The sequence below is a fragment of the Quercus robur genome, chromosome 9 (genome assembly GCF_932294415.1).
Source record: "Quercus robur chromosome 9, dhQueRobu3.1, whole genome shotgun sequence".
Classification (NCBI taxonomy): domain Eukaryota; kingdom Viridiplantae; phylum Streptophyta; class Magnoliopsida; order Fagales; family Fagaceae; genus Quercus; species Quercus robur.
Genome location: NC_065542.1, coordinates 55,849,927 through 55,922,015, shown reverse-complemented (window position 1 = coordinate 55,922,015; position 72,089 = coordinate 55,849,927). Strand labels below are relative to the sequence as shown.

The 72,089-nt window shown below is 33.0% G+C and overlaps 3 protein-coding genes, 2 long non-coding RNA genes and 3 pseudogenes across 6 annotated transcripts; 3 read left to right on the top strand and 5 right to left on the bottom strand.

The window, feature by feature from the left end:
- LOC126699187 (cytochrome P450 CYP82D47-like) overlaps window positions 1-1,362 on the top strand; it is a 2,196-nt pseudogene extending 834 nt beyond the window's left edge.
- A 9,378-nt stretch (window positions 1,363-10,740) lies between these two features.
- On the bottom strand, window positions 10,741-14,437 carry LOC126699183 (protein XRI1). Of its 2 annotated transcripts, none has more exons than XM_050396850.1 (9): window positions 14,123-14,437; window positions 13,301-13,359; window positions 13,094-13,213; window positions 12,828-12,970; window positions 12,222-12,285; window positions 12,033-12,135; window positions 11,914-11,954; window positions 11,715-11,798; window positions 10,741-11,345 (listed from the first exon to the last, which is right to left on the bottom strand). In XM_050396850.1, the coding sequence occupies exons 1-9, from the start codon at window positions 14,140-14,142 to the stop codon at window positions 11,068-11,070; spliced, it is 912 nt and encodes a 303-aa protein (XP_050252807.1). In that variant the 5' UTR covers window positions 14,143-14,437; the 3' UTR covers window positions 10,741-11,067. The 2 variants fall into 2 exon arrangements, with proteins under 2 accessions (XP_050252807.1, XP_050252808.1); XM_050396851.1 differs by having other exon boundaries at window positions 13,301-13,356.
- Window positions 14,438-24,180: 9,743 nt separating this feature from the next.
- On the top strand, window positions 24,181-33,254 carry LOC126699182 (ER lumen protein-retaining receptor). The gene is made up of 6 exons (XM_050396849.1): window positions 24,181-24,515; window positions 28,960-29,225; window positions 29,398-29,513; window positions 31,211-31,284; window positions 32,656-32,719; window positions 32,824-33,254. Exons 1-6 carry the CDS (start codon window positions 24,425-24,427, stop codon window positions 32,858-32,860), a joined length of 648 nt encoding a protein of 215 aa, XP_050252806.1. The 5' UTR covers window positions 24,181-24,424; the 3' UTR covers window positions 32,861-33,254.
- Window positions 33,255-40,721: 7,467 nt separating this feature from the next.
- Window positions 40,722-43,980, bottom strand: LOC126699181 (small ubiquitin-related modifier 1-like). Its single transcript, XM_050396848.1, has 3 exons — window positions 43,719-43,980; window positions 42,086-42,235; window positions 40,722-41,075 (listed from the first exon to the last, which is right to left on the bottom strand). The coding sequence occupies exons 1-3, from the start codon at window positions 43,827-43,829 to the stop codon at window positions 41,004-41,006; spliced, it is 333 nt and encodes a 110-aa protein (XP_050252805.1). The 5' UTR covers window positions 43,830-43,980; the 3' UTR covers window positions 40,722-41,003.
- Window positions 43,981-49,589: 5,609 nt separating this feature from the next.
- LOC126699177 (uncharacterized) lies at window positions 49,590-52,632 on the bottom strand. The gene is made up of 2 exons (XR_007646706.1): window positions 50,249-52,632; window positions 49,590-50,072 (listed from the first exon to the last, which is right to left on the bottom strand). It is a non-coding gene; the product is annotated as an uncharacterized LOC126699177 (long non-coding RNA).
- Window positions 52,633-55,361: 2,729 nt separating this feature from the next.
- LOC126701238 (leucine-rich repeat receptor-like protein kinase PEPR1) lies at window positions 55,362-56,962 on the top strand (annotated as a pseudogene).
- LOC126699176 (receptor-like protein EIX1) lies at window positions 56,626-60,277 on the bottom strand (annotated as a pseudogene).
- Window positions 60,278-61,482: 1,205 nt separating this feature from the next.
- LOC126699178 (uncharacterized) lies at window positions 61,483-66,465 on the bottom strand. Its single transcript, XR_007646707.1, has 4 exons — window positions 66,225-66,465; window positions 63,936-64,069; window positions 62,910-63,283; window positions 61,483-61,761 (listed from the first exon to the last, which is right to left on the bottom strand). It is a non-coding gene; the product is annotated as an uncharacterized LOC126699178 (long non-coding RNA).
- Between the last annotated feature and the right edge of the window lie 5,624 nt (window positions 66,466-72,089).

Sequence of the window (72,089 nt, the reverse complement as noted above, 5' to 3'; positions counted from 1 at the left end):
GATGTTTTGATTTGCTGGGCCAAGTAAAATCTATGAAGCGTATTGCAAGGGAATTGGACTCTGTAGCAGGAAGTTGGGTTGAAGAACATAGTATGAGAAGGCTGAAGGGTAGTGAACCAACTGACAAGCTGGACTTCATCGATGTCATGTTATCCAAAATTGAGGATGATGCATTTGGCCATACGCGTGAAACCATTATAAAGGCAACAGCAATGGTAAGTTATAGTCATTTATTGCACTACTTAATTAATCAACCATGTTTTTATTTTGGTTTTTGATTTTAGTTGGCTCAATTGGTAAATTTTTTTACATTGTCGAATAAGAAATATAGATTGAATCTTTTCTACACCTAAAATCAATTGGGTATATATATATATATAGTGACTTTGACCCGTGTTCATTCAAATTTATCATATAATGATAGTACTTTCTTTTATTTACCTATAAAGAAACATTGCTTTCTAATAAGGGAAAAATTTTGTTACATACACCGTGTGTAATAACTAATAACCAGTGCAATTCTAATTAAGTGTGGCCTCAATTTCATATTGTAGAATCTCATCTTGGCTGGCTCTGACACTACATCTCTAAACTTGACATGGCTCGTCCATATTATTGAATAACAAGCACGCTTTGAAGCAAGCTCAGGAAGAGCTCAATCACAAGGTTGGTAGAGATAGGTGGGTGGACGACCATGATATCAAAGATCTAGTTTACCTCCAAGCCATAGTGAAGGAAACATTGCGCTTGTACCCACCAAGCCCCCTATCAGTTCCACATGAGGCCATGGAGGATTGTCATGTTTGTGGCTATTACATCCCAAAGGGTACTCGTTTGCTTGTTAATGTGTGGAAGTTGCACCGAGATCCAAGAATTTGGGAGGACCCAGAAAAGTTTCTACCAGAGAGGTTCCTCACAAGCCATGCAAGTATAGATGTTTCAGGTCAACATTTTGAGTTCATACCATTTGGGTCTGGGAGACGAGCCTGTCCGGGTTACACATTTGCATTGCAAGTATCTTACTTGGCACTAGCTCGCTTGCTTCAGGGATTTGAGTTCATGACCCCATCAAATATGCTGGTAGATATGACGGAAGGGTTGGGCATTACCTTACCTAAGGCAACTCCCCTTGAAGTTCTTCTCACTCCACGCCTTGCTTCCAAACTCTATCAATCCCAGACAGAAATATAAACCATGCTTTCCAAAAGTATCTGTTTTCAATAAGCTTGCATATGCAAGGAGCTTTATAGTTCAATAACGTCGTTTGTCTCCTTTATATGGAGAACTCAGTTCAATCTCCGTTTGATTGAATGTAATAATAATTATAAAAGAAAAATAAGCTTGCACGCTATTTTGACTTCATGCCATATAGATGGATTTGAGCCCCTAATATGGTCACATTTGACAACTGTAAGTTGAAGGATCGTGATTGGTTGGATGGCATCGTTGTTAATGGTGAGGATGGATCTATTGGTTTCAATGTTTTTTAACAAGGATTTTACTAAGAGGCACCCTAAGGAACTTTTTATGGGAAAAAGAAAAAAAAAGTAATTTTTTTTTTTTTTTTTTAGCTTTTTCAATTTTCTATAAAAAAGTTTCTTGAAATGGTTCATTAATAGATGTCCTTAATGAAAATTGTGATGGAAAATAAATCTCCCATTTAAGTAAGATCAGCATAATAAACCAAACATGGCAAAAAGATTATAAAATAAACCAAATATGGAAAAAAGACTCTAACAAACATGAAAAATAATTAAACACAATTAATTAACCTAAACATAGTCAAACATAATCAAATATCATGTGAAAAATAACTAAATAAACAAAAATAAGAATTTTGCCCTAACCTGGGTTCGGGATGTGTACGCATACTCAACTATGCGTATGCATGGTTAAACCATGCACACATATACTCGATGGATGCGTACGCATACTTTAGCATAGATCCGAAAAATGACATTTTTAGAGGTTAATCAAACAAAGATATAACATGTGAGATCAAACAAGTATGTTAGAACTCTAAACACTAAACTAACATGAAGCAAATAAAACAAACATCATCATAAACAAATAATTTAGAAACAAAATAAAATAATTAAACTAGACTACATTAAATAAATAAACATGTTAAACTTTACATAAAACTAAAATAACAAACCAAGAACAAATTATAAACAACCTAAAATTATATTAGAACATATCAAAAAGATCATAACATCAATCAAACATGATAAGAACACTTATAATAACATCTATTGAGGTCTAAAAAGGATCATAGTGAAGGAGGCCCAAAAGAATGAGTCAGGCCCGAAAGGAAAAAATCAAGCTAAGTCCAAAGTAGCAGATGCAGGGGAACCACGAAGGAATAAAAAAGCCCAGGAGACTTGAAGCCCGGACGAAGAAGCATCCAAAAGAAAAAAAAAAAAAAAAAAAAAAAAAAAAAAAAAAAAAAAAAAAAAAAAAAAAAAACCACAGCAAAGGATAAGAAGTCAGGATCCTCAGCAACCATCAAGAGGCGCGGATCCTTTCAGGCACAAAGACAAAGGAAGACTAGGACAGCTCGAAAGAAAAAGACAGAAGAAGAAAATAAAAAACAAAAGCAAAAGAATACAAGCGCCAGTAGAACCCAGCGACTTCTCATGGCACAGACAGAAAAAACCTCGAGGAACCAGAACAGGGAAGTACAAAAAAAAAGAACGATAACAAGCGGCTTTCAAGTTGGCAGAACAGGATTCCGCCCAGATGGGAAAGAAAAGGGAAAAGTGGAAACTGCCAAAAAACGGTGATGCCGAGAAGGACATACCTCAACACATCCCAAAGAAGGTGGCCAACCAGGAACTTTCAAAAGAATCAGAGCTAAAAGAAGGAAAGAATGAGAAAAACGGGAAATGGGACTTACCGAGTGATAGGCATGGAACAGGCTTTGTTCGCAAGAAGGCAAAACAGGGGAACCAAAGGTTCCCCGGGAAGACTAGAACTCCATTATAAAAGGAAGGGATGGGTTGCGAAGAAAGGGCAGCGAAAAAGAGAGAAAAAAGAAGAGATTTTCTAGAGAAAAAACTATCAGTAAATCTGTGGTGAAGAGAAAGAAAACACTAAGGGAAAACGAATATTGCTTCCCGGTATCCTGTAAAAGCCACTATTGCACATACTCGGATTCAAAGTGAATCAAACTTTGCAAGTTTTGAAGGCTGAAATAGCCACTCAAGACTGTAAATTTTGAGCTTGATTGAACTTTGTATCACGTCCTAGTGAGCTTTCTGTAACTTAACAGACAACGTATTAATGAAATATGCCTCATTAATCCCAAGATCCCCTTAGCATTAATTTTGTACCACTTTGCTAATCCTGCTTCTTTCCTTTTGAATTTACCTTGTTGTTTTTTGGCATTCTTCAATACGAATATCCTTACTTGTCATTTTTTTTTTATTGTTAGGAGCATCCCCTGTATATCACTTGATTCTTAAACAGCTTGTTAGTTGCGGTGAGTCAAGGCCCAGTTCACCAAACCTTTTATTTAGGCCCGGGATCCTTGGGCCTAAGTGTCACAGAAAAGGGCACTCTCACAACATCAAACAAGGAACCATGTGAATCCTATATAGCAAAGTGAGAAATCATGGAAAAGAACTCACCTTGCTTTAGAATCACAAATTTGAGATAGTTTAACCGACCCCTCAATGCCTACAACACAAATATTAAATTGAAGGAACAAGAATAATTAAAGAATACAACAATGGTTAGTAATCAGAACTCAAGAACAAAAGATTTTGAAAAGGTTTTAGAAAACAATTTGGAAAACAAACTTTTTGCCTTGAAACTAACTAAAAAGAGTTTTTTTATTTGTAAAAAATGTGCAAAGGTGTTGTGTTAGGGTTTTGAAAAGAGAAAATAGGGTTTTAGAGAAGATGGAGACCAAAAAATCACTCTCTCTAACTAAGGTTTTGATTGGAAATATAAGATAAGTATTTATAAGTTAAAATTAGGGTTTTCGAGACTTTTCAATGGTCTTTGGACGTTCCCAAGGGTCTAGGGGATGGCCCACATCAAATAATGATGTTTTCAGCTCTTAAAAATGAAGTTCCATTGCCCAGAAAATTGGCCTACATATGCATCTTTCGAGGGTGCGCATGCACCCTTGATTCATGCGTACACATGCCCTAATTCCTAATAGTTTTGATGGTCTGACTTCAAACGATTTGCAAACTTTTCTACAATAATTTTACAAAACTTCTGAGGTAGTAAATTATTATTGATTTACATTTAGCCCTATCACTGACATCACTTTTTTACTTACTAATAACTGCTCATCACAATAGAAATTTGTTAAAAAAATTGTAACTTTAGCATTTTTCTCATTTTAAAAGCTATTAAAAAAATTATAGATTTAAAATCTAAAACAAAATATACACTAAAAAAATTAGCCAAGAACAAAAATTACTAATAGTAAAGTTAAAAACAATTAAGCTTAATTAACTAATTTTACCAAAAACAAACAACCTAGCCCTTTTAAAAATTTTAAACAAAATAATTTTTTCCTTACTAGGAAGGAGATGCACACATTAAAAACACAAATAAATAATGAATAAAAATGAAAATCCCTTTAGCAATTAAGTAGCAAAATTTGATGTCGGAGCCATTGCACGCAATTTTATTTATTTATTAAATTACTAAAATCCTTAAACCCTTCAATTCCTATTAAAGACATGGCTCTCTCTCTCTCTCTCTCTCTCTCTCTCTCTCTCTCTCTCTCTCTCTCTCTCTCTCTCTCTCTCTCTCTCTCTCTCTCTCTCTCTCTCTCTCTCTCTCTCTCTCTCTCTCTCTCTCTCCTGTGTGTTCAAAGTTTATCATTTCAATCGTAATCTCTTTGCATCAAGTCTCTTCTCTTGTTATTCCATTTCTAATTCTTTTGTAATTCCACTGTTTTCCAAAAACATATTGGTAAGTCTAAATCAATTTAATTAGGGTGTTGGGTGCAAATTGTAAACTGGCCTCCTATTATATACATACGATACTACAACAAAACTTTTTTAGGGTTACATTGGGCAGTATCAATATTACAACTGACCATACTTTTGTAACATTTAGTGGTTCTTTTTTTTATTTATTTTTTTTACTCACATTTAATGATTCTATCGTCACATTAAGGTTCTGTTTGAATACCGTTTATTTTACTGAAAACTGAAAACACTATAGCAAAATAATTTATAAATGTGTGAATAGTAATGTGGAACTCAGTTTTAAAGTTTTTTTTTTTAATAAAATACCTATGAGTCCTGTGAACAGTGCACGGAACCTATTGGAAAAGTATAATGCCACGTGAAATGCTCTTCTCAAAAAAAAAAAAAAAAACGCTAAAACGCAAACGCTGATAAATATCATATGTATCCAAACGGGTACTAAGCAATTTCAACATCACATATAATTGTATTTTTGTCATATTTTGTAGTTTTCCTTTTCTTTTTTCTTTTTTTTAACTCACATTTGACAGTTCAATTGTCACATTAAGCATTACTAATATCACATATGATATGACCGTATCCAACCTAACCCAATCCACCCAAGAATCGACAAATATATATAACAAAAATACCCCCAAAACCTAAAAAATGACTGAAAAACTCTCGAAACTTATAAAGTAACCAAAATACCCCGAAACCCTCTAAAATTACCAGAATGCCTTTAGATTCTAAAAAATGACTGAATGACCTTGAAATCTAAAAAATGATTGAATGACCTTGAAATCTAAAAAATGATCGGAGTGACCTTAAAACCTAAAAAATGATTGAAATACCCTTATAACCTCAAAAAATATTGTACTACCCCCGAAACCTAAAAAATTATCGAAATTCCCTCGAAACCTTAAAAAAAAATTGTATATCTTAGTTTCGCATTATAAATTTTAGTACTTTTCCCCTTCAATCTGCAAAATTTTCTAATTCTTTGGTTATTCCATTTGTTTCCCGAGAACATATTGGAAAGTTCACATCAGTTTGATCAAGGTGTTGGGTGCAAGTTAGTAAATAACCAAAATACCCCTCAAAAACATTTAAAATGAGTAAAATATCCCTAAAATCTTGAAATAACCCAAACACCCATAATGACAATGATGATGATGATCACAAAAATCCCAAGCTTTTCTTGGCCTTGATTTTGATTGGGCTAAGCTTGATGCTAACAGTGATGGTTGGGAGAACATGTACATTTAGGCCCATTGACCTAGCACATATACGTGCTTCTATAAGTTGGGATAATTTCAAATTCAATTAAGTTAGCCCAACACTTTAACAATATTTTGTAAAGTCCAAGTTGAAACGATGGTTTCCTCTTTTCTTTTTCATTTTTATATTAAATATATGTTAAATGAAATTACTAAAATAGTTAGCTTTAAATGAAACTTTAATATTAAAAATTTCAATTAATTAAAAAAATCTTCTAGTCAAAATTGTGTTAATAAAAATTTTAAAAGATCTAATAAAAATTTGTGGGGAAATAAAATTCAAGACTTGGTATTTAACTCAATTTTTGCTAATATTTTAAATATTTGAGTTCAACATTGAGTGCAAAATGGCATAACTTGATACTATCAATTGTTGAACAATCCCAATTAAATAACAAGACATGAAAGAGCTAAAACTATCAATGTTTTGAATAACTAATTTCTGATTAACAATACTCAACATCCTTAGAAAACACTATCTTTTCTCTTAACAGAATTTCTTAAATATAAAGATAACTTGATTCTTTCTTCCCTTTAATCTATTGTTGTCGGACTTCTGCTCCAGTGCACTATTTGCATCTCCCTAATAAGGGGGAAAAAAGGAACTAGGTAAAAACAGTCAAATCTATGAAATAAAAACATAATCAAAATATGACAAATCAGAGAATCCAATAAGGGCATAAGCCCAACACATATAGCAGTAATATGTCCAAAATTTAGACATTACATGATACTACGCATAAAGTCTAGTAGTATAACTGAATATCAATAATCAAGCCATATTTTGACAACTCTGAATATTAATATTAGAATCCAAAGATCTTGGTGTTGCTCCTAAAGTTTACAAACTCATAGACTAATCAATAAAAATAATCAGATCATTCAAACCCTCAACAACTACACCAAGTCAACATTTTTACATTCAAATAGATATTCCTAGAAGTCCTTCAATGTCAAGGTTTTATACAGGAGATGGAGTATAGTTAATTATGTTAGAAAGCATGCAAAAAAAAATGTTCTCCATTTCATTAATGTCCAATTGTGACAAACGGTTGCAGAACCCTTCCACCACTATAAAATGCACAGGTGAACATTCTAATTCACATTAGGTGCCAAATTGTGAATACCAAATTTTCTAAACAATTGAAAATAAAAAATAATTGAAGACCCAATTGAATTTAGCAGCTAAAATGATGCCCACGACATTATCAACCATAACAAAAAAGTCAAAAGCGATGAACATAAGTTATCACAACTGATTCCTGCGAGTGTAATCCAAGAAGCTGATTTCCAATTCTCTTTTGCACTGAATGTGCCCTCGGGACTAGTAAGCACTTCCAACAAAACCAATAAAGCAATGGCGTACCTAAAGCCTAGTTTATCATCATAAACATAAGACCATCTACACTTTCACCAAATTCAGAGAGTTTTGAATTCAGAGTACCACTTAACAAATACAGTCCCTAAAGCATCAGAATAAATTTCACAAATTAGAGAGAAAAAGTACATTAATAAGAGAACTTAGATGGAAACCAACTAACCAAATCCCATCACAAGTGGCTAGAACAAGAAACTCATTATCATCGCAAAGCTCAACCGCAGGCCAGTTGCCAAATCCAAACTTTTTATGATCATTTCAGAGACGAGATAGATTAATTTTTAGTAATTAACAAGCTTGGAAAAAGATGGATTTGGCTCGGTTTATAAGCGCAGTTTCCTTGAAAGAGACCCAAAAATTACTTAAAACTATTTCAAGTTTGTTAATGCATCACAAATTTTATCCTAAATGATGGAGCCTTGATCGCACGGAAATTCTTAACCAACAACATTGTGGTACCCCGTGTGGTGAGGAATATTGAGTTACAGAATATGTGGGCGTAAATTTTATTGTGTGATCTCATCATAGCCCTAGCTTTTTCAATGATTGAAATGAACGTACTTAGAGGCTTTTTTTTTTTCTTTTTTTCTTTTTTTTAAAGGTTAATAATTTTTCATTAATCATAATTTGGGGTTACTACATTCTTCAATCATAAAGATACCTAGGGGTGTGATGAAATTTATATAAATAAAAATTATTTCACCCACAAATGCATAAATCTCATCACACATCTAGATATTTTTGTGATTGAAGAATGTCGAAGCTCAGAATTATGATTAATAGAAATTATTAACTTTCAGGGAAAAAAAAAAAGTTTCTAAGCACACGCATGAGCACAAGCTTAAAGGCTAATATTATTATTTCACATGCTTGAAGTTAAATGACAATACGCTAGATTTTTAGGGATTCAAATCCTCTAGATTTCCTAGAGTACTCAACTAGTAAATTTCTTTAAATCCTAGCCACTCTTTTATGATTTAAGAGTCTAGATTCCGGTATGTCAATATTCCACTAACAATATTTTTTTTTTTTTTTTAAGAAACAAACACACACACACAAGGAAGAGACAAAGGGGTTCTAACACAAAAGTACTCCACAACTCCACTCTAACAATACTCTTAATGTTAGTCTGGATAGCAACGCGTTTGCGTTTTTTGGCTGGGTCCCATGCACTGTTCACAGGACCTGCAAGTACGGAAAAATGTAAATCTAACTTTAAAACTAAGTCCTATAGTACTATTCACACATTTAAAATTTATTTTGCTACAATGTTTTCAGTTTTCAATAATAAGCGATATCTAAACAGACCCTTAATTGTTTTGTTTGTAACATTATTTTATTATTTTAAGAGTATTGTTAGTAAAATGCTGATATGATAGAATTTAGACCCTCAAATTATAAAATAATGGTTTGAATTTAAATAAATCTACTTATAGAATACCCTAATAAATCTAGAGGATCTAAATCCGATTTTTAGATATTTCGCATGAGAAACATACTTCTATATATGAAACTTCATAAAATCTTGATTGAAACAAAATTTAATCATATGTTGCCAAATGAAATTAATTGCTCACAACATTGGTCATACCAAATTCTTAGTCTATCATGACATAAATTTCACATGTCATGATCTAAATCATTTTATTAAATGTCAAAATCTTATAAACCTAACATGTTCCTAAATGATGCAGGATATGAGAAATGCTAAATGATCTTATAACAAATGATTCAATAAATATATTCTACCAAAATTAAACCATGACTATCGCATCCTACTTATTAACAAAATGTAATCTAAATACATATGGAATCAAGAAATCACATTATTGGTTTTTTTTTTTTTTTTTTTTTTTTTTGACCAATGAAAAATGGGTTAGCCCGTCTTAACATAATAAATCATTCCATTTCTTTTGACTTATAAGTAAGATCAACATAATAAGTATACTCTTCTTAAAGAAAAAACATAATAAGCATATCATTATATTTTACCTAAACCAAAGATCGATTGCAATCACTATTGAATACGTTCTTGATGTAATGCTCTATGCGTAAATTGACTATAATCCTATCAAACAAGGCTTATCGATCTTTGTCTTTATTTTAATAGAGTTAAGTAAAGTAAATTTACTTACCCAACATTTACTCCAAAGCAGTACCACACATTGCACTTTCCTTTTTTTAATTTATTTGGATGAAAGGTTGGAACATTGCAGTTTCCTTGGCTTAGCTTATTTGTATTTTGTACCCCACATGGACATAGCTTTTGGGACATAATACAAACGCACTACCCCATAGCATTGAAAACATAAGTGACATAAAATGTCATCATACCAAAACCAGCCTCTATGTTCTAAAACCTTGAAGGCATTAGGCATAGAAAGACGAAAGCATGTGAACTTGACAAAAAATAAAGGCCTTTGAGCAGTCTTTTTCTTCCTTTCATTTTATTTTTTCTTCTTTCCCTTAAAGCCTGTCGCAGCGAGCAAGCACGCCGGGCATGTTTGCCATATTTAAAGCACATTTGGTCCTCCAGTCCAAGTCTAAAATGGGCACCCATATAAACAAATCAAAAGAAGCAACTTCTAAATTACTACATTATTACAACAACAAAAAATAGTAAACACACGTCCATGAAGACTTTCCCCTCCCTCCTATAGAGGGAGAGATGAAGGCAACATAATAAAACCATAGATGCTAAGTCATAATCTGACTGCAGATCATCAAATGTAGATCAAACAGCACTTTGATATACACTCGTGGGAGGTCCCAAGATCAAATTTATAGAACATGTGAGTTTCTAGGAATATTGGGTCTAGTTCTATCATTTTAGAAGGGAAATCAATGACAAGAAGATAACTGAATTGTACACATACAGATGGATAATCCTAAAGATATAAATATATAAATCTCTGTGATATACTTAGATGATTAATTTCGCAGGTAAAGGAAGTGTACAAGGAGAAAATTATCATGTTTATAACTGTTAAAACACACTCAGCATCAGTTTGTAACATAAACAAAAACAAATTCAAAAATATAGTTAAAGTTGGTACAAACTCAGAATCTGTCTGCAGTCGATGCATATTTAAGACAAAAGTTTTGTGCCTTGCATTTCATCTAAAATACACAGCCTAGGTATAAATTCCAGTAATTAAGTTTCCTGCATTATATGAAATTCAGATGATGTAACATTGTTCTTGGGAATCATTAACAAGAGGATCTAATTAGATATCAAGATTCTCATTGTAGAAACAACAGCTATTTGACACCTAAAGTACCACTTGGAGACATAAACACTTCAATGACATAATTTATGACTTCCAAGAACCAGTCCAACAAAAAAATTCAGTATCAACTTCTATACTTTATTGGCCCTGGAATATTACAGCAAAATCCAACCCCAGTTAATAATGAGGCAAGATGGTAGGACCAATAAAAGTTGCATCCAAAACAACACTTATCTACGCATTCAGCCTTTGGTTCTCATAATTGTGATGCTGCCTTTTCCTCCTTCAGTGCGGATTTTTGTTTTTCCAACTACAGGCTTCCCAGAGAAAGCTGAAGTAGGGTAAGAAGCAGCAGGATCTTCATTACCTTTCTTCGATTTTGAAGGAGGTGGAGTGAGAATCCGCTGGTTTATCTCCTTCAGAGTTACGTCTCCATGAGCCCCACTGGGTTTAATGAAGGCAAATGGATAGGCCACAGAAGCAGCCAACTTAGTTGGAGTCCGTATGTAAGACTTCCTACCTATGCAGGCAAAACAGAGATCCAAAACCAGTTAGTTTTATTTTATTATTTATTGTATATATCTGCACTGACACCAGGCATAATAATCTTGCTGCACCTCATAATGTTGTAACCTCAAGCTTAAGGACATCAATTTGAGGAGCACACATGTTTAAAATCTCTTGTAACCTTAGTTTGTTTGTTTGTTTGTTTTTCCCTTTTTCTGGCTTAGGGTTTCAAAACCGTTGTTAGTCAAAAGTGAGTCACTATATCCAAGCAACCAAGGGATAGTTGCCACATTGTCACAGGGATAACTGTTATAAGAGGATCCATTGATCTTTTGAGAACAATAAATATAAGCAACAAGAAAACATGGGAACAGAGAAAGACCTTTAAAAATAATTTTTTGCGGGGTTCGAGAAACTTGTTGTTGGACCGCATTAGCTTCATACTCTTGTGGGAAGTCACACAAATCTACAAGAGAAAACAAATTCAATAATATAAATAATGGTGCACAGAGGAAAAATAGAAAGAAGATAATAAAGAAACAATGGTACATAATATTCAAGGCAAAAACAACCCCACATACCTCCAATATCGAACTGAATATCAGATGCCCCAGAGAAATTCCTGAATCTCACATAATAAAGGAATCAGATTGACAAAATTAGTGGTCACACTAAAAAGCTTAAGTCCAGAGAAGCATACATATCATCAGGGCTGAAATTCATCTCAGTATCATTAAAGCATTCTGCAAGCCACTCTTCAGATGAGTGATCCAGGCTCTCATAAGCAGAAGCAGATGCATTTCCTAAGATATATTGCATTGTGATTAGAAACTAAGAATAATAAATTATAGTACATAATCATAAGAGAAGAATATTCCAAGAGATGAACCTGGAGGCCCAGAAACCCAATATGACGTTTCAGGGAAAATCTCTTCAATTGAATCCTCCCTCTCCTAAACATAGAATAGAACAAATGATTACAACAAAAACAATGATGTGATGATGATGATGATGATGATATCTTCAGCAAATGTGAAGTAATGTTTGTGTAATTTGAGTGCCATGACACTGGTATTGGACTAGTTTTTATTCCAACAGTTATATTGGTCACAAAAATACCAAACTCAAAATTCCTACAGGGAAAAAAAAAAAAAAAAAAAAAAACCCCATTAAATCTTGGTTTAACAAATTAGATAATTAACACACAGTCATACTACATAATTACTACAAATGAGTTACAGCCTAAATGAATATCACATTATGTGGATAACAGTCTTTTTCCTAATTAACAATATAAGAGGTTCTACTAAAATAGAAATATGCAGATATTTATCAAGCAGTTCTAATATGTTATCTATTGCACATTAGATTTCTGCCCCAGAGCTTGAAATATCTTTTTCTTTTCCACATCACAAATTCAAAACAGATTTCAAATATAGCAATTGAACCATGTGAAATTATTTTCATTTGACAATTAAGACAAGTCAAGAGTTACCCCGCACTCAATTGATTTTAGGAATGCAGATGACTTCTCCTCATGGGAAGGATCCATAGCTTGACTGTTAAATTGTAGCATCCGGCGCCTCTTTACTTGTGAAGAAGTCTCTCTACATTCTTCTGGTTCCTTGGTCATATTCTCTGAACACAAAACTATCAAATTATTAAAATAAAGAAAAAGGCACCATCCACTGAATTGGACATACAAGCGAGATTATGTCACAAGATAATGCGAACAAACGAAGGATGAGGGGAAAAAGATACCACTATGAGAAACATGGTAAGCCAGATCCCCGCAAGCCTTGATGGGGGTTGTTTCATCAAGCATGTAGGAAAGATCTTCTTCATTCTGAGGCACTCCATTCCATAGGCATTCAGATATGTCTGCTCAAAACAATCAAACCAACTCAAACATCCTGATTTCGAGTATACAAACCAACAAGCAAATTATGAAACAGAATAAGAACTTACTACTATTGGGATCCTTTTGGAGACAGTAATCCTCCCTATGCCAATTCCAAGACTCACTACTACCATTTCACGCAAAGAGGAAAGCAAACCGGTGTTCATAAATAAACATTTCTAAAGCTAAACAAGGTAAATGCATAAATCACAAAAGTTTTAAGTTCATGCCAGTGTCAATGTGAAAGAAATCTAAGGAGCTCACGACCCAAATTGCCTATAATAATAGTTGCTAACTATGAAATCTACATTGATATTTTTCTCCTATTTAAGATGCAAACAAAACAAATTTCAAGGACTTAAAGATAAATCCCAAACAAGCATCATGATGGGAGCACCTAACAAATCAGAACTAGAAAAGTAAAATGACAACAATTGGAAGAATCGTTCAGAAGAATCATACTTTTAACAGTAAACAAAAGCGTATGCTACTTGGATCTAAACACACACACAAATCAGAATCAGGTCCAACAAATGAGTAAAGAAAAAGCAAAAGAAAAAAGAAAAAAAAAATGACCCACCAATTAAATCAGAGCCCACATCTCATCCTCATTCTCATTATACCCTCAAAGACAAACCCAACAGTTATTAATTTTTTTTTTTTTAAACAAATATTTTGACTAAAAAATCAAAGAAAGTCAAGCAAAATGCATTTTCAAAACAAAATAAAAAATAAAATAAAATAAAAATTTGGGGGAAGATAATAAACCCAGATAAGATTGTACATTTTCATTTTTCAGAACAAACCCAGAAACACATTTCACGAAAAACGATAAACATGCAAACCCAGTACCCAATCAGAGAGAGAGAGAGAGAGAGAGAGAGATTTACTTGTCATTGTTGTAATCCATTTTCAACAACAAAAAAAGAAAAAGAAAACCACAGCCCTTCTTCTTCCTCTTCTACTACACTACAACAGCAAAAGTAGCCGTTACTCGAAAGATCGATTTCCTCACTCTTCTCTGTAAATATAAATATATAAATATAACTCTCTCTATGTGGGTTTTTTTTTGAGTCTGGTGGTGGTGCTTGCTTGAGATGTGCGCTATTTATTTTGTTTTGGAAAACAAAGAAAAAAAGCGCCGACTCTCACTATCTCTCTCTCTCTCTCTTTCTCTGTCTCTTTGTTTTTGTTTATTTTTTTTTTGGTTGGTTTTGTGTTGATTATATATTTTTTCTTTCCTTGTTGGAAGTTTTTATTTAGAATCAGTGTGTGTGTGTGTGTGTGTGTGTGTGTGTGTGTGTGTGTATGCGTTAGACTGAAATATCGGACGGACATAAGAGAAAAAAAGGGACAGTGAGGGAGTGAGAGAGTGAGGTCCACACCACACGACTATGACTACTATACTGCATGCTTTTACTCTCTACGACCCCACTCTAATCCTTCTCCTTTTTAATATCCCAACACCATTTTTTTTCTTCTCTTTAATTAAAAGATACAAACTCTATTATCAAAAAAAATTTAAACAAAACAAATCCACCAAAGCCGTAATAATTTCCAACATATTTTTCTTTTCTTGGAATTATTATCTTGTTATAAGGCCATTATTAGCCTCAAAGGTTCAAAATATAATTGAGGGTAAGAAACTTTTCTTTTTAATTAACCATTTTTCAAAATACTTGTATCTATTCTTTATCTTATACTTTATTTTATTAAAATATAATTTTTTATTTATTTTCTCACTTTTCAAAACATTAACTTTTTTTTTTGTCATTTCGGAGATACAAAAAAAAAAGTGTATGGAAAATCAAAATGCTAATATTTATTATTTCTCCCACTTTTTAAAGCATTGTAGCAAGATATTATTTTAAGGGACGTGTGGATTGAGGAAGTTGATGTGGGGTTTTTCCATTTTAGAGTTTATTTCCTAAATTAGCCCAAGCCCATTATCTTTTTTTTTTTTTAAGAAAAATAATATGAATATTTAATATATAGCTTCATTCTCTAAAAAAATGTACCGAATATTATTACAAATGCATTTTATTTGGTTTAAGATTTTGAAAGTTTTTTTTTTAATTTTGACAAAAAAAATCATAAATGAAAAAAAAAAATGTTAATCGATGTAGGTATGTCTATATATGTTAAGTATTTTTTATATTATTATTTATTATTTAGTAGCATAATTTTGTTATTTTTAAATAATTTCATATGATATTATGAAAAAATAAACTAATTAAATATTTAATATAGTAGTATTTTCTATTCAATTTTTGACTATGTTTTCAAAGAAAATAACTGATGAATAAAAGACATGATATTTATATTTATTTAATATATTTCTTCATTCACTTACATTTTTCTTTTTCTTTTTTTTCTTTTTTTGAGAATCCTTCATTCACTGACTTAGTGGTTGGTTTTGAACAATGAACTACTTATTTCATTATTTACTAGTTTTTCTAAGTAAAAAACTGAATGTAGTTGGTTTAATATGCTTTTTTTTTGTCCCAAAAAAATGCTATGTTTATCATTTTAATCAATTTAAATGATGCCTTATCATTTTTTTTTTTCATTTTAATTTTTAAAACATCTAAGAGCATGTTTGGTGAGAGGATTTTTATTTTTGTTTTCAAAACAGTATAAAAATAATTTTCAAATAATCATTTTTATATTATATGTGATTGGCTCCGATTTTTAAGAAAAAAAATATTTAAAAAAAAATGATGTGAGGGAATAGAACTAATGTACCTTTCTTTCCTTCTTTTTATTTTTTATTTTTAATAATGATAAGTTTCAAATTTAAAAGGTGAGAATTTTTTTGTGATAAAAATAAGTTTCTTTATTTAAGGGATAAAAGAGTTTGGGCAAATCTGTAGAGTCTACTGTTTTCAATTTAATTACAACTAGGAAATTATTTTTTGAATACTATATTTTGAAAACATTAGTCAAACAATAGATTCAAACATGGGATTTACCATTTTATAGTTTCCAAAACAAAATATTGCATTTAAATTCTCTTATCAAACCTGCCCTAAACAAATTGAGATCTAAAGATATCTATTCCTCTTTACCCACTTAATTTTTAAAATGTCCAAAACCAAGATAAAGAGATAACTATTCCTCTCCTCTCTACTCTCCTCTCCCTCCATTCCTCTAAACATACAATTAAACATTTTCAACAAAATTTGCCATTTGTTTGACAATCTTGCTAAATACTGTAGATTTTTTTCTTCTTTTTTTTCCTTTTCATTTTTGAACTAAAGTTGGAATTCTGAGTTTTAGCATTAGGGTTGTTTAGTGCACAAGTTCAACTTAGTAAATGACATAAATATACTTGTCTATTCACTATTTTTTTTTTCCCGAAATGATACCAATGCTTACCCAACAACAACAATAAAACGAGAAAAGTTAACAGATGCTTTAAAAGTTTTTTTTTTTTAAATAATTTTAGAAATTTTTTATGGAAAAATAAAAAGGCAATTAATTTTTTCTACAAATTTTTATATTTTCCATAAAAATAGCATCAAAATTTTCTTAAAATTGTCTATTAACAAATACCCTGGGGGTATAATAAAATTTGGCCATTAATTTGTTTTTAAATTATAATGTAAAGAACTTTTATAATCAACTTGCCTTTCTTTAGAAAAAAAAAATACTATTATATTTTGTATTCGTTAGCAATTTAAAACTCTACTTCTGAGAGCAATCACAAATGGATTCTTTTATATTCGTTAGCAATTTAAACTAAGCTCATTGGATCCAAAGTTTGTTTAAAAAAATAAAATTCCAAGTAATATCGAAGGACACACACTTTTCTTGTATTTGGCATACAAAATAAGCAATTTATAAGAGTAATTATTCAGTACACTTGGTGGATTACATGCTCTTCTTAGATACCTAATAGTCATTATTTACATGCTTTTTATAATAACAAATTATAAAGATTAAAAGATAGAATATAAATTTATTTTATTGCATTTTCTTCATGATAGTGCAGGCATGGTTTGAACATCATTGCTTTTATTCGAGGCAAAATAGATAAATACCCTTAATTTTAAAACTATATAGCAAAATACCACTCTTTCTAGAGTATCTAGCAAAATGCCCTTATTTTAGAACTCAATTTTAACAAAATTGAGTTGTATAAACCTCGATATCTTCAAAATCGAGTTCTATGTGTATTCTTAAGTATAACTTGACATTACTAATGTCAAGTTCTACTTAAATTTTCAAAAAATTTTAAGTGGCAAAATATGCCGACTTCCACTTACAACTCAATTTTGTTAAAATCGAAATCTAAAAATAAAAAAATAAAAAATTTGCTAAATACTTTGAAAAGAGAAGTATTTTGCTACATAATTTTAAAATTAAAGATATTTACTTATTTTGTCCATTTTATTCAACAAAAATAAATTTGACCGATTAAGTTAACTCGTACCACATGATTCTTTTAGTGCGAAAGTAAAATCCTCCAATAAAAGAGAGGGAGCTGTGAAAGTCATACGGTCCCACGCAGGCAGGACATCTTTTGGGTTGGTCTAGAATGCAGAAGTTATTATATGATATGACTATTCCTTATGAATTAGGCGCTCGTACTGACTTTTTTTAGGTGCAATGTGAATGGGGTAATAATTTTAAATTTAATTAGACACCTGAAATTTCTCTATTGAGTTAACGTGTCTTTGGAGTGGGTGGAGTTGGGCATGGGAGCGTTAGAAAAGGTATGCAAAAAAAAATCAAAAAATAAAAATGAAAAATATTCTGATTACCCAATAAAATAAAAAAGTAGAAAAATCTAAACAATTTCACTTCAATGCATTGTAGAAGATACATGGATTTATATATCATTGATAAAAAAAATAAAAAATAAAATTATAAAAATGATAATATAAGAGAGTGTACTTTGGTCACGACAGTGGTCATTTGATTTTTAATGATGGGGGACATAAATATTGAAATCTTATCACTGATAGTCATGAGAAAATACCATGTTCATGATATGTCACAATCTTTATGGTGGTTGCATTTATTTCGAATAATATGAGCTTTGCCACTCCTGACTGCATACTTATCCTCATAAAATAGAAATCAAGCCTATATAATGCCAGTGATTTGTATATAATATAAGTAGTCGGACTAAATTCTAAATTACCTCTTAAAGTTTGGAGATATATTGATTTTTTACCCCCTTATGTTTAAAATTTTAGATTCAATGTCTAACATTATATAATGTTTTGATTTGGGCATTTTTGTTTATACATGTCGATGGCATAGTCGTTAAATGTCATATATAAGCTCAATGCAACAAAAAAAAATTCTATTAAAAAATATGTCATTTTGAGTTGTAGACACTTTATTTTGTATACCAATAACTTAAGCCATCGTTCCACAATAAAGACACCAAAAAGAGTAAGTATAAGCTAAACAAAGCATTGAAGATTGCCAAAAATATTTTTTTAAAACTTTAATATCACATATGTAGCTAAGGAAAATTCTTAAGTACTCCTAGAGCATGGAAAAATGGTACTCCCTCATTTTATATTGATAATAGATCCCACCATAAATTTAATGAATAGACCCTATTATGAATGTGAGAGGAGGGAGCATCATTCTTTGTGTTCCAAGAGTACTTAAGAATTACTCTATAGATAATAGTAATAAAAGCCCAAATATAGAATTTTTTTTTTTTTTTAATGAAAATTGATGCAAAACCTAGGTCCCACATTAGGCGTTTCTACCTCCATCATGTTTACGGCACCATCATGTCTAGGCAATGGATTTGCTAAAACATTAGCTTGTGTTTGGGAATTTGGATTTGAAATCAAGGGATTTTGATTTTAAGAGTTATTTCAAATTTAAGCACTTTAAAAGTTTAAAGTCCTTAGTGGATTTGTGAAATCCAAATCCTTGACCTTTTTTAAATGTTCCAAACAAGCTATTTGGATTTTAATTACTCAAATTCAAATCCAAATGCCCAAATTATGTCATCCAAACACACCATAGGCGTCTTTGCTTCTTAAAACTTTAGATTCAGAATCTTGTGGTCAATCAAATCTTGGAGCTTATGCCTTAGTTGCTAGCAACCTTCTAAGGATTAAGCAGTGCACAAGGACACTATAGTGGAATTTGCAAGTCTTTCTTAGATTTTTGTCTATTGGAAGGTAGCCTTCTTTCATCCTCAAGATTTGTGGTGCAATAAGTCTGTTTTTTGCAATAGGATTAGGTACATTCCAGCTGCAGAGGTGTAGGATTGTTGGGCAGTGCTTGTACTACTATGTGTATTTGGATACTGTTTATTTGTTGAAAACTGAAAATTTATTACTTAAAATACTGTAGCAAAATAATTGTTAAAGATGTGAATTATGCCGTGGAATCCAAAAATGCATTGGTATGTACGTTTTGCATTTTTGGCTGGGTCGTGAAAAGTGCCGTGGGACCCAGCCAAAAGTGCAAACGCTGGATTGCACGCTGGAAACGTGCTATCCAAATGCACACGTAGTCTGGCATTGGAGATTGGTCCTTCCCTTTGTCCTTCCAAGACCATAGGTACTTAATCTTTCTTCTTTAATCTTCACTCAAAAGGGTCATCAATTTTATTATGTCGGTAATTCTCTTTCATTTGATACCGTCTTCAATTCTATCCTTTCTCCTATTAGTACCTGTATCATGTTAACGAAAAAATGGACTTGATTCCCAACCATATTCTCATACTGTGGTCGCTTAAAGGCATCGATGGAAGATTAGAACTATCTCTTTCTCAAGTCATCAGAGACTGAACTTGGTCTATGCATTCCCTTCATTTTTGTACATACTACTGAATGGCTCCTCAAAAGTAGTGTTAGAGTTTAAGTAAGGTATTTGCAAGGTCTATCCACCAATGGAACTTCTTTAGTTTGAGCCTTTGAGGTACCACACTGCTACTAGTTTAGTGACTCAATGAGGATCCTGGAAGTTATGGATTAGAAGTGGATCATTATCAGGACATCGTATCCTTATTTTTTCTTATTAAAAGCATATCATTGTTGGCAAATTTTGAATTTAAAATTCTAAATAGCTTCATATCCTTAATATATCTTATTATTTAATTATTTTTAATAAGATAATATGGTTATTTTTCGTATTTATAGAAAAGTGGACAATAAATAATACTACTATTGAGTTAAATGCATTATCCCCTAACTATGGGGTACACTTCAATCAACCCCTATACATTATTAAAAAAGAACACATACAACATGTCAAAGATTACATCACAACAATTGAAGGAAACACTTTAAAGTTTAAAACCAAATCAAACAAATATTATTAGACATGGAAAGTCAATTAATTAAATCAAACCTAATAAGCATGCGTTGACAAAAGCAATTTTATTCTAAACATATTTAAATCACATTAAACATGGAATAATTAAGAGAGAAAACCATGACAAATCATTAACTATATTCTAATCCTACATATTCAAAGCCAAACAGATCACAAAACACATAGGAAAAGAATCAATTTAATAAAAACATGACTTTTTGCCTAATTTGGGTTTGGGATACGTACACATGCGTGACCTTGGGTTAAGATTGATGATGCATACGCATCCTAACACAAAACTTGTAGTTTACACGTTCAGACAATAAAACAAATTAACATAAATATAAAATAAACTACATTATTGATATAACACAATAATGAAATAAATGCACAAGAAAAATAAGAACATATAATAATCAATCCAAGATTGGATTAATACATATCAAAAAAGTTAAAAACTATCGAACAAATCAAACATAAGAATTTAAATGAACTAAATCAAGAAACTCATGTGAATCCTATTAAGCAAAGAAAGAGATCATTGAAAGAATACTCAACTTACTTAGGTTCATGAGTTTAGAATTTTTTTAAACAAACCCCTTAGTGCCTATTGTTAGGGTCATATTTTCTATGTAATTGGCTAATCTTTTGACAAAATGCACTTTCTTTGTAATTGGGTAGATTTAAGTTGGGTTTGATACATATCAAGTGGAAGTATTAAAAACATGAAGATTGATCCAAGAAACAAGTGAAGAAAAGTTGTTTTACCAAAGCTCGACAGATAGCTGCTATCGAGAATTAATGGGAAGCTCGACACATAACTCAACACAAGCTTAATCCATCGAGAACTACGATTTCAAAATTTCCAGATTTGAAATTCAGCCATGTTGATGTATTTGTTTAGTGCTTATTATCTCACAACCCTAGACATATATAAGGCTTATTTTAAAAGTCATCATATACAGATACAGAGACCAAGAGTTTTAATTTTCTCTATGCAAAGCTACTGCGTTTATATGTCATAAGGTTTTGTAACCAAGTACTTCCTGATCTTCATCGTTTATGAAGTAAAGAACTTTGTAGCCAACTACAATCATTCAAATTATTGGAGTTAGTCACGTATTAGGATTTGTGCAAAGGAGTTGGTCACAAATTGAAGATTTGTGCAACAAAAGAAAGAAACCTACTACAATATCAAATTCAATTGGGTATTGGAGCGAAGGTTTAACTGTAGGTTAGTATTTCAGGATAGCCCAGGGTAGTAGTAAGATTCCTTATACCTGTAACCGCTTGATTGTTGATTAGTGGATTCTTGGGAGTGGTGACCTTAAATTCACCTAGTGGGGTTTTTACCTTGAGAGAGGTTTTCCCCATTCGTTAAAAAATCACCGAGTTATTTATTTTCTGCTGCATATTAGTTATTTGGTAATTTGTTGGTGCCTCCATGATTTGCATGTAATTTGACTTAATTAATCAACTTGAGTAATTGAATTAATTAACTGAGGTCAAACTATCTTAACCCAACACCTACAACACAGAGATTAAATTGAGAGAAGAGAACACAATAGAACTTAGTAATCACAATGCAAGAACAAACTAATTTGAAAAACGTTTTTGAAAATGAAATTAAAAAATAGTTTCTATCTTATGTGACTACTAGAGAGAGGTTTTTGAATACTTAAAATTGTGCAAGTATGCTGGTGAGAGAGATTAGAGAAGGGAAATATGATTTTTAGAAAGCATGGTGGCTAAAAGAAACTCTCTATATTTAGGTTTTTTGGAATGGAGGCATATATAGGAGTCAACTAGGGTTTTAGAGCCTTTTGGAGGATTTTCAGACATCCCTAAAGGTTTGTGAGGCACCACCACCTAAATATTTAAGTGTTGGGGGCATAAATATGGAAAATAAGGGTTCTAGAAGTGAGGCTGCATACATAGCGCCAAAGTCGTGTACGTAGACTCACCAAGATCCTTGAAATTTAACTACACTGATACCCTGACTTTGAATGGTCATAACTTACTCATTTTAAATCCTAGTTGGGCAAAATTGAAGCATAAGATGTCTAAAAAGCCTCATTCAAAAATTATTTGGGATTAAAAAGTTATGGTCAAAATAGTGAGCAAATGTTATTTTTTAACATTATTTTCAAAGTGATTTTGAGCACTTTTGAGCTGTAATTACCTTTGAACTATTGAGAACACTTCAATTAATCTTAGTTGACATATTTGAATCTCATCATTGGGCTCAGAGATTAAAGGTTGTTTACATATATAAAATAAGGTGTCTATAACGAGAGCTTATTAGGACATTCACAATTAGGAACCCAAAGATGGCACATTTATTTGTAACGATGATGTCGTGGGATGAGGCTAGCACTTTGGATGGTGGGGATTCGATTGATGTGGGAGGATTGACTGGCAATGGAGATGGGATCAATGAGACAACAACACACACACACACACACACACACACACACACACCACACACACACACACACACAAACTCTCTCTCTCTCTCTCATCAAAATCTCATTTTCCAATCTAGAAAATTCATAATTCAATTTTGTTTTTGATTATGTGTTATGTAAAATGATTTGATTAACTCTCAATAAGGACATTGAAGGCTTTGAGAAAGTTGGTTTTTACTCATGCATTTTAGCCTTTTGCACAATTGGATAACCTAATTGGCCAATTTTGGTTCTTTCTACCTAATTTTATGTTTGGTTGATGAGTAAATGAGGCAAAGGAAAAGTTAGAATTTTGTGTTACTTAGAGGGGATATTGCCACATTTTAAGATTTAGGACGGATTGAAGTCTACCTTATAGTTAAGGGGCAAAAGTGCAATTAGTCAAATTATATTTCAATTTTGGTTTTTTTTTAAACAATACTATTTCAATTATTTATTGGACTCGTCATATGTGCTTTGCGCTTGCAATAATGTTTTTTTATTTATTTATTTATGGTTTAGTGTTATAATGTTTAAAAGTAATATGTAAATAACTGTGTGTAATTTTTTATATAAAAGAAAGAAGTAATATAAAGTGGAATAATATTTAAAAATGATATAGAAATAATATCATAAGTTATAGGTCGAATGGAGAAAATAAATGAAAAAAACCTAAAATTTAGGAACAGTAAATTACTCTTTTAATCAATTTGTGTTTTTTAATTTAAAATTATTTAACTAAAAGATAGAGGTATTTTGGAAAGTTTAAGAATTTATGTGAGGGTATTTTAGTAAGTAAAATGTTAAAAATCAAACCAAAAATTCTTTTATATGTGGTATAGAAGAATAGATACATATAAATTATAGAATTAACTTTTAAGAACATTGCATTGATATTTCTCAACAAAAAGAACATTGCATTGACCTCCTACGAGGTTTATCATTATTGTGACCATCTCTTCTCAAATACAAAATAAAAACACTCATATTTCTTAAAATACAAACTATTTCTTAAAGCGTTTCTTTTGTAAAATTTTAAAATCTTTTCTTAGTTATTTAGAGAAAATTAATGTAAATAGTTTACATTTTAGAATAATTAAATATCTTTTTCAACTAGAATGAAGGTAAGTATAATAATAATAAATAAATTTAAAAAAAAATTCTAATTGAGTAGAAACTAGAAAGAACCAATTCAATTCAAACAATGACATCATGGGTAACTGAGTAACCGACGTCCTTTGCTTCCTAGATCTAACTCACTTTCCCTACCTTCTTTCCTTATTGAAAACAAAAATCCAGTTATTCTCTTCTTCAATTTATTTTTAATTAAAAAAAAAAAAAAACCAACAACCAGAGAGCTCTAACCAAGCTCGAATCTCTCTGTTATCTCTGTGAGACGAAAGCAGTTAATCTGAGGAAGAAGAACCCAAACGCAAAGAAGTGAAGATGAATATATTCAGATTATCTGGTGATATGACCCATTTGGCCAGCGTCCTCGTCTTGCTCCTCAAGATCCACACCATCAAATCTTGCGCTGGTACCACTCTCTCCTTTTTTTAATCTATATTATAAATTGTCTCTGTATTTTTGGATTGCTTGTCTCTCAGTTCTCATTTCTGGGTAATGTTGCAAATGTGTTTTTTGTGCTCTAATGTAATTGAACTTGCAGCACTGAGAGCTAAATTTTTGTTCAAATCTGATCCATTTTGGACCGGATCCGACACAAACTTCTGGGGTTGTTGAAATTTACGTTTTTATGTACTGGGTTTCTGGGTTTTTTTTCGTATTTTTGGAGAGAGGGGAGATTGAGATTCGTTTGAATGCAACATGCTGTTAAGATTTACAATAATGTTACAGACACAACAAATTTTCACATCTTTTGAGGTGACAAATTGTGATTACTGCAATGTCAGAGATCGCTACTACTGGCATCACTATTATTTTGCACCAATCTCAACTTGCTACCTCAATATCTGTCAAAAAGTTGTGTATCTACAGTAGACTTATTGTAATATTTATGTTGCCCCTCCCTTAGGGGCCGGTTGGTTTGTGGATTCCATGAACCAAATGGCCACTCTTTAAGGATTATCATAAATACCATTAACAAATTCACTCTCTAACATTACCAAATTAGCTTTAACCATTCAACTCTAACTTAGCTTTGAGGATCAGTCTGAACATGATTGATTTCGAGCCAATGAGCTCTAGGTCAGTTGGCTCCTCCTCCCCTTATAAGTTTTAGGTGGAGGGTGAGGTGGTGGGTTCAACATGTATTGGGTGTGTGTGTAACTTAACAACTGAAAAAAAAAAAAGGACTGAGCTCAGATTCAACCATTTAAGAATTTCATCGAATCTAGTATTAACACTGTGACCTAGGACAGTAGCAATGAAGGACCTTTATCTTAGCTAGGATTATTTGGCATCAGAACTTTGTAGGGTTTTTGGATATATGGGGCTAGGGCTTTATTGGGCAAGAGATGGAAACTATTAGGGAATATAGGGTTTCTAATGGTGTAAGGGAAGGGTAGGATTTGGAGATGAAACAAAGTGGAAAACTTTAGGGTTTGGGTGGCTGTTCCTGGGCCGAGAACTGTAACCAGGATTAGTTTTTTGGCTTCTTGTGGTGGTTTTATTGAGGTAGGGGTGGCTTATGCTAATATACTTTTAAAGATTAAGATTTTTGAAAATAGTTTGTGCAAGTTTTGGATATTATCTTGGCTAGAATTTGCTGGGAACTTGCTAGAAAATTGAAAGGAAAATGAAAAGGAGAAGCAATAAATAAACACAAGCATCACACTTAGGTTTGCATCATCTCACCTGTGACGGGGTTACATTTCACAGAATGCTTAAAGGAAATCTTTTTTTTTTTTGATAAATAATTTAGGCAATCTTGAAAACCCAAAATGATACATAACAGGCCAAAAGTGTAGCCATGTCCATAATCAGAAAATTGCAGAAATATCCTTGACACTTGAAATATACATAAAATAAATTAAATCTGATCAGTAGCTAATAAACACCATGAAACATAATAATTAAATCATAATCAGCTAACAAGGCAATTCAAGGTCTTCATTGGCATTATCTATACATTTACAATTATGCTGGGATATTAGAATTATCATGAGTTCTACCTGATAATTAAATGCTTTACTTCTTTGTGTTGTGTGGTATGTTTGGAGGGAAAGGAATAGCTAAACTTTTAAGCTGCAATGGAATAAACCTAAGCTTAAGTATCTAAGATCTTTCTTTCAATGGTTAATTTGTGCTGTATCCACATTCTTGAGATATTTTTGGATCTTTTAGTATTAGGTTAAAGGTTATTCCTTTTACAGAATTCTTTTCTGTTGATAAATAATAAATTTTATTGAGAAAAAAAAAAGGCTAGACTTAAGCTTTCCTAAAAGATAAAAACAGAAAAAAAAGTTAGGCTCTAAAAGAAAGAGAGCCTATGCAAATTACAATAGAATGCTCTTCACTATTTCCAAGAGCACAAGACCACTCAAATAACACTCACAAGAACAAATTTTCAACTCCATATCTGAAAGTTCCGCAGAAACATAAGAGCAAATATCCCTCTCCCTTCAAATCACCTACATTAGACATAGTGATCATTGTATTCCCATACACTTCTCCATGGAAAAACCACTCCGTTGGAGCCTTTTAAAGCCTCGTAATAGGAATGCATTTCAAACTTACCATTAATGCTTATTCTCCGTCTCAACTGATCAGGGCCCGTACCTCTTGGGGATGTTGGAATACAAGGTATCAAAGCACAAATAAACTAATTCCAGTTCTCAATCATTAGACACATACAAAACAAATATTCTATGAACATATCTCTCCCACACTCAAGATCTCCAAGTAGGAAAAATACAAACATAATTCTCCACTGCTAAAGATTACAAATCCGGATATAGCACCTTCGAAGGTTGAGTCCTGACGATAAACATCATGCCAAAACTGTACTGCAACCATCTTCAATCATGTATTGAACATAGCTCGCAAATCTCTCCCAACCAGCATTGACACTCCTCCATAGACGAAAACCATAGTTGTTCTTTTTTTTTTTTTTTTTTTGATAAGTAGTTGTTCTGCCTACCTTTGTTGTCTAATGTCCCCACTCTTTGTCACATGTCAAACAAATAATCCATCTCCATAGCTGATTTTTCTTCTCCCCATACAACCATAACCATGTGCCCAACAAAGCTTGATTCCTTTGTTGTACAATGTCCCCCCTTGTTCCCATATTTCAAACAAATTAGATTTTTTTTTTCTCTATACAAAGCCATAACCATGTGCTCAACAAAGCTCTATTAAATTACCCACCTTCCTTATCACCAAACCACCATTTGTAAAGGAAGAGAAAATTGTATACCAATCCACTAGATGGAACTTACAAAGTGATTAGTTCGGGGAATCTAATGTGCCCCTTGGATGCCCGGGAATGTAAGTAGCCCATGTTTGATTTGATTAGGAATTTGATAAGATTCCTTGGAATGTGAAATCCTCATATATGTTATTCCTAGGAATCTCATAAGAAATATTTATTCTTCCCAAAATATTATTAGGTTTATAAATACAATGTCAAGTGTATTTCCCATCTCTTTTATGCGGCTTTCTACAAAAACATAATAAGGCAAATAATATGAACCATGAATCAAGTTAAATCTTCTACAATAATAATCTTGAAGGTTAGCCGTTAGCCATTTACCAGAACTAGATATCTCATCATTGAAATACATGAATGGATCCAGCTTCTCCGTCTTTCACCAAATCCCATCTTATTCAACACAAATAATAGACAGTCCCAGTTTTACATGCTTGTGGGCATTCTAAATATCCAGTTTACAGGATCCTTTTCGGTACTGTGCTTGTACTTTAGTTTCCCTTTTCTTTTAATCAGGAGTGATTTAAAAAAAAAAAAAAAAAAAAACGAAGGTTTAGCATTCACTTTCTCTGATCTGTTATCTGTTTGGGAACACCAAATGAAGTGATCTGAAGAATTACTTTTGATTAAGTGAAATTCAAGAAAAGAAAATTTTCTATATAGTTTAAGAAAAATAAATTTTAAGACAATTCTATCCTCCATAGGAGGGAATCATCTTGCCTTTGTTGGCAAGTAAGAAATTAGCCTTTTGAAAGAGAAGAGAGGCTATGCTTCTCTTAGGTGGTAGGTTCACTGTTATGTAATCTTTCTCATTGAACATTGTGGTCTACAAGCTGTCCATGGTTAAAGTTCCTGCCAAAGTTGCACCTATGTTATAAATATGTCTTATAAATATTTAGGGATTGTAGCTTGAGTGAGGGAAAAAAATGAATTGGTCTCTAGGACTTTGGGGGTCTTTTGATTCCTGTACATGGTCCTTTCAAAATTGGTATCACAGTTTTTTGTGAATCCCATTTGGGTCTTCTTACCCCTAAATTTTGACAAACACTCCCTAAGTTTCATTGGGAAGATGATTTCTTTGTTTTTGGAGATCACCACTGGTCCCAACATTAGAAGTGAAAATGCATATGGATCACATTTACATGATTCACTACCTCCTCGCAGGCTGCATGTAAAAATCATTGTGTTAAATTTTTGGTAGAGCAGTTAGAGTGGTGTAACTTCATAATAGAGATTTTTGCTTTTATATGGCTAAGAAAAGTCTGAGTCAGGTGCACATCATCCATCTCCAAAACCACTCTTCTTGTAGTTGTTAGTTAAAAAGTATTTCTTTTTCTTTTTCTTTTTTTGGTGTGAATTCTTTTCTTTTTGTATATTTAAAAGCACATGTATGGGGAGGATACCTCCTTCACATATTAAAATCTATAGTGGCATTAGATTCATATTAAGTTCTTTATCTGTTCTCTGCATGATTTTTGGTTTAATTATGTAAATTTCTTGTTTAGGATCTTCTGATTAAAACCGAACTCTTTTTTATCTTTTGAAATATGCTGGAGTTTATTTTACCTTTGATGTGCTTCATTATATGCAGGTATTTCTTTGAAGACACAAGAACTCTATGCCCTAGTTTTTGCTACCCGCTACTTGGATATTTTTACGGACTATATATCTTTTTATAATACCATCATGAAGTTAATATTCTTGGGGAGCTCATTTTCAATTGTTTGGTACATGAGGCGCCACAAAATTGTTCGTAGGTCCTATGATAAAGACCAAGATACCTTCCGCCATTATTTCCTTGTACTGCCTTGCTTATTCTTTGCACTAGTTATCAATGAGAAGTTCACCTTTAAGGAGGTATGCTTGCATCTTAGTTTAGTTATATTTTTTATAACATTGTGCAAATCATAGCTATAGTTTCAAGCTCCTATACCATCTTTACATCTTTTAAACAAGCTTTTTGACAGAAGATGGTTGTCTTCAATTCCCTCATTTTCTTTCTAATGTACTTCACATTAAAATGGATCAGGTCATGTGGACATTTTCTTTATATTTAGAAGCCGTGGCCATACTTCCTCAGCTCATACTGTTACAAAGAACTAGAAATATTGACAACTTGACAGGGCAATATGTATTTCTTCTTGGGTATGCTATTTCTTTAATTCAATTTATGAAGCAGTGATAACAGTTTAGATTTTTGTCTTATTCATTTTTCTTCATTGTAGTATAGTATAATTTCAAGCTACTTGACTATCTTTAGAACCATGTAAAATATCAGTGCTGGTTTATCACTGGGTGACAATGCATGCCTGTGTTTGTTTGTTGTTTTTCCTCTAATTTTTTTTTTTTTTTAATTTTAGTTTTAATGTGCTTCCACAGAATTCAAAATAGATTTTGTTTTTCTGCTTTTATGGTTCCAAATGAATTTCAACGGTTGCACCACTCAAGCACGGAGGATGGTGCCTTGCACCTATGGTGTATAGATTATAGAATCGTGGTGCCTTGAGGGCACCTTCCATTTTTAACTATTCTGGGTAAATTTAGGTGAATCCCTATTTTCTATACTCTTAAAATTTTCAATATTTCACTGGTGGAATGGAAACATTTGGTTGTATGAGTACAATTTTATGTGGATTGTTTGGATGGAAAGAAATCTGTGCTCTTTTGAGGATACTGAGAAATCCTTGGTTCAATTACAATCTCTATGCCAGAAGACTTTGTTTGATTGGTCTAGGTGTTGGGGCTTCTCGAATTGTTCTTCCATCATTGAGTTTCTTTCTTCTCTTAGTATTGCACCTTAAGTTTTTTCATTGTTGTTTGTTGCTGTTTGTTGTTTTGTTGCTTTTTCTTGTGCTCACCATCATGAACACCTTGTATTTGCTTTCTTCAGTTTTACAGTTTGTTTAATAATACTCTTATTACCTATATAAAAAACAAAAAACAGTTTTAACTTGATAAATGCAAAGTTTTGTAAGAAAAGAAAGCTATATTAAATTATAAAATTAAACTATTCTTGAAAAGAAACTCCGCTCATCTTTTCCATAACAATCCTCCCAATTGTAAATTTCATATGTGGACCATAGTTTGCATGTAAGTACTGTGGATCTCATTTTAGGACGAATTCTTGAAGCTTACTAGGAAGGTTATGTAGATTTCCTCAGGTAGATCATATTCATTCATATTAATAGCAAGAGGAGAAGAAGTACAAGTGTTATGTAAGAAAGAAATCTGTGATTGACACAATGGTACTACAAATGGATAGCATCTATGATAGCTTGAGATTAAATTTACCAGTTTGAAGAACTCCAAAAGAAAACTCGCATAAGTTAGTCCACCATATTCGGGTTAATTCCAGTGAATATTCAAACTTTTGATCCTTCTAAATTAAATTTCCACCAAATGTTACAATATCAGTTTTTTTTTTTTTTTTCAAAGAAAAATTGCTTCATGTATTTTTCTTAATTACCATTTTTTAAGTCATGATTTTCCTGCAGCATCTGGAAGAGATGTTATAGTGAAAGGGCAGATGTTATATAAGATGATATGTAGTAATTGGCTTCACGATTTATTTATTTATTTTTTTCTGTTGTAGTCTTTAATGTTGTTTCCTTCTCTGTTGGTCTGTCTGTCTGTCTGTCTCTCTAAGTTGCCTCTTCTTAGGTGTAATGTTTGAATGCCAAAACCAAAAAGATCCTACTCTTATAGGATTGCCTTACAATTGGTGCAGTTATATAGGTGTACATGTTATGTGCTAATTTGACCAAGTTGTTGCATCCTTGATTTATGTGCCAAGAAAATAAAATCTGCTTTTGATCATTCAATTTCTGTCCATCTTAATGCAGTGCTTACCGAGCATTATACATTCTCAACTGGATTTATCGCTACTTCACTGAGCCACACTATGTCCATTGGATACGTATGACACTCTCTCTCTCTCTCTCTCTCTCTCTCATATTTTTCTCTCATAATGCAGGTTAGCTTGTGTTTTGTGTATGCATGTTAGTCAGATGCATTCATACACATACACATACACATACACATACAAATCTCTATGTCTTTTTTGCAATAAATTTTATTTAATTATAAAAAAAGAATATATGTATATGTGTATGTGTATGCATATGTAATACACATTCATAACATAGCAATACAGTATGTGCATATATCTCTATCTGGTGTATTTAATGAAGACATGTACATTAGTGCCTCCTTTTATGTACACTTGGAATTGTGAACTGTTATATAAACACGGCTCCCTGTCGTTTTTTTTTTTTTTTTTTTTCTCTGGTAGAATTACTGATTATAATTTTTACAGTGGGTGATGTTCTTAGAGGCAGTTGCTAACAGTGCTGCTTCCAATAAAAAAGGAAAATATGAATAGCATGATAGCACTCCTGCAGTGTGTTGCTCACGCTGTCGTTGCAGGAAGTATCTCTCATGTTGAACCATTTCTGCATAATAGTGCCTTTGACATAGTTTATGGGTCCATATGTGAACATCACCCGTATAATAATATGCATATGATCAATATTTACTTTGGTTTAATTTGCCACCCTTTATTGCCTGTGTTTCTGCTAATTTAATGTCATGTTTGATTTTTCATTACAGTTTTGCAATTTGGTCTAACTTTTCATTTTTGGGTAAACTATACTAATCTCCCTTTAGACTTATCAAAATGTCACTTTTCCCAAAAAGATTGTGTAAATGACATTCTTCATTGAGTTTTGTATGAATGCAACAGATAAATTCATATCCTTCCACATTGTTACTTCCCTGAATCTTTCATTTTAAAACAAGATTGCTACTCATTTGTACAAACCTCAAGGAGGAGTGTCTTTTGTACAAATCTCAAGCGGGGAGTGTCATTTCATTCATAGTTTGGGTTGGAACCTTTAAAAATAAAATAAAAAACTCCGTTAGGAAAGTTAGACATAGATTTATCTGTCATATAAGCAAATCCCAAGGGGAGGAGTGTCATTTCATGAAATCTCAAGGGATGGTGGTGTATTTTACACCTTTTTCTTGGGAAGTGGCTGTAGAAATAGAATTAAGCCTAATGCTTTGAGGTCCAAGACCACATTTTGAGATTTTAAAACCTCTTTTATCCATAGGGCTAGAATTTGTTATAACTTCTTGAATATAATTACGTTCAAAACTGATAACCATATATATATAGTGTATTATTAAGTAGCTAATAGTTGAAATTTTGAACTCCTTTTATGTGGGTGTCTTGATTATTGTTTTTTCCCATAATTTGGTGTTGAGTTTTCTTGTTTGGTTGTTGCAGCTTGGATAGCTGGGCTTGTTCAAACGTTGCTTTATGCTGACTTCTTCTATTATTATTTCCATAGGTAAATGCTCCGGCTCTTACAAAAAGTTGTGTTCATGCTAATGATTCAAATTCCATCTTTGAGTCTTCTAATCTTTTATGTGAATTTTGAAATTATGGTTGCAGCTGGAAGAACAACAAAAAGCTTCAATTGCCAGCTTGAGTACATCCTCCTCATTTGTTAGGAACTAAATTTGTCTTGTAATGCTTATGGATATGCAAATGCTTCCATGCAAAATGCTTAGAGATATGTCAGTTTTTTAACTAAGACATTTGTCTGGCCTAAAAAGAAGAAAGTAATAGTGGTTATTGGTTTTTTGGGGGCAATAATTTTAAGTGCAGGTCACCAGCAAACAATGGACATCGCCATATGGAGGAATCAAATTTAAGATGTCTGAGCTGATCCTGTATCTATATCAGTTATTTTACCTGAATTTTGGTGACCAAAAAAATAGAAAGAAGATAATGTAATAGACTTCAGTGTTCAGACAATGCGCTGCTAGTATGGCTTAATCACTTGCATCAATTTGATTTCCTAACCTTCTGTTTCTGGGTTAGCATCATTGTTAGATTGAAGTCAAGCGACTCAAGTCCTGGTTGTTATGTATCCATAGTGCCAGCATATCAATCAACGAATCAATCTACCCGTACATACCATATTTTACCTATTAGTCCTGCTACCAACATAGAATAATTTGCTGGATTTTTTACATCTCACTCTCATAGCATCCAAAATAGGAGTTAGTTTTTTCTAAACTAGTTTGGAAGAATTTCTTGCAATTATTCATTAAGTGGTGATTTATAAGTTAACAATGTTGGGCCCACAACAAATTACGTAACTTTTGTCATAGCTTACCCATGTAACATAACGAGTTATAAGTGGTGGAATTGTAAACTCACATAAACCTATTACTTTTTTTCACTTACTCACAACTCGCCACTTGGGCAAGTTGTGACAAAAGTTAAACCATTAGCATTAATTTTTAGTAATACTAGAGCCGCAAGTTATTTTATAAAATGGTGATATTGACTATAATACGTTAGCTATTAAAATATTAAAATAACCACATCAGATATTAAAAAAACACAAATGAAATTTTCATTCCAAAGTCGTCTTTGAGGGAACCAAGGTTTTCACCAAGTTTCCTAGTTCTTAATTAAACTAATTGATGTCTTTGTGTCTCTTTTTTTTTTTTTTCCTTCTTTTCCCCCTTGGTATCGTCTCACCGTAGTTTGTAACTTTGATAGAGAAATTAAATGATTTGTTGGTTTTGAGAATTATTTGAAATAATTGATTGGTTTTCAATGGGATGTGAATGCAAATATATATGGTTTGCCGATTAGAAATTGCATAGAGATATAATTGGATATTCTTAAGTCTCTTTATCTAATTGGTCAATTAAAAAAAAAAAAAAAGCAGTTTATTAAATGACTCTTACTTTGATCCTTTAAAAAAAAAAAAAAAAAAAGACTCCTATTTTGATGGGTAAGTGGAGATTAAGTTGTACAAGGAAATTGGTTCTCTCTCTACTCATGCAAAAAGTAATTATTTTTCTCATTACAAATACTAATTTTGACGTGTATAGCAAAGAGGACCAAGAGAGAGAAACCTATCCTATAAAGAAGTTTCATTAATTAAAGAGTGGAACTTGTGAAAACTAACGAAATGGATTCAAGTAAGTCTTATACTTAATTATGTTTTATGTATTTGTGAAGATTTGGAATTGACGTAGTTGTTAATGAAATAATAACTTAACAAACAATTTACATAAGTCACCCTAAAATTGTATCCATGTGGGCATCATGGCAGTTCACATAGGTTAATGAATGAAACATTATGGTAGTATATAGAGAGTGCAGGGACGCCATGCCAAACGGCTACTTCCTCCCTAATGGCCAAAGGTCTAATGTGAAGGGAACATTCAATGCGAAAAGATGTGACTGTAAATGACCCTACCGCACTGAACGTACCATTGACAGTCAGGGGAATAGTGTATTATCGTTAGGGTATAAATGCAGTTTACTAAGGCTAATACACCTTGTTAATTAATTTCAACCTTACAAGTGTAGGCACTATTTCAAAGGATAAGTTCATAACATGCCAAAGATGTTCAAATCAAAGGTGTACTCCTGTTATAACTGTAAAGGACATTGGAGGAGGGTACATATATGCATGCCTCGGAATGTTGACCTATGATGCCCCGAAGGGCCCGAACACTACCAGTTGTCCTTAAAAGGGTAACAGCGAAGTCCTAGAAAGCTATACCTTGTATCCTTCTTGGTATTCATCAAATAAAATCCTTCTCGTAGTAGGGACAATCAGTCCTTGCACCACCATGGTTTTTCTTCCCATTTTCTTTGTGGTTTTTCACGTAAATCTGCTCTACACCATATTACCCAATCCCTCAGTAGTAAAATATCATTTTTATACTTTGACAATAGTATTTTAAGATGTAAAAAAGTTAATAGTTTAAAGATTACACTTATTAGTCCCTAAAATCTTATTTGCATACAAAGTTTTGTAACATATTCACAAACGATACAAACTACAAATCATGTGTCTCAAAATATACATATGTATATTCTCAAACTCTAAATAAATCAACACAAAGTCACGATCCTCACTAAGATACGCAACCTCAACAAAAAATCCAGGTCTACCACACCCAAGGCTTACTGTGCCAAGTGCTTTGAACCTTGAACCAAATTAAAGGTGAACGTGTTAGCATTCTAATCATCCTAACCTTACAAATTCAATTAGAGAAATTACCATAAAAGTTTAACTACTACATGCACTTAAACTTTTTCTATTAACATCATCACATATTCAAGTGTTACTCTAACTCATGCATTAGTGTTAAAAACATATTAATAACAAGAAATGAAACTCATAATCTCATATAAATAATTACCGCAACCAAATCACTAAAACAAATTCATGGTTAATACTACCCTCACACCCATATATGCCATAGTCATTTCAAGATGCAAGGAAATCCTCTTTCAGTAAATTAACCCCTTTTCCACATAAATAAAAAACTCATATATGATTGCGCAAGAAACCCGACTAACATGGCCATCAAACAATACATTGATTTCATGTCTTCAAATTTAAAACCTCTTATCAAGTCTCAAATGCCTCAAAAAGCTCAATAAAATAACTCCCAAAACAAAACCCACAACATCAAAGAACAATTCAAACAAGATAGGATACATATCCATAGATATTAGAAAGTGAGTCATGAAGATTTTACCTTAGATTATTATTGGGAATGAGCACAAATCATAGAAGAGAGTATATTGTGGCCAGAGGGATGATCTAGTAGTAGTTGACTTTTTGAGAGATGAAAAGGGAAGAGGGATTTGGGTGAGAGAGACAAAGTGTGGTGGAGAGGGGCTGACGGCACAAGAGAAAGAGAAAGAGGGAGAGAGAGAACTAAAAGCTATGAAAATTTAGAATTCTATTATTTGTTGAGATCTATAAATGTTATGCATCTCTTTGAAGGGGGGGTGCCTTAGGTCAATTTGGTTCCCCTTTTTAATTTCCTTCTTCCTGGTTTTACCAAATCACTTAAATGTTTTTATGTTGAAAATTATGGAGGGGATTAAAAAGCATTTAGATGTCTGAAAGCTTTGCCAGAATCAAACTCCTAAGCCTCCAAGAATATCAAGAACTTCAACCTTCGAATCTTAAGAACATTCAAAGCGAAATCATTCAAGTCATTCTTCTAGATCTCAAAGTTCATTGGAATCAAGCTCAAAAGCCTCCATAAATATCAAGAGACTAAAAATTAGTGAATCTCTACGGATTCAAGCCTCTAAAATCCAAAATAACTTCCACTATACAAATTTTCAAAGACAAGGAACATTCGAAGAACATTCAAAGCCTCCAGAAACTTCAAAGACTTTGATCCATTAATCTTCATCAGATTCAAGTTCTAAAGTTCCGAAGAGCTTTCACCACAAATTTTCGAAGATCAAGAACATTTAAAGAACCCATGAAGAATACAAAGAACACAAAGAACAAGAAATATCTAACAAGCACACAGCCCGAGATTCATCGCTACTTCATTCCAACGATCTTTCAATCCACTTTCCAATCTAAGTGGCAGACATCTTGTGTTCGAGCCAAGACTACATCAACATAATTGAAGTCTTTTCTAAGGAGATTGAATCAATGGATTATTTTATTGTATAAGAACCTAAATATAGAGAATTGTAACTACAAATTCATCAATACAAATTTACACTTGTAAAACATATTAAATTGCTTGTTTTCCAAACTTGAGATTTTGTGTTTACACTGTTGTTTTGGGAAATAAAAGGGAATGTTGAGAATTTTTGTGTGGAATTTATAGCTAGAATTTGTGACCCACAAATACTAAACTTTAGGATATTGTTAATAGACAATTTTACGAAAATTTTGATATCACTTTCAAGAGAAATATAAAAAGATGTTAAAAAAAGTAAACTTTTTTTTTTGGCAAATTACAACTTATCCACCTGTAGTTTGGCCGAAATTTTAGTTGTCTACATATGGTTTGAAAATTGACACTTTACTCACCTGAAATTAGCTCAGTTAGAATTCCGTAACCCACATCTATTAAAAACAAGTTTAAATATATAATTTTGTTCCACTTTTATGTTGCTTTCCTCTAGAAACACAAAAAACATAAACATACAAGTTCAAATAAGATCAAAAAATCCAATAGAATGCTTGCATCATGGGATTTCAAATCACAGATAGACAGCTTAAATTTAGGTCAAACTTCAAGTGGGTAAAATATCAATTTTCAAATCACGGATAGATAACTTAAATTTCGGCCAAACCACAGGTCGATAAGTTATAATTTACCTTTTTTTTACAAAGTTTGGCTACAAACTTAATTGTAGTCAATGACTACAATTTTACTCAATATATTTTTACTTAATGTGAATTTTGATATATCCATTATTGGATTACATTTTCTTTCTCAAATTTTTCATACTTGCAAATATTCCAAAAAGTAAAAAAAAAAAAAAATTTACTAATTATATCATTAATCAAATGTTTAAATTTTAAGTTTTTGTAGTCTAAAATTATCTATAAAAAATAAGTTTATAAATCAAATAATAAATAATATCAAATTGATATGAAATTTGACATGCGTGTTAAAAACATAAGGAACATGTAATTAACCGTTAGATTTTAAAATATATAACTCTGTTAATGTTTTTAGTTGGAGTTGTAGTCATTGGCTAGAATTAAGTTTTCAGCAAAATTAAGTTCTTATTTATTTTTTCCAATAAAATATTTATAAAAATCCCTTTTATGAATTCGTTGGGCTCATTCCATCTTTGAAGATTGAGCCGAAGCTGCTGTAAGCCATAGCCATTCCAAGCCGCAGCCTAATTACCATCACCAAACAAGCATACAACAAATTACACACACACAAAGCAATATCAAAGACAAAGACCCAACAATACCCATCCACTTCATTTTGGGGAATCTCAGTCAACATGGAAGCGTCTTCATCGAAGTGGCAGAGACATCGCGAGTTGTGTGGTGGTCGCTTCGATATCTTGGTGCTTTAAAGGGATTCTTCAGGCATTACAAATCAAAATCTGAAATCAATTCTTTAGATGCGTCTACCTCTACTGTCTACACTCACTCAGCACTCAGGTTTATCACAATGAAGGGGCTTGCCAATGGCGGCACTAACTAGCCACATCATGTGACATAACTTATCTCAAGCCTACAAATTTCACCTAATCTACCCGAGATCTCTATAACCTCACCTCATCTGTTGGTGAACGACACATTGTTCATCTTTGGAGTGGTAAGAGCTATTGCAATGGCTCCTTGCTGGGATTCTATGCAGATAGAAGCTTTTGGTAGAGTCTGTTAATGTCGGATCACAAAGCATCCCAACTTGGTTTCTCTTTTGGGATTCCACGTAGGGCCAAGGGGTGAAAATCTTCTTGTTCCTCCATTTTATAGGCGTGACAATTTTGGCTTATTTCATTACGGAAACAAGTTTGTTTACTTCTTTTTTTTTCTATAATATGCCAGAAAGGAAAAGAACAATCAATCCAACAAGTTTGTTTAGTTGAAAACAAGCTCTTACTTTTGCCATAGTAAAACAACAACATATAATCAAAATCTTTATCTATAATTCAATATGTTATTTTTGTTTATTTGATTTTTTTGGAGATTTAAGAATTTGATATCAAGCCTCAAAGCTTTCAAGAACGACCAATAATCAATGCTTGAGATTCGGTTACATTGTTAGAACAAAGTTTGCTTAATGAGAATGAGTATAGAAGTATTTGCCATTGTTGAGAAACAAACACTACACCTACCCCTACCCCTTTTCGACGTGCAGCCCCATCACAAAACATCATCCATAGCGGCATTACTTCAATGTAAAACACTTCTTCATCCAAGAAATCATCAGAAAACTCTCAATCAAACAAAACTGGGTAATCAGATAAGAAATCTACCAATGCTTGTGCTTTGATAGCTTTTAATGGAACGTATGCAAAGACATATTGTTGTAGCAACCGCTCATCAAGCTATTCGACCGAAAACCACTGGCCTAGAAAGGACATATTTAATCAGGTTTGTCTTTGCTATCAAATGGACCATGTATGCTTGCATGTAGTACTTCAATTTGTCTATGGTAAAGAAAAGAGCAAGATGGCTTCAATTTTGGATTGGTCAATCTCAATACCACGATGTCTTACGATGAAACCTTGAAATTTCCCAGATGTTATGCCAAAAGCACATTTAAGGGGGTTTATTTTATGTTAATACTTCCTTAGACAGTTAAGCATAGATTAAATTTGCGAGAATGTCTTCCCTCCTTTTTGTTTTAACCACTAGATTATCAACATAATACAACAAATGAATTCTCACAAGTGTATCCTAAACTTGAAATTACATTGAGTTACCAATTCAACCTACCATTCCCGTTTGGCGCCTACCAGTTTCTCACCTACCATTCCAATTCAGTGTCAAACATTCTCTCATCTACAATTCCCACCGAAAATTCTCATCCACCATTCTCATCTAACATACTTGTTTACTATTCTTCATCTCTTTAATATAAATAGAAGGTTCGGATTGTTGAAGCTCATCAATAAAATCACACCAGATCATGAAATGAAGATCTGCTTCTTTCAAATTTTTAAATCCTCCTTCTCATAACCATTTCTCACTATAGGTTCATCATTCCCAACACCTAGCAACCACTATTACTTAATAATCAGCTTGAACCCAACCTTTACATGGTTCAATCTCAAAATTTAGCCGTCTACACATGGGTTGATCAAGAAGAGTTAATTTTTGGTCCAAGAATTCAACCAACCAATATAGTGAATAATTCATTACTAAAATAATGCTCAACCATGATTGTTTAGCTCTCATTTAATCCCATTATGAAGGATAATCGAATAATCAATGCCAACATGAAGAAATACTCTAGTTTTAAATTCATCAAACTGGTAGCAACTTTGTAGTTCGAAACTTGTCTAGCAGAACTATACAACTTTGATCGTGTTTTGGCTATGAGCTTTTGATAATGATATCTCCTCAGCTGATTTAATAAAATTATATTCAGGTATTAATAAATAAATAAAAAATAGAACACCAATACCAACCGAATATCAACTGCCAATGCAGATTACAAAAGATAGTGACAATAGTCCCCCCCTTTCAAAAACTCTTTCAATATCAAAATGTTTTCATCTCGGAATCGCTAAACATATTGGAAATGAAAAAAAAAAAAAAGATTTGTGCTAACAATTAAATAATTGACAGAAGCGCAATTTTAAGTAACGTGTATTATACTGAAACTTATGATCTCAAATTCTCGATTGCTTGATCGTGCTATCAGGTCCGTTGCAATTTGAGAACCTGACCTTACTAACACCTCAAACAAGAGTGTAACTTGGAAAAAAAAATCCTTGACACTTATCAAATATCAATAATTTGAGGTGATAAATCCAAAAATAGAAAGAGAGCGAGATAAGACATTGGGGAATTAATATCAAAGTACTATATATAGAACATAATGTAGCATCCGAAGGCAATTTTTTTTTTATGGAAACACACACGCTTACAACGAAGGCAAGTGGCAGTTAAGAGTCCGAAGGCAATAACTACGCATTAAACGCCACACTAAAAAGTAGAAAGTATCATCGGTACACATGACCTCAACTTCAACATTTCCAGCTCATTAGATCCATTTCTAATTACAGTAATATTCTGATTGACAAAGCAAAATAAGAAAATTTGTACTTCACATCAGCCATGTTGCTTGAAGTTAAGGGCACCTGTTCCCGCCTCCAGTTTGGTGAAGCATTGCGTCAATCTCATCACCATCCTCCATCTCAAGCTAATCCATGACAAAGTTATATGCATAAAACAAAGAAAGAAAACACCAAAACAATGAATAGGAGGCAAAAAAAATTATAAATTCTCAAATAAAATCACTGGCATGACCGTAAATCTCTAGAACACTTCGAATGAGTACATTTGGATGTATTTTGTTAATTGATTATTTGTTGAAGTACTCTAGAGAAAGTCGGCAAATATGTTTTTTTCTTTTCTTTTTTGGGCGTGGGGCCTGCCATAAAAAGTTCACAAAATCCCAAAAAGCAATTTTTTTTTTTTTTTTTTGCTGTTGCCAAATGCAATCAGACTGAATCAACTCAAAATACTAATCCATAATTGTAATGAAATGCCTCAACCAGAAAAACAAAGGAATAATGCAGTCAGGCCATGTTATAATAGAATTCAATATACTTCCAATTGTTGAAAACCAATTATGAAGATAAAAAAACTGCAGAACGAGATTGCTATAAATTCAACACCTTCCAAAAATATTTCCTTGAAATAAAAAAGTAAGACTATGGAAACTGTGGACCATCTCCTTCTTTGTCCTACAGCAATTTCTCTGTTAGTGCATATGCTTCAAATTTTTTGGGATTCATTGGGTCATGCCAAATTCCGTAGCTAGTTTATTATTTTGTTGGTAGCAATGGGATGGGAAACATAATTCAGATATCTGGAATTTGGTCCTGGGATGTTTGATGTGGATCATTTGGATGGAATGGAATCACTCCTTCAAGAATACTGAGAAATCATTGGTTCAGTTGCAAGATTTGTGCTAGTGGACTCTCTTTGATTGGTCTAGGTGTTGGGGCTTCTTGAATTGTTCTTCTATCATGGAGTTTACTTCTTCTCTTAGAATGCAATCTTTATTTATATGTTTCTATGTTTCTTTGCTTTTCGTCTTTTATCTGTTCACCATCGTGAAAACATTGTATTCATGTTTCTTTTTCTTTTTAATAATTGACTAAAATTTGCAAGTATGCAAAAATTTTGGAAATAATTAAATTCTACCTCATCTGGGGTCTGTTCTCCCCGGAGTCTTCGCCCATCAAACAAGAATGCAATGGAGTTGAACTCCACAGACTGACGTTCACAGTATGCAGTCATGAGTTTCCGAAGCTGGGTGCTTCGTTTGATCCTAAAGAACACCTCATTGCCATCCTACAATCAAACAAGACCCACAGGGATTAAAAAATGGGACGAAACTGGAAAAGGAGGCAGCACACTTTGTTGATGCAAACAGGAAGTAATATTAAAAAGCTAAAAAAGGAAACTCTAACAAAAGCAAAATTTAAAGCGATATGGCAAGAAGGATACTAATCCTACAGTTAATATGACTAGAAATTTATATTGAATAGTATACAATGGAATGTGCACAAAGGCACTCATGGATAAAATAAGAAAGAAGAGATCATTGTTTGTTCAAGAAGTGACAATTTTGAGTCCCAAGAATCCAACCAACCAATATGGTGGAACAATCCAATACTAAATTCAGCTCAACTACGGTTGTTTAGCCTTTAGCACTCATTTAATAGAAGGACTAAAGATAAGCAATGCAAACATTAAAATTCACTAGTCTTAATAAAAATTCTTGAAACATTTTGCAACTTGGTAATTTAAATTTTGTCCACCAGACCAAAACAGTTTCAATTTGATTCCACATCCAGCTATTTCCAAGTAAATAAGCGTTCTTTATAGTAGCTAAAAGTACCAAACCAATCATATATGATTTACACCAACTATTAATTCAATCTAGTAAGTGCCAGCTACAGACACAGTGAGAACATGTATAGTAAATTCCAGAGAAGGTCTGGATTGGGGATTCTCAAACTGGGATCGGTTGAGAGGTGGGTGACCCTAATCTATTTGATCAGGGCCAAGTACACCTTCCGAGTAATCAAACAACATAGTTCTATTAAATAAAGTAGACCCAGCTCATTCTTGAACTATAAGAAATGCATTTGTTAAAAGATTTTAACAAATGCAAAAACTCAACTAAGAATAAATGACTTCAAGTCATTGATGACTTTCATTTACAAAGTTACTTCATTTAGAATTTACAAACATTTCCAAAATGAAGATACAATGCACATAATAATAATATGAGCTAAATATTATTCATTTTTAGAAAACAAAGTATAGAATACAATACTACCGATTTCACATGGCACAAAGTGGAAACAGCAATTTTAGGGCATTGATTCTTCCACACTTGTTAGTGAACATCATTTGTACGCATCACCCGCGTAATAAATGTGCCCGTCATGAGTGTACATCATGATCGTAATTATAGATGTTGTGGATACGGAGTGTACTAATACTAACATGTATAACATAGCTCACACAGTTTAACATCATTGCAAACAACAATTCTATATAGTGCCAACTGCCAATACACCATATTAAAACCACATAACACCATATAATATAGCTAAATTTTTCACATAACACCTAGTGTATACAAAGGTTTTTTAATTTTGCTCAAACATACATGAAACATACTTAATATAGTGACAACACACCATTTTTCACCACAAAATAACACCATAACATTGCATGATGACACAAACCCAGAAAAATTAAACCAAAACAACGAACACCCAGATGAAAAAATTCAATTCCCAAGAAAAAAATGATATAAAACCTGGCCTTTGACTTTGAGATTAATGTGTGCAGACTGATCCATAGGTTTCTTGTCTTCCTCTTGTCCTCCTGTACCAGCACCAGTACCGCCACCTCCTACCGTTGCAGACATCTTCACAATTCTCACTCTTTTAAATCACTCAAAACTTTCTCTCAATCTGTCAATCTCAGAAACCCTTTGTGGGTTTTGCTTTTTGGTTCTCTCTCTCTCCCCGCCAACACATATAGAAAAAAAAAAAACTCTGCACGCACAAAGAAAAGAGACTCCGAATCAGAGAGCACGACTTACTAAGCGTTACACGCACGCTACTATATTTTTTCTCACTCGCGGGAATGGCATTATCGTAATTTTAAAGTTAGTTAATTACGAGGTCGTCCTTGTTTTGATGACGTGGCGTTTGTGTTTGAGCGAGTAAAACATTTTATGTTTTTTTTTTTTTTTATGTTTTTGTTTTGGAATAAACTGAAATTAAGAAAGGTTTGGATTCCGGTGGGGGATAGAGTATAGAGGAATCCATTGAAAAGGTGCCGTGGGGAATGGACGGTTGTAATTGAGTGAGAGAGGAATCGGACGGGTGAGAATGTGTGGATGAGGGTAACTCAGTGGTCATCTTTCGTTGGATTCTGGGTCAGTTTTTGTTTTGATTGGTGAGTACGATGTGTACTTTATTTTTAAAAATGAGGTTTTTATGATTTTTTGACTTTTGAAGGGATTGGATTCTTCCTTATCCAATACCAGTTGTCACTCTAATTGAATAGTCATACTCATATCACATGTGACTTATGAGCTAGCTTAAAAGTTGGGATGGGCTTGACACCGGTTCAACCCGTTTGAAGATGCAATTTATGGTTATTAGATCGAATAACACTGAAAACTGTGCTTATCAAAAAAAAAAAAAAAAAAAAAAACACTGAAAACGGTGAACAATGAAAATTGTGGAAGTAACAAAATAACGTGGTTGGTAAGAGATTTCATTTAGAAATATTTAAGTTATGTATTTTATTTTAGGATATTTAGAAATTTTTTTAATTTTAATTTTGAGAAACAAAAAAATTTTCAAATAACATTACTCAATGATATTTTTGTAAATATTTAAAAAAGTGAGAGAACCCACTTGATAAGACTTAACATCATTCCATCTTTCTGTCTCTCTCTTTCTCTCACACAGCTCATCTTTTTCTTTTCTTTTTTTATTTTTTATATTTTATTCTTTCTCTCTTTTCCTCTATTCTCTCTCACGTGGACTCCTCTAATAAATATTAATAAAATAATTGTCTTTGTTAGAAAGTTACCACTTTTTTTAAAAAGAAAAAAAAAATAATATATATATATATATATATATATATACACACACACATATACCAAACACGTAATTATATTTTTCACATATTAAAATATGTTATTTGAAACATGGTACTAAAAACATTTTTTGCACTATAAGTATTTTAAACACATATTTTCACAACATCTTTTAAATTACAATTTTCACATTATTTTGAACAACAATACTTGAAAGTTACTATCAAAATAATTCTGAAAATCTCTATTTTATTTCATTTTTTATTCCCTCCAATTTAGGGCAGTAAATGGGGGATATTTGGCATTTAGCCTGATTCTGCAAACAATTTTGTTAGTTGACAAGTTTTGCCAACATATTGGTTAAGTAGCATTTCGAATCTTTGAGATCGAAATCAGGCAAAAATGGGTAACTAGCAATAAAAAAACCAACTATATAGTTAGTAGGTCCAGTTTGAAAACTATATCATTTACTAACAACTGGAGCCTTAGAGGCTCGATTTTGGGCCTGTAAATCGAGCCTTTGAGGCTCGGTTTGCATGTTCTAATCGAGTCTGAGTTAGCATTTTTCCCACGTGGCATCTACTTGTAAATCTAGTCTTACTAAGACTCGATTTACATTTACAGCAAAAAAAAAAAAAAAAAAAAAAAAGATTTTGCCTTTACAGCTTCTCAACTCAACATCCAACAAAACCACAACAACAACAGCAATCCTAACAAAGAAAACCACCACAACAACCAACAAAACCACAGCAACAACAGCAATCCTAACAAAGAAAACCACCAAGAGAAGAAAGAGAAATTTAAAAAAAAAAAAAAAAAAAAAAAAAAACCCCAGAAACAGGTCGCCCTGCTACCCAGGCTGCGCGAGCCCAGGCGCGCGACCCAGGTAGTGCGAGCCTAGGCCGCGCAACCTAGGTCGCAAGCGACCTGTTTCTGCGCGCGAGCCCAGGCCACGCCAACCCCAAGCCGCGCTAGTGAGGTGAGTTGTGAGCTTTCTCCATATTCTTTCTCTCGTTTCTCTATAATCTGGGTTCTTCTCTCTTTTGTTCTGGTTTTTTTTTTTTTTTTTTTTCCCTTCCTTCTCTGGGTTCTTCTCTGATATGTTCTGGGTTTTTCTTTGATATTTATAAGGTTGGAAATCGAGTCTTAAAGACTCGATTTCCATGTGTTCACCACGTGAAAAAATATGCCACATTGGACCATATCAGACTATAAAAATCAAGTCTCAAATACTCGATTTTTAGGCCAAAATCAAGTCTCTTAAACTCGAGTTGTTAGTAAATAATATAGTTTCAAAACTGACCTACAAACTAAATAGTTAGAATTTTATGACCATTTGGCTATTTTCGCCTCGAAATCACATAAGAAACTTAAGACTCAAGTTTCTTCAAAGAAAACCAAGAGAAAAACTCAAGCTTTCCATTGATCCTTCTTCTTCTCTCCAGATCTAATATTTCTTCTTCTCATTAGATTAAGCCCAAATCAGGCCTTGGAGGACGAATCTGATCCTCTCCGAGTTTGCAGATCTAATCATTTAGTGCTTCTCTATAGGTGTTCTCTCTCTCTTCTTCTTTGCTTGTTCTTTTTTTTTTTTTTTCCTTCTTCTTCTTCTTCTCCTTCTCTGCCCTCTAATTCTCTTTCTTCTTCTTTACTGGGTTTGTCATGTTGTTGTTTATATAGAACTCAAGTCTTCAAGACTCAAGATTTATGTTTGGCTTTCTTGTCAATTAACAAAATTTTTGGTAAAATCAAGCTAAATACCAAAAATATCCTTGTAAATAAGACGAGCTAAGTATTAAAAGTTCAAACTAGTTTATTTTATTATTATTTTTTTATCACAAAATCAATTTGAGCTTATCACCAAACAAGATTTTATGTTCAAAATTATTTACAATCTACTTAATTAACTTATTATTTTCTAAATATATATTGTGAAATCGTGAATAATTTTATTTTTTTTAACAGCGAATAGACTATTTATATTATCAATAAGTTAAAAATAATAATTTAATATCATATGAACATATTGACAATCTTATACAATGCAATTTCAAGTCTATATGAGTATATCTTTAGACAATTATACATATAAAAATATAATATTATATAAAACAAAATTTCTCTCCAAACTTATGTATCTCTTTTTCTTGTGTATGAATTTTGAAAATCTAACTGTTAAATTTCATGTTCCTTATGTTTTTAACATGCATATCAAATTTCGTTCAAGTTAGATATTATTTACTATTCGATCAATAAACTTATTTTTTTATACACAATTTTAGATCATAAAAATTCGAAATTTCAACATTTGTTTAAAGAGATAGCAATTGATATTTGATCTTCTTGAAATTCTATATGCACAAAGAATATAATAAAAACATGCAATCTAACAACTAGATTATCAAAATTCACACTCAATATAGAGATATATGCAGAGTTTGTACTGTTTCTCTCCAAATTAGTTTGGAGAGAATCTTTGTTCTATGCTATATCGTTAAATCAAGTCTTTATGTTCACGAACACATTATTTTGTTTGAGCTTAACTTGTTTAATAATTGAATCTAAAATTCATACTTGAACTTGGTTTGTTCTCTAAACAAACGTTCATAGAAAAGCTTTTTTTAAATAAAACTCAAACTATTCATAAATAGTTTAGTTCATTTCCAGTCCTACCCTCCATTAGAATAAAGAGTATCATGTTTCTCTTCTTATTATTGAGAAATGAGGGAAAAAAAAGTATGTACAAAACATCAAAGTGATTAGAGTTTTTTGTTAGAGATATAGATCAGAGAGAAAAGAAAGCAATTGAAAGATAAGGTTATGTATTGAAAATGCTTTTTATTTTTGTTTTCAAAAACTTATTTTTCAGATTAAAAAAAAAAATTCTTGTTTTTCAAATTCAAAGGTTTGAAAACAAAGCACAGTACACAGTTTTCTAACTATAAAATAAATAATAAACAATAAAATTTTGGTGACTATGGTTGTACTTGCTAATTAATTTTTTTTAATAAAAAGTAACGACAATAACTATGACTCATTTAATCGAATTTTTCAGCAGGACAATGGTTACGAGCAACTAGCAAATGTTATGATGCTCAGTGTCTTGTTCAATTTGGTGAAGTATTGGTGAGAAGTTATACTTATTATATCCATGAACACCATGTGCAGCAAATTTTTGTTTCACTCTGACATTTTACTGAATTCCAGGAAATTTTACGCACTATTTTAATGAATTAAATTATGATATAAACATAACACATCATATCACATTATCAGAGTTAGATTTAGCAACTTTTGAACTACCTTTTAGTTTTTTTTTTTGGGGGGGGAAAAAAACTTTAATTCACAAAAGAAAAACATTTACACCAAAGAATAAAACCTCTAAGGCAAGAGAAGGAGGATCTTCAATCCAAATTACATCATCAAAGATAGATTTAACAAACTTGGTTAAAGAGTGTGCCATTGAATTGCCAGATCTCCTGACATATGAGAAAGAGCCTTTGCGAAGACCACCCAACCAACGTCTTTATTTCTTGCAAAATATGCCCAAGTCGTGAATAGTCCATATTCAGCATAGAGAGTTTTGCTCCTAACATTAATATTATCCCCCTCAATGATGAGATCATGGAATCCAGCTTTAATTGGTGTTAAAATCATTAGCTTTTTATCCATAAAAATGGGGGATTCTTTTTAAATCTTGTTTGTGTCTGAAGACAATAAATTCAAACATTCCTACTAGTCACCATTTCTAAACTCCAATCAAATGTTTCTTTAGCTTTGGCATTTTTATGCCCTTTCTGAGCCCTTTTCTATGCAAAACAAATGAAAATATAGGTGAACTACTAGGACATCAACAGTCCAGTTATGTATGAAATACAAAAACTCAGCCAAAAATAGCAGAAGGCAAGCAAAACCAACAAACAAATTATATGCGTCATAGGAAGCAAACCACATACAACATACTCCAAATAGCAGGAAAGCAGAAGCATGGTAGCCATGCACATGACCTCAACTTTAAATTTATTGTTCTTTTTAAACATACAATTTTAAGTGCTTAAACAAGTTCCAAACATTTTTTTCAACTAATTACACATCCTTTGATAGTGATTCTTCACAGCATGAGTGGTACAAAAATACTACAACAAAACCTTTGTCGTAATGAACCTAACACTATGTTTAGTTAATATAATATAATAAAGTGAAAACCAAATACAACCCAGAAGATAATCATTGGATTCAGCATCAAATTAAGACACAGATAAATATCATCCATCATGATTCAAACTCGCTAAAATTTCTGCTCCCAAAATGAAACTCCATCCAAAATCTTGGACTCAAAACCATCAACAGATTAAAATAAGAGAAATAAAGTATCAAACACTATGTGCAAAGTAAAACCACAAACCCAACAAATCCATTTCACACTTTACATCTGTTTCAGCTGTAAGCCAAAATTCTTGATGTGAAGCTAAGAAGTACTTGAATATGTAAAGCGTATTGAATTTCTAGAAGAAAGCTTTTATACATAAACACAAGCATTTTGTTGGTAAGCTTGCTGGGAAAGGCTAAAAGTTATGGAATGGCACTCGTTACATCTTTAGATTCGTAATATTTAATAAAAACCACGAAATAAACCCATTTCAAATGGAGATGAACCTAATACAAAAGTTACAGTTTAAACTTTAAAAGCCCTATCTCAAACATGAAAAAAGGCATGCAATAAATATGCATATTTAACAAAGATTGAAACCATAACCCCAAACAAACTACAACAACCACTATGATGCAAATTTGAAACCCAAACCCCAAATATGTTTGATGCCTCGTATATTTCAAAGCGAAAAATGTACAACAGCCATGTTTTTATTGGTAAGTTATAGAAGCGGTGAGTGAACTTCAGTCCATAGTAGTTGATAACCATATACAAGTAAAAGCAAATGTGTAGTAGAGAGAATACCCAATATCTTTCTTCAACGCTAAAAAGTGCTTCCTTCCTGGTCTAGCAGAAAAAGGCAGAAATGCAATCATCAAAAGCAAAGTCCAAGTCCTCTCTCCCTGTAATCACCCAAAACATTCAAATTCAGTGGAAAATTGCTCGCGCCTATGATTTAAAGTAAACGAAAATAAGAAACCCTAATTGAAATGGAAAATTGAAAAAGAGAGAGAGAGAGGTGAAGATCCAGTCGAGGATGGGGCGAATGACGTCATATTGAAGTGGCCAAACCCCTTACCTCCAAACGTACCAAAACCGTTTTGGTTTTGTTGAGAGAGAGAAATTTCATGGGGTTTATTTATGCCATGAAATTTCTCTCTAATTGAGAGAGAAATCTAGGGTTCGAATTTCTCTCTGATCGAGAGAGAGAGAGAGAGAGAGAGAGAAATTTCATGGGGTTTATGCCAAAACCATTTTGGTTTTGTTGGAGTAAAAAAAAAAAAAAAAAGTGAACCCATGATTTCTTGCTTTTCAAATTTTGAAAATATATATCGTGCATTCCTTGTTTTGAAATTATATTTCAATTTCAATTAAAACTGTGAAATTATGTTTTAAAAACATCATTTCACAATTTTTATGTTTTAATTAAAGAAAGTGGGTACCATGAAATGTGAAGTAATAATTGTGTACTGAGGTAAGCAGCTTGTATAGTGAAAGAGCCATTTTTGGAATAGGCCCACATTAGACTATCATTAGCTTGAGGAATATAAGAGAAGGGTGTGGCCTTAATGGTGCCAAGCACACTTGCTGGGAGCTCAAAGGAGATGCTTGAAGGCAGCCAACCATGGTTTTCATCAAAACATTGTCTAACGGTCAACACTTCTTCTCCACAGTTCAGGGGACCAACAATAAGCTCCCTTAATCTCCCATTAGGTAACCAAAAATCCATCCACATATTCACAGAATCACCATTCCTAACAGTCCATCTCAAGCCTTTAACATAGATCGGCCCTCCCTTTTAGCAAGCTACCCAAATCCGAGAGCAGGGCAATTTTCTTCCTTCTTCAGTCAATCTACTGGGGCAGAGGTATTTTGCTAACAACATATTTGCCCAAGGCTTCCCTTCCTCATGAGCAAGCCTCCAACAAAGTTTGGCTAGAATGACTTCATTCCTATGCTTCATTGAATAAAGCCCCAAACCTCCCAACTCTTTGGGCAGTGTAACAGTACTCCACCTAACCATATGCATTCTTCTTCTTTCCTCAGTTGACCCCCAGATGAAATCCCTCATCATTTTATCAAAGGAATCACACACTTTAGCTGGGAGGTTGTGGCACTACATGTAATACTCTGCAATGGGGGCAACAACAGATTTGGCAAGCACTAATCTTCCTACTTTAGACAGCAATCTAGACTTCCACCCAGCTAGCTTACTTTGGACCTTATCAAGAACAAAGTTAAACCCCCTGAACCTGGAAACTTTGTCATTTAAATGGGTTTGGAAGTCTGAAACACTCCCAAGGATTCAATTTCTTATATGGCTTTGTCTCCATGATAGTCTACCCACGGCTCACGTGCTGGGTTCAAGAGGTTTAATCCTTAATCCTTTGTGCAAGTTGTGTAATAAACATTATGAAACCATAGAACACTTGTTTAGAGGCTGTGAAGTTGCTGCCCAATTGCAGAAGCTGTATGGAATATAGGGAATCTGTCGCTATTGGATGGCCAGATGGAGGATTTTACTGACCTTGCTGTGCAGATTATGAATTCAAATTCTTCAATTCAGAGGCAGTGGGATCTTTCTTATGTATAGCTAGGGCACCGTGGAAAAACATGAACAGCATAGTTCATGAGGATGGAAGTGGTTTACCACTGCAGATACATAGTGAAGTGAAAGTGTTATTGTGTGGATTATGTCCTATGATAACGCAGGCCCAACCTTTCAGTATCAATCAGGGATGTTCTTGGAAGCCCCCTCCCTTGGATTGGTAAAAGGTAAACATTGATGGTGCTTTATATGAACATGATCAATATTCCGGTATTGTACTGGTATCATTGTTCGACTTCAAAGGAGATTTCATGGTAGCTATGTTCACAAGCTTGTTCACAAACACATTATTACATTTGAGGATGGCTTGTTTAATAGCTGAGCTTAAACTTATGCTCGAGCTTGGCTCATTCGCCAAATAAAGTAACATTTTTTTCGATAGACAGAGGGAAAAAAAAAAATTTTGAGCTGAGCCAGAGCTGTTAGTAAACAGGTTGGTTCATTTATAGCCCTAGGTGGTTGATGAAAGTTCAAACTAATGAACTTGACAAACTATATTTATAAATAACATTATCAACTTTGTCCATTATTAAGCTATGAAGTCGTTTCTCAAAAAAAAAAAAAAAAAAAAAAAAAAAAAAAGCTATGAAGTCATTTCAATGAATTAGCAGGATTCATTATTAGAGTCACTATATTGACATCCTATGCAACACATGACATAATTGGCAGTGTTTCACTCTAAGCTACAAAGTTATTTATTTATGAGACCTTAAAATAGCATTGTGCATCTGATCAAAGAAGATCTGTGATTCAATCAGACAAAACCACAGCATAGATTTAGAAGAAGTTTTTTTATCAAATAAATGAAATCCCCTGAAAAAAAAACATAGTGAAGAATAGCTAGATCATATGATTCATACCTTATCAAACTCAAAAGTTAAAGCTGCTGATTTCACAGCACAAGGAAATATTAGGACCAGTTCCATCCCCCCAGGCGATACTTTGTCTCCAGAAGGTGAAACATACATCTTCTCTACAACATTAGCAATAGCTTGAGGTTGCCCATCAACAAAAACTCGTAGAGTATGATAATAGACCTTAATATACCAAGGCACAACTTGAAAAATGTCTACTTGCAACTTACAACTGTCTTCACCAATATTAGCACCCGGGAACCCCTCCTCTAAATCTGTGGATATAAAAGATATTGCAATAGTGCCCCTTTGATTCCCACTACCCATTAAGAACCTAGTAGAGTGTAATGGTGCTCGTGGACACGACCAAACTACAGGAAACTTCCATGTAAGGCCCAAATCAAATGGCTCACAGGCACTGTATTGAATATTCATAAAGAACAGATGAGCTCTTCCTATGCAAGCTATTTACTTCTTTAAACACCTTTTTCCGGCCTAACAAACAATTCAAAACCAGGCTTATCCTTCAACCCTCCAGAGCCTACACAATCAGGCACAGTTATCACATTGTCCTTCTGCAGATTCTCAAGCTCAGTGACTAAGCCTCTCTCAAGTTGAAGGTAAACATTGCTAGACTTTGCGAGAACACATCTTCCTGTGACTTTCCTCCCAAAAATTAAGCTCAAATACCAGCTCACTCAAAATTTCAAGGAACCAGTTCACTTTTAACATTGTAGTCACATTGATCTTTCGCGTCATTGATAAACCTAAAATCATGATGCCTTGAATTCCTTTTGAAGAAGAGAACTACACAGATTCCCCAAGAACCAACAGAACATCCGACTCTCATTTCTATACATAACCAGGAATTTTCAGAGTCATCCTCATTTTTGTTAATTGCTTATTGAGCACTTTTGGGAAACAGGAGCTTCATTGAGTTCAAGATCGGCAATGTAGCTAAATGCATCAAAAATCTTAGGCTAGGTGTGTGAAGGAATTGTTTTAAAAAATTTGTTGTATGAAAGTTCATGTAACCAAGAAAAGACAAATTAGATATGCCTTGGACAGTTTTGCCAAAAATACTGTTTATTTAGAAATTAGGGATTTTCAACAATATCATATGACTTTGAGACAAGTTCAAGAAATGAAATCCTGTAAGACCTCGATAGAAACTGATACAGACAAGTTACTTGAAAGGTCTATGCTCCTTTCAAATATGGAATATTAAAAGACTCTTAGAAAGTGCTAGAGAAAAGAAGAAACCGTTAGGATTAGGTTCTTTTGAGCACCTTTGTATATGTCCAAAGGCTATTATTGGCAAAAATCCAATACCAAAAGAAAAGCAAATTGCCACATTTTTGGATGAGCATCATTTCTCCTATCTAGCCTAGATCAAGAAGCCTACAATGTGTGTAGTCAATGAAAAAGGTACGGTTATGAACAAGCTATTGTTGTTCAGCACAAGGGCTCAAGCTTATATGAGGGAGCTAGTGAGTTGTGAATTACATATGAAGGTTTATTGTTCGACTTTAATACAGTTCAAAGATAGCCAGTGCATCTGGCAATGATGCAGTTATCCTCATAGACATTTATCCAATACATCTAAAATTATCAAGCCAATCTCTTTTCATGTTTTGGCAAAAATATGAGGATATTGGTCTAGAAAAATAATCAAAGCTCAATCAATGAGTTTGAAATTTAGCAATACCTTGTATACATTGCAATCAAATTTTTTCTCAGGGAGATTGATCAATTTAAGCCAAGGTATATATCCAAATTCCAGTACTAGTTTGGCAGCATCTGCAATTCTAACTATGAGATGTCAAAATGCTTAAGATTTCTGTGTTTGGTAACCATGCAGGAAATGTTGGATCAATTTGACAAGAACTCACAGTGATAGCATTGAGTTTAAAAGTAGGAGCCCCATTGGCACATTCATTACAAAAGAGTGAGAAGACAATCTAAATTCTCATGACTTTGCATGACTTTTATTCTACTCGTTTATTTTATTGCCTTTCTGAAATTTAATAATTTGTGTAATTACTTTGTCGACAAAAAATTATTTCTCTCGGTAATTACTTTTCCAGATAATTACTTTTCCAATTCCTTCTTCGCACTAAAATCTCTATTAAATCGATACCGATATGGGCATGGGATGGTTTTTAGCTCCTGAGTCACACATTTGCTTCCTCTAAAATGGGAAGAAAACTAAGGAGAAAATACAAATATAAAAGAGAGAGATTATTTTTCCCTTTGTCTCTCACTCTCCCCATCCTCAGCCATATGCAAAATTAGGAGATTACTCACCAAAGTCTGAGTAATAAACCAATATTGCAAGATCTGAATGGCTTTTATGGCATGCTCAAGATCAATTTTACCAAGATCTGAGCGCAAGAACATACCTATTAAGGGCTCGGGCCCCCCTAGCCTAAAAAAATAAATTAGTAATCATACTCCCCAAACCCCAACCCAGCCCTTATTGGCCCCCCCAACCCAACCTTACTAGTCCCCCTAGTTAGAATAGCCCCAAGCCCAACCCAACCCAAAAAAAATAAAAAAAACCTATTAACCCTTTTACAAACCGATCTCAGTCTTAAAAAAAAAAGTCGAGAGAGAGAGAGAGTTTAGAGGTGAGACCCAAATCCATGCTGCCACAGATTCCCTTCACGCTGCTGCCATTGCTCTCCTACTGATCCACACGCCGCCACACCCCTCAGCACCTCCAGCAAATGTGTTCCAGATCAAGAAGCATACGCAAAAAGAAATTCCAAAAGGAAGCGAAAAAAAAAAGGCTCTGTTTGTCTTCTGCAACAGGGAAAACTGAAAAACTTAGTTTGTCCTCTGCAAAAACAGGCGATTCAGAAGATAATTCAGAAGGTAGGCATGTTTTTTTTCCCCTTTTTTTCTTTTCTATTCAATTACTGTTTCTAGGGTTTTGAAAATTAGAGTAGATTTATTGATGATTTCTCTCAAATTGAAATTGATTTGGTGCTGAAGAACATACATTTATGTGTTGCCAAAAAAATAAAGTTCTGTCATTTCATTTATGTTGTTTTTAATTTTTTGTTGAAAAATTTTTCCCCCTTTATATTTTCGTTTCCCATGCCTCTTTTCTACCATTGTTGTTAAGGTTTTTGCAATATATATTTAAAGTCTTTCGATACCGAGCTACGTGCCCTTCTCACCTTCAAGCAAGACCTTATTGATCCATTAAATCGACTCTCCTCTTGGACTATTGATGGGGATTGTTGTCACTGGGTCGCTGTTGTCTGCCATAACCTCGCTGCTCACGTCCAACAACTCCATCTCAAAAGCTTCCCTCCTATTTGGGATGATTCTATTTCTGACGAACAAAACGAACAAAATTGGGCTCAAGAAGAAGCCTATGAGCGGTCAATGTTTGGTGGTAAGCTAAATCCTTCTCTGCTTGATTTGAAGCGTTTGAATTACTTTGACCTCAGCTTCAATAATTTCTCTTGCTTCTCCCATTCCCTCATTTCTCGGTTCAATGAAGAGTTTAACATCTCTTAATCTCTCTTATGCATGATTTGTGGGACTCATACCTCATCAACTTGGAAATCTCTCCAATTTGCTCTATCTCAATCTCGAATGTCCTTGGGTTGATTTATATGTGAATAACCTTCAATGGCTTTCTGGTCTTCCTTTGCTACAATATCTCGATATGAGTGGTGTATATCTTAGCAAAGCCTCTGATTGGCTACAACTCACAAACACACTCCCTTTCTTGTTTGACTTGCGCTTGTCATCTTCCCAACTTCCTTTCATTCCACCGACACCCACTGTTAACTTTTCATCACTCCTCACCCTCGATCTTTCAAGGAACCAATTTGAAAATACTTTGATCCCATCATGGATCTTTGGTCTTCGTAATCTTGTTTCTCTTGATCTATCTTTCAATAACTTTCAAGGTCCAATCCCTGTTGATCTCCACAACATGACTTCTCTTAAGCACCTCCATCTATCTGGAAACTATTTCCACCATAGACTTCCCAATAGTCGTCTTGAGTTTCTCAACCTTGGCGTCAGTAGTTTGCAGGGTACAATCTCCAGTGTCATTGGAAACCTAACATCTGCAATTAGTATTAACTTGTCAAAAAATGAACTTGGAGGAAAGTTGCCAAGATTATTGGGTAATCTCTGTAACTTAAGGGAAATCAAATTGTCATCCAACGAATGGAGTCAAGAGATATCTGAAATCTTAGAAAGTTTATCAATGTGTCTTTCAGATAGACTAGAGATCTTAGACTTAAGTATTTCTCAACTTCATGGTCATTTGACGGATAAAATGTTCTCCTCCCTTGCCAAATAGGAGAAAATTTTCCTACAATTTTAAAGAAATAAATAAAAACTACCTTGGATCTTGATTTTAAGGTTTTTCTTATTCTTATTTTTTCTATAAATTTTTATTAAATGTACACAATATTGTGATACAGTCATAAGTCTAGTACTATGCCGTTGGGGACTTCCTTCAAATAACCATGAAGTTGAGAAATATTTAAGTCTAAGATCTCTAGTCTATCTGAAAGACACACTGATAAACTTTCTAAGATTTCAGATATCTCTTGACTCCATTCGTTGGATGACAATTTGATTTCCCTTAAGTTACAGAGATTACCCAACAATCTTGGCAACTTTCCTCCAAGTTCATTTTTTGACAAGTCAATACTAATTGCAGATGTTAGGTTTCCAATGGCACTGGAGATTGTACCCTGCAAACTACTGACGCCAAGGTTGAGAAACTCAAGACAACTATTAGGAAGTCTATGGTGGAAATAGTTTCCAGATAGATGGAGGTGCTTAAGAGAAGTCATGTTGTGGAAATCAACAGGGATTGGACCTTGAAAGTTAATGAAAGATAGATCAAGAGAAACAAGATTACGAAGACCAAAGATCCATGATGGGATCAAAGTGTTTTCAAATTGATTCCTTGAAAGATCGAGGGTGAGGAGTGATGAAAAGTTAACAGTGGGTGTCGATGGAATGAAAGGAAGTTGGGAAGATGACAAGCACAAGTCAAACAAGGAAGGGAGTGTGTTTGTGAGTTGTAGCCAATCAGAGGCTTTGCTAAGATCTACACCACTCATATCGAGATGTTGTAGTAAAGGAAGACCAGAAAGCCATTGAAGGTTATTCACATATAAATCAACCCAAGGACATTCGAGATTGAGATAGAGCAAATTGGAGAGATTTCCAAGTTAATGAGGTATGAGTCCCACAAATCCCGCATAAGAGAGATTAAGAGATGTTAAACTCTTCATTTAACCAAGAAATGAGGGAATGGGAAAAGCAAAGAAATTATTGAAGTTGAGGTCAAAGTAATTCAAATGCTTCAAATCAAGCAGAGAAGGATTTAGTTTACCACCAAACATTGACCGCTCATAGGCTTCTTCTTGAGCCCAATTCTGTCCGTTTTGTTCGTCAGAAATAGAATCATCCCAAACAGGAGGGAAGCTTTTGAGATGGAGTTGTTGGACGTGAGCAGCGAGGTTATGGCAGACAACAGCGACCCAGTGACAACAATCGCCATCAACAGTCCAAGAGGAGAGTCGATTTAATGGATCAATAAGGTCTTGCTTGAAGGTGAGAAGGGCGCGTTGCTCGGTATCGAAAAACTTTAAATATATACTGCAAAAACCTTAATAACAATGGTAGAAAAGAGGCATGGGAAACGAAAATATAAAGGGGGGAAAATATTTCAACAAAAAATTAAAAACAACATAAATGAAATGACAGAACTTTATTTTTTTTGGCAACACATAAATGTATGTTCTTCAGCACCAAATCGATTTCAATTTGAGAGAAATCATCAATAAATCTACTCTAATGTTCAAAACCCTAGAAACAGTAATTGAATAGAAAAGAAAAAAAGGGGAAAAAAAACATGCCTACCTTCTGAATTATTTGCTGAATCGCCTGTTTTTGCAAAGGACGAACTAAGTTTTTCAGTTTTCCCTGTTGTAGAAGACAAACAAAGCCTTTTTTTTTCGCTTCCTTTTGGAATTTCTTTTTGCGTATGCTTCTTGATCTGGAACACATTTGCTGGAGGCGCGGAGGGGTGTGGCGGCGTGTGGATCAGTAGGAGAGCTATGGCAGCAGCGTGAAGGGAATCTGTGGCAGCATGGATCTAGGTCTCACCTCTAAACTCGCTCCATTCCTCTCTCTCTCTCTCTCTCTCTCTCGACTTTTTTTTTTTTAATCTGAGATCGGTTTGTAAAAGGGTTAACATGTTTTTTTATTTTTTTTGGGTTGTGTTGGGCTCGGGGCTGTTCTAACTAGGGGGTAGGGCTGTCCAAACAACCCGCAGATCCGACCCACCCGGTCAAACCGACCGGACCCGAACTGTCCGCCGTCCGATCTGACTCCTCCGACGGTCAGCGGCGGGTCCTTACTTTCCAAAACCGATTCCGACGGATCGGGTGCGGGTCTCTTCCTCCAATACCCGAGCCACCCGACCCGACCGCCATATCAATGGGTTTAAAGGTCTGAAGCTTGTTAACCAATCTCATTCCAGTCCTTACTTTCCAAAGTCATCCTCACTCTCAGTTCTTACCCTTCGCCGATCCAACTGCCGATGTTTACCCTTCATCGATCGTCATCGTCGATATATGCCTCTCCATCGTCGATCTCTGCCTCTTCGTCGTTGATCTGTGCTCTTCATCCGCAACGTCCTAGCTCGTCTTCGCCTCCATCTCTCAGATTCAATCTTTCTATTTCATCTCTTAGGTTCGGTTATCTGTGGATTTGTGGATCTGTTCTTTGGGTTTTTGTTCTTTGGATGTGTGGATCTGTTCTTTGGGTTTGTAGATCTTCTCTTTGGGTTTGTAGATTTGTTGATTTTGTTCTTCAGGAATCAAACCACTGAAGTTTGATTTTTGTTCTGTTGATTTTTGTTGATTTTGGTTCTTCTGTGTTTGTTACAATTTATTTCGGTCGAAATCAACTCCGACCGCTGCCCACCCGAGTCCGATCCGACTCGCCCGGTGGCTTTTCGCGGTCGGCGACGGGTCTGGAATTTCTCCACCCGATCTGATCGGGTCGGTTGCGGGTTGGGCACAAACCCGACCCGGACCGACCTGTGGACAGCCCTACTAGGGGGACTTGTAAGGTTGGGCTGGGTTGGGGTTGGGGGAGTATGATTACTAATTTATTTATTTATTTTTTTTTAGGCTAGGGGGGCCCGAGCCCTTAATAGGTCCGTTCCTGCGCTCAGATCTTGGTAAAATTGATTTTGAGCATGCCACAAAAGTCATTCAAATCTTGCAATATTGGTTTATTTCTCAGACTTTGGTGAGTAATCTCCTAATTTTGCATACGGCTGAGGATGGGGAGAGTGAGAGACATAAAGGGAAAAATAATATCTCTCTTTTATATTTGTATTTTCTCCTTAGTTTTCTTCCCATTTTAGAGGAAGCAAATGTGTGACTCAGGAGGTAAAAACCATCCCATGCCCCTATCGGTATCGATTTAATAGAGATTTTTGTGCAAAGAAGGAATTGGAAAAGTAATTACCGAGAGAAATAATTTTTTGTCGACAAAGTAATTACAAAAATTATTAAATTTCAGAAAAACAATAAAATAAACGAGTAGAATAGAAGTCATGCAAAGTCATGAGAGATAGAGACTTCGGAATACCATGTTGTCATTCCCATAGTTGCTATTGTTGATGCTTGGAGAGTTGTGGCTACTGCTCATGAACCATTGTCCCCTATTCTGGCAATGCATGGTTTCAACAATTAAAACCCATATGTTAGACAAAAGAAACATAGAGTAGGGGAAAAAAAAGGTATACATTGTCAGATCAGTCACAAACTTAAACAGAAAGACAATTTGAAAATAAAACAAATGGACCACATTGCAATGAACTTTGATAGCAAAATTTTACCAATGCAATGAAGTAGTGAAGGATTGAAATGTACAACCAACAAACCCAAACTTTGTATTTCAAATTTCATAAGCTCATTTTGCTTTTAGTCTGACTTCCAAAGTATCCCAGTTCCTTGTACACATGAAAGATATATATATATATATATATATATATCTCAGTGTGTGTCTACCTTATAATATAGCAAGCTGTTGAAGTCACCGGCACGGAATCCTCAAGTTAATTTGTTCTTAATTTCAGAGCAATTGGATTGACAGGGGACTTTGTGAAACTAGGGGACACATTACAATATACTTGCAATTGAACCAAATATTAAATTAATGTTTTCTTAAAGGTAAGATGCCAATGAGCTCTAGCTCAATTCGCACTTCCTTCCCTTGAAAGCATCAAGTGGAGGGTGAAGTCATGCACAAGAAACATTGGGTGCGTGTGTAACATACCAATCGAAAAATGAAATAAAATAAAGTTTATTTAGGCAGGATAACAGTGGAGTGGGGGCTCTAGTTTTTAAGTAAACTAGCTTTTAAAAACCAAACCTACAACTGGTTATTAACCCAAAACAAAACAACCAATTGCACCATGACCATGACCATTTGGAAAGAATCTGTCTAAAAATTCTAAAACTTAAGAACAAAAATCACTATAACAGCAAATAAAATTACTTAAAGAACCATTCAAGACAAAAACATCATCCCTCTTTTGAATAATTAAGACGTTAGGGATTGGACAAAGTCTGCAAATTAGGTTTACACATATATATTGTGCAGCATCTTTTAATGGTAGAGGAAAATTATAATTTTCATTTTTATTTTTTTTGATAAGTAAGAAAAAAAGAGGAAAATTATAATATTAAACTTAGATTTGGATTACATGACAATAGTTAGCAACATTCTAGTTAGAAATAACCAATAAGTCAAATAACCACCAGACATCATTGATACCATAACAATTCTAAACCAATCTACTAATCAATTAAATAGATACACAAATTTAATTAAGGAAAAAACCATATACAAAACACAGCCACAACAGAATTATAACTGAAAGCAACAATTTAAGAATAACAACACAGATAATAACTGTACAAATTATTCAAAACCTATCAACAACATATAAATTATCAAAGAGCACTAACAAAGCATTAAGCAACTTCTCAAATTCCATAGTGGAGGAATTTATGAGCACCAAATAGTGGAAGAATGACTCATCTCAAATAAATCAAGAACCTGCAACAATGGTTTATTAATAAGTAAGAATCCGCAACAATGGTTGAAGCAGGGGAGTCCCAGATCAGCTAAGATCACGGTTGGCTTAAAAAAAGCTATTAAAATCACCCAATTAGGTAGAGCATGCTTCATTTTCCTGCAATTTCTTACTAAAGCTAAAACAAATTTTAGAGACAATCTTTTTCCTAATAATTTTGTGCAAGATTATAAATAGACAAAGAGTGAGGCCATGATATTTTAATGAGACGACTTGTAACCATACCCAGAATCAATACTTTTACTGCCTTCATTGTTGCAATAAATTCCATGAAGCCTCAAGAACGTAGTAGTATGGATTCTTGAATCGACATTTTCCACTATTTTTTGTATGTATAAACATGACCATACCTTCTCTTTTTAATCTTTCTTATAGGCATTTCATCAAACACATTGAAACATAGACCCGACAATGATTGAGAACATCATCCAACAAACCACTTTGCTTGGTAGCAATCTATAGTACAAGAGACATCAGCACAAACCACTTAATACTACAATATATTAAGCATATTTTTTAACCAATAGAAAAGGGGTGCTGCATGAAGTGCTTGACATACTCTAGCATTTTGTCAAACATTTTGAGGGTCTCATTGCAAAGGTTACTGATTTTGACTCATTCTTCCAAACATAGATTAAAAAGGAAAAATTACAAAGACAGGGATCATAATATATTAAAACACTGACCTCTGTGAAGACTGGAAGTTAAGTTAACGTGTGAGTTAGTAAGAAGGAAAAACCTTCATAACCAAACCAAATATAAAATATCCAAGCAATAAAAGAAAAGAAAAAACAATTTTAAACAAAACAAGCCCTCTTATGAATGAAAGTGTATGCAGCCAACTACAGCAACAATAGTAGAGACCAATTTGCACACTAAAAATAAGTAAAAAAATTTATTAAAAAATCAATTACAAGAACAAAGTAATTAACCCAACGAAGAAAGTTATTGACAATTGTTTTTGTTGAAAGTAAGTAATTTAGTCTACTGAGAGAAATAAGTTTTTTTTTGACAAAGTAATTACACAAATTATTAAATTTCAGAAAAACAATAAATAAATGGGTAGAATAAAAGTCATGCAAACTCATGAGAGATAGAGAATTTAGAATACCTTGGTGTCATTGCCATTGCAGCTATTGTTGATGCTTGGAGAGGTTGTGACTATGGCTCATGAACAATTGTCCCCCATTCAGGCAATGCATGGTTTGAACAATAGATACCCATATGTAGACCAAAGAAACATAGAGTAGGAAAAAAAAGTAAACAATGTCAGATCAGTCACACTCAAAGAAAAAGACAATTTGAAAATCAAACAAATGGACCGCAATACAATGAACTTTCATAGGAAATTTTACCGATGCAATGAAGTAGCGAAGGATTGCAATGTAAAACCACTATCCCTAACTTTATATTTCAAATTTCTAAGCCCATGTGTGGTATCCAATCACTTTGCTTTTGGTCTGACGTACAAAGTATCTCAGTTCCCTGTACACGTCAAAGATATATATATATATATATATATACTAGTAAAAAATTTATTGAACAATCAACAAATAAAAAGACTTCCTATAGGTGTCTACCTCATAATCCAGTAACCTGTTGAAGTCACTGGCAGGGAAGCTTAAAGTTAGGAAACCATAACAAACAAATTTATGTCATCAATAACTTCTCGAGCTGGAAAATAGCATCAAAATAATTCATGAAGTTAACAAACTATGACGGAGTTTAAAATTCCAAGTTCACTTTAAGACAGAGTCAAGGCCATAGTCATATATTCAACATTTTCTCTCATAAGGGTGAATGTGATACTGGCCTGTAAAAGTTTTACAAATTAAAAGCCTACTTATTAGATAATGGACAAGTCAAGACGTTACAGTGAAGTCAATGCAATGGTAACAAGTAGAAGACAATTTTATACATAAAACTAATAAAAAAAACTAACTAAAGGGATTCAATGAAACAAACATTTGAAGGTCTACATGCACTATACAGCAAAATATGTTACACACTTGCACTACATTATAATACAAGTTTGAACAATATAAAGCAAAATCACAATAAAATAAGTGAACAAGAAATATGGTATAGTTTATTCCAAAGAAAAAAGTTAGGAAAAACGACATTTGAGAGAATATACCAGTTTTAGATTATTTTGTGCTAGCTTAGAATAGGAACCAAAAGTTTTTCTTGATATTTGGAATAGGGTGAATGCTGGACCACTCTTTGCTGAAGTACATGACCACTATTTTGGAAACGAAGGATAACCAAAACCTGAGAAGTATATGAACAACAAATTTAGTAAATAGCAAACTAGGTGAGAGGCAGATATGAATGAAAGAACTCACTAAGTTCAATGAAAACAAGGGCACTGGAACCAAGTGCTACCTGTGGCTTACAACATTGATAAAATGATATCAACACATGAAAACTACATATATCAGAATATTAAGATGGAATATATTCTAAGTAAAAAAATTAGAAAATGTCGTAGGAAAACTGAGAGGGAAGAGTGGACAATTCGCAAGAATGATATATACTTATTGGATTAAATTGGTGCTTCATATGTTAGAAGAGAAGAGAGGATTTGAGAAAACTTAGCAATCTTATAAACTTCCATTATCTTAGGACTAGATAAAAACTCCCTAAATTTATTAAAATTTTCCTTCAGCTGCACATAATAGACATGTCCCAAGTGACAGCACATTGAGACAACAAATTTATTGGCTTATAAGATAGCCAAAAATATATATATACATATTAGAACCATCAACACCTTCAGTGCTGCCAGAAATTTAATTTAAACTGACTTCATGAACCAGTAAAACTGACCTCCCAATCCAACATGAAAACAAATATCAGCAAAGACCTTCACTCACCCAATTTCTCATTCCTAAAAAACTCAACTCCATTTTCCCACAATAACATTACTCTTATAAACATAGAAATTATGACCCGGCCCAAAATCAATAAAATGTATTGCCAAGAACTTATCGACGAACTATTACAGTATAAAGTCAAGAAATACAAGGCGAGGCTATTTGACACCAATAAGTGAAGGTTTCAAGAATGAGCAGGTGGGCTTCAGGCTCTAATAGTAATGAATCCAATATTTAATAGGTAATAATTTGATGAAAGAAAATAGGCTAGTAATCAGACAGTTGAAAAGAAAAAAAGGCAACAGCTAACAATCAAATAAAATTTAATTACTACACTTTTAGCAACTTTTGAAGTGTTTCTGATAATTTGCAGAGGCAAAAAGTTAAGTAGAACCAGGCCAAATGGCAGCAATCACAAAACTTTTAATCATATTGAGGATGATGATGATGACGATAATGAGAATTTTGGTGTGCTTGGGAGTGGCGGTGACTCCAGAGCTCTCCAGCCACTAACTTTGAGAGCCATCCTGCGCCTGAGCAGCAGAGACCTTGAACGAGTTGGCCTTCCAGATTTTGTTTATATACTTTATCGTTTTCAATTATTTGGGCCTTTGGGGATTCGGCTTGCTTTGTCAAGGGCCTCAAGGCCCATGGGCTGTGGCCATGGGACCCTTTTCTTTTGGTGTAGTGATTTTTTTTTTTTAATAGTTACAATGTGAAAGGTGGATTTAAGCTTAAGACTTTTTTTTTATTTAAAAAAAAAAAAAAAAACCTTAAGACTTTCCGTTAGAAACACCATGACATGGGGTTTTAGCAAGTTACATTCCCACTGTTTCCTTCAGTAACATTCTGTTCTCAAACATTTTAAAAATAAAGTACGCATTTCAAAATGAACCATATTTTGTATGGCAATAATCAACAAAACTATTATAACTGAAAACATTGGCACCCACAACGTCACCATTAAACAAGACCACACTAGTAGTAAGGACATAATGTTTAAAGTATACCTTGTACAATACATAACCAGGAATTTTCAAAGACAAACCAAATATGCCCTAAGCAATTTCGCAGAAGAGAACAAATGTATTTAAAAGATTTACTCAACTAGACCCATTAAGTAAGTAGGAATCTAGAGCCCCTTTTCAATATACTAAAAGACAATGAAAAGTTAAAAACTTTTAGAAAGCTTCTGTAAACTTTCAACAGCAAAATCATAACCCAATTCTTATGTTTTAATAATAAAGGATTATCTTTGAAAAGGAGTATGACACTAGCTCTACGAAATTCCCACCGTCTTTTTGTCTGAAAGCTCTGACTAGATCTAATTCATTGCAATTGAAAAAAAAAAAAAAAAAAACCACCAAGAATAGAAATCCAAAACGCCAACTGAGAAACATCCCAGATGGGTTTCACTGTAAAAAACCAAAATTATAGAATTTCAGAGATCTGAATCGGATCCCAACAAACTAAGAGACTAAAAAAAGTAAAAATACATAAAGATCGAACAAATAGAAGAAAGAAGTTGTTTTATCAAGTAAATGCAATACCTTTGTAACCAGCTCTATATGGAACACGTAAGCCCTTTCTGTTTCTCACTTCAGAACAGACAATATCCACGAAGTCTCACTGCACCCAAAAATCCAACAAATTCAAAAACAAAAACAAACAAACAAAAAATCCGAAAGAAACTTTTGTGATTTGAAATGAAAATCAAATACGAGTTGAAGAACAATCTGAAAAATGACTGGACAGGGAAAGGGGAGAACGGCTGCTGTTGAAGTGAGAGACAAATGCTGAAAAATAGGGTTAGTAAGGTTATAAAGCAAACCCAAAACGACGTAGTTTTGGTAATAAGAAGAGGGAAATGCGCGTATCCTAGCCGCTTGGATACACAGAACATTTTCAAGTTCACTTGTACAAATTAATATTTAATATCTAATTTAGAGATAGTAATAAAATGCTCTTACCATGGTTCGAACCTCGGCAAAATACCATAGCATCCGCGTCTTCCCACTAAACTAGTGTAATTGTACATGTAAATTCATCTACTTAAATATTTTATAAAGAGTAATATTTAATATTTTATAAACTTAGCCTATATGTGACTAACTACATTTATTTTTCCCATCAAAAAAAAAAAAAAAAAAAAAAAAATGTTTACTTAAAAAAAAAATATATGATTAATTGGATGGTCAAATTGAGAGAATATATATAGCCATATAAGTACACAACATATGTCTATCACATGCCACTCTTAGATTTAAAATTTAACCGTCGGATTTAAAGAGTGTAATGAAAGATTCATTCTGGTAAATTATGGTCACAATTAAATGATTGGATTTAGAGAAAGGCACGGTCAAAGTTTAGTCAAAAGTTGGTTAAACCCGGTCAAACTTAATACATGGTCCCGATATCATTAGACTTGGTGAAATTCATATTTAAATCTTGATCATTAGGATTGAAGAGTATGATGACATATTGATGTTGGTGAAATTTGAGACCAATTGGATGGTCAAATTGAGAGAATATATATAGCCATATAGGCACACAACACGTCCATCACATGCCATACTTAGATTTAAAATCTAACCGTTGGACTTTAAGAATGTAATGAAAGGTTCATTCTAGTAAATTATGGTTACAATTAAACGGTTAGATTTAGAGAAAGACGCGATCAAAGTTTAGTTAAAATTGGTCAAACCCGATCAAACTTAATAGATAGTCCCAATACCACTAGACTTGGTGAAATTCATATTCAAATCTTAATCATTAGGATTGAAGAGTATGGTGACATATTGGTGTAATTTATCATTTGATCTTTAAATTCATCTTTTATGCTTTATTTTAAACTACAAAACTTAAATTTAAACAATTGATTGATGACATCGCTATTAATCTTTGATCACTTTGAAATTTTATAAACATGGAAAATATATTAAGATTATATAATGTAATGATAGATTTGTCAAAATTCACATCAAATTAAGAAATATAGAGTTAGATTCAAGTTACATTTAATGTAACTCTAAAAAATGTTACACCAACCAGTAACTTATTGTTGAATTCATATTTTGAAAATCCAACCATTTGATCACATTTTCTATATGTTTTTAACATGCATGCCAATGTTCATGCCAATTGGGTGTAATTTACCATTTGATTTTTAAACTTATCTTTTATGCGTTATTTTAAAAGTACAAAAAACTTGAATTTAAATAATTAATTGATGACATGACTATTAATATTTGATCACCTTGAAATTTGGTAAGTATGAAAAATATATGAAGATAATGTAATCTAACGATAGATTTGTCAAAATTCACATCAAATTAAGAAATATAGGGTTGAATTCAAGTTACACCTGATGTAACTCTAAAAAATGTTACACCAACCAATAACTTATTGTTGAATTCATATGTTGAAAATATAACCATTGGATCATATTTTTTATATATTCTTAACATGCATGCCAATTTTCATGCCATTCGGGTGTAATTTACCATTTGATCTTTATACTCATTTTTTATGAGTTATTTTAAAGTACAAAAATTTGAATTTAAACAATTGATTGATGACAAGGCTATTAATCTTTGATCAACTTTAAATTTTGTAAGCATGAAAAATATATGAAGATAATATAATTTAAAGGTAGATTTGTTAAAATTCACATCGAATTAAGAAATATAGGGTTGGGTTCAAGTTACATCTAATGCAACTCTAAAAAATGTTATACCAACCAATAACTTATTATTGAATTCATATTTTGAAAATTCAACCGTTAGATTACATGTTTTATATGTTCTTAACATGCATGTCAATTTTCATTCCAATCGGGTGTAATTTACCATTTGATCTTTAAACATATTTTATGCGTTATTTTAAAGTACAAAAACTTGAATTTAAACAATTGATTGATGACATGACTATTAATCTTTGATCACCTTCAAATTTTGTAAGCATGAAAAATATACGAAGATAATATAATCTAACGGTAGATTTGTCAAAATTCACATCGAATTAAGAAATATAAGGTTGGGTTCAAGTTACACCTAAGGTAACTTTAAAAAATGTTACACCAACCAATAACTTATTATTAAATTAATATTTTGAAAATTCAACCGTTGGATTACATGTTCTATATGTTCTTAATATGTATTCCAATTTTCATGCCAATCGGGTGTAATTTACAATCTGATCTTTAAACATATTTTATGCGTTATTTTAAAGTACAAAAACTTGAATTTAAACAATTAATTGATGACGTGACTATTAATCTTTGATCACCTTCAAATTTTGTAAGTATGAAAAAGATATGAAGATAATGTAATATAACGATAGATTTGTCAAAATTTACATCGAATTAAGAAATATAGGGTTGAGTTCAAGTTATACCTGATATAACTCTAAAACATATTACACCAACCAATAATTTATTATTGAATTCATATTTTGAAAATCGAACCATTGGATTACATGTTCCATATGTTCTTAACGTGCATGCCAATTTTCATGCTAATCGGGTGTAATTTACCATTTGATTTTTAAACTCATCTTTTATGCGTTATTTTAATGTACAAAAACTTGAATTTAAACAATTAATTAATGACATGATTATTAATCTTTGATCACCTTGAAATTTTGTAAGCATGAAAAATATATGAAGATAATGTAATCTAACAGTAGATTTGTCAAAATTCACATCGAATTAAAAAATATAGGGTTGGGTTCAAGTTATAACTGATGTAATTTTAAAAAATGTTACACCAACCAATAACTTATTATTGAATTCATATTTTGAAAATCCAACCGTTAGATTACATGTCCTGTATGTTCTTAACATGCATACCAATTTTCATGCCAATCGGGTGTAATTTACCATTTGATTTTTAAACTCATCTTTTATGCGTTATTTTAAAATATAAAAACTTGAATTTAAACAATTGATTGATGACATGACTATTAATCTTTGATCACCTTGAAATTTTGTAAGCATGAAAAATATACGAAGATAATGTAATCTAACAGTAGATTTGTCAAAATTCACATTGAATTAAGAAATATAGGGTTGGGTTCAATTTACACCTGATGTAACTTTAAAAAATGTTACACCAACCAATACCTTAGTATTGAATTTATATTTTGAAAATCCAACCGTTGGATTATATGTTTTATGTGTTCTTAACATGCATGCCAATTTTCATACCAATCGGATGTAATTTACCATCTGATCTTTAATTAGGAAGGTGAAAAAAATAGAGAAAAATTTTGGGGGTGGGATATTTAAAGGTCTATTGTGGCGGTCCAACCCGCCGCTATAGCTTTGTTACCGCAGCTAAAACAAGTCTATTGTGGCGGTTTTATGTCCTGCCACTATAGGATGCCGCAAAAAACCCTACCTATAGCAACAGTCACAAAAAATGCCGCAATAGATCTCATGTATAGTGGCGGGCCAATAACGCGCCGCAATAGGCAACATATAGCGGCAGTTTTTGTACCCGCAGCAATAGCTCGTTTTTCTTGTAGTGTAGAAGCTTTTTATTAGATGTTTATGTAGCCTTTGTCTTCTCATTAATGAGCTTTCCATGTAAGAAAAAAAACATCTTACTTATGGATTGTCTTAGATATCTTCTAATTGATGTTTGTTTGTACTCATAAAATTTAATTGAAGGGTCCATTAAATTTGCACAACCAAGAAATAAAATATAAAAATTGAGGCTTACAAGTGGTTGATGACTTATTTTTTTTATATTTCTATCTCAATGCTTTCTTGAAATATCTTTAAAAAAAAAATTGGACAAAGAGTTTGAGAATTTGAGCATTCTTTAATTGATGGATTTTTTTAATGGATTAATGGATGGTTTAGGACTCGTATATATTTAATTTATAATTATTATTATGAATACTCAAAATTATTCCAAATGTCATTATTTGGAACCTTATAGTTGATTTATGACTTGTTTTTATATTTCCATCTCCATGCTTCATGGGAAATATCCTTAAAAATAATTGAACAAAGAGTTTGAGGCTTTGAGCATTCTTTAATTGATGGTTTATTTATTTATTTATTTGTTGAACAGATTCATTAATGATTTAGGATGTATGTGTATATATATATCTGTGTGTGCGTGTGTGTGTGTAAAAAAGACTGTTGGTGTTATAGTAATTTGAAATGGAGTACCAAATTGGTTGTCAGAGTCTCTCTCTTGTCTTTCCCCTAATTCGGCACTGTCAATGCCAAATTTCTGTAAAACTTAGCACTTAGGGTACCGAAATCTCCCCATCTTCTCAATCGCTTAAATATTTGTTTTTTTTTTTTTTTGAGAAATACTCATAAACTCAAATTTTAATAATATTTTGTTAAAAGACTCACAAAATTGAAGAAAAATAACCAAAATTTTGACTTCCTTATTCAAAAACCCAAATTAGATCAAATGCCTCCAAAGTCCCAACCATAATAAGGTTGGTATGTTGCCGCCATTGTGATCAAAATCAAAACACAAAATGATAATTCTAAACTCATGATTGTTCAAATAATGATAAGTCTATTTATATACTTTTTTTTTTGTTTTAAAAATTACAAATTTATAATCGAAAGACTTTGAACTTCTAAAGTCTTAAAAGAGAGTTTGGAGATTTCGTTTTTCTTTTCCAAAGTCTTTGAAGTCTCCTTTACGCTAGACAGAACTTTCAATTTAGAAATTTTTTTCTTAAATTACCTAATTTTCCACACCAAACTTTTTCTTTTTGATGGAATTCCACAAAATGTTTTCCACAAAATTTTTTCTTATAGTACCTAATTTTCTACACCAAACTTTTTTCTTTTTGATGGAATTCCACACTACACATTGAATACACTCAATAACATTTTTCTCCATCTAGTTTTTCCAAGAAACTATCGTTCAAGAAAATTAAAAATCGTGGGAGCCTTAGAATATTGAAAAATAATTATTGTGTGAAGAATTCAACATTCATTTCATGGAATGGGAGATATTGAAATCTAATACCCTCTAATACCGTATCCAACGTCAAAGATTTAATCTAGCTTTTACTTACTAATTGAAAAGTATTTGAAAATAATAAATTTCTTTGGAGATTAAGAAAATAACTCTCAAGATATTCACCATACACATGGAGAAGCTTTAGCAACCAACTCGATCTTCTACAGCCTGGGCTTCTTTCTTACATACTATTTGCAAGTAATTCATCAAATATCCTCGGATTTTGTTACAAAGAACCATTTAGTTTGCACTATTACGTAGAATCTTATCGTCTTTTGTTTGACACTTTACAAAGTGATCATTGCTCACTAAGAGACTCCAAATACAGCTACCATGATTGCTAGATGAACACTAAGATCACCTATTAGAGTGGAAAAGCACGTGTCAGTTATCTATTAGTAGTTTAAAGAGTTT

What these genes read in the sequence shown, in the direction of transcription:
- LOC126699183 (XM_050396850.1), bottom strand. Translation starts at nt 14,142, where the DNA reads ATGGATTACAACAATGACAA. An exon ending in AATTTCAGCCCTGATGATAT is followed by an intron (nt 11,955 to 12,032) that starts GTATGCTTCTCT and finishes TGTGAGATTCAG; the next exon opens with GAATTTCTCTGGGGCATCTG. An exon ending in GCAAAAAATTATTTTTAAAG is followed by an intron (nt 11,346 to 11,714) that starts GTCTTTCTCTGT and finishes TTGCCTGCATAG; the next exon opens with GTAGGAAGTCTTACATACGG.
- LOC126699182 (XM_050396849.1), top strand. Translation starts at nt 24,425, where the DNA reads ATGAATATATTCAGATTATCTGGTGATATGACCCATTTGGCCAGCGTC. An exon ending in CACCATCAAATCTTGCGCTG is followed by an intron (nt 24,516 to 28,959) that starts GTACCACTCTCT and finishes CATTATATGCAG; the next exon opens with GTATTTCTTTGAAGACACAA. An exon ending in CAATATGTATTTCTTCTTGG is followed by an intron (nt 29,514 to 31,210) that starts GTATGCTATTTC and finishes ATCTTAATGCAG; the next exon opens with TGCTTACCGAGCATTATACA.
- LOC126699181 (XM_050396848.1), bottom strand. Translation starts at nt 43,829, where the DNA reads ATGTCTGCAACGGTAGGAGGTGGCGGTACTGGTGCTGGTACAGGAGGA. An exon ending in ATCTCAAAGTCAAAGGCCAG is followed by an intron (nt 42,236 to 43,718) that starts GTTTTATATCAT and finishes GTTTGATTGTAG; the next exon opens with GATGGCAATGAGGTGTTCTT. An exon ending in GAGAACAGACCCCAGATGAG is followed by an intron (nt 41,076 to 42,085) that starts GTAGAATTTAAT and finishes GTCATGGATTAG; the next exon opens with CTTGAGATGGAGGATGGTGA.